Raw genomic sequence first — 72089 nt, 5'->3', positions numbered from 1 at the left:
GATCCCATGAGCCTAAGACTTCAGCTGTGCTTTCTGAAGTCTCATTCCCCAGACCTCCGGGTCTTTTTGGTGATTTTCTTCCCTCAGGAGTGTCCTTCCTGTAAACGATCCTCCTAGAAACATGGCTGTTCTTCTTGCCTCTCCTCCACCCTGGTAGTTGGACCTCATTTTGAGTTTCTCAATAATCCAAATGGGGATACAAGGATTTACCAGCCCTCTTGGGATTATAAGATCCACAGGAACACCACAGAACTGGAATGTCAGGGGGAAAATTGTGAAAAAGAAGAGCTCAATGGTGTGGGAGCCTTGACTGGTTCATGTTATTCACCAAAGCATGTTTTCAGGAGTACTAATATTTCCGGTTGATTTACTTTGTGATGTGATATTCTAATACTTCATCTACTGTTCATTATACCTCTAGACAACCCATTGACTTCCACAACAAACATTCATGTACTGATTAACTTTTGTTTTGTCTACTAACACAGTATTTGAGCAGCTATCTTCAGGAACCTGGCCTTCTGTTTTCTTAGGGAGGTGTCCAGTGATTTCGAGCACAAACGTAAACTGAGAGCAAATATTTCCTACTGGTGACTGTGAGTAAGTTGAGAAGCTGTTATTCGTATATAAGAACCTGCAGACCTAACAGTAACATACCTCAAATGCAAACAGAACATATGCACAGTGCATATATTTTAAGGAACGGCAGCATCATTTGGAAATATGGTATATATATATATATATATATATATGTATATATATATATATGTATATATATATATATATATATATATATATATATATATATATATATATATATATAGAGAGAGAGAGAGAGAGAGAGAGAGAGAGAGGGATTCACTGAAAAACCATGGGTTTCAGGCACGTTATAGTTAGAAATTAGCATTTAAAAAATCTTCAAAAGTCACAGAAAAACCATAGGTTATAGATTAAGTTATAGTTAGTTGGACATTTCAATCGTACGAAAACCCGTGAAATTCCCCCGTTGTAGTTAGTTCAGCTAAAGTTATTCCAAATAGAATATTGCAGATTTCCTATGGAAACACGGTCCTAACTATAACTATCTACTGGCGACCGCCAGTAGATGATATATATATGTATATATATATATATATATATATATATATATAAATATATATATATATATATATATATATATATATATATTTCAGAAATGATGACGACGCCGTGTGTAGTTTCTTAAGCGTTTATTCTTCTGCCGCTACCAAACGCGTTTCAACTGCCAAGCAGTCTTGCTCACTGGTACGAATCAAACAAACGCGGCCATATTTTTAAAGTGCAACACGTGCAAATCAATACTACAACTCCAAATGACATAAAAAACAGACTCGTAGTTTTTTAGTAAAACGCTCGTACGTGGTGTTTAACTTAGGCATTGTTCTTAATTATTTAAATGATTTCTTTCTTTCAATTCATACATTTGCAACATTGTCAATGTAGTCTTTTATACTAATTATTTTCGATACTTTCGTTACTGATGCATTTTTTTAACATTGTTGTTAAAGCGTTTTTTTGAGTCCAGTTCAAGTGAACTTTATCAATACAACTGTGGAAACAAATATATACCATTCAATTAAAGAAGCATGTGTTAGCCTCTTTTTAAGTTATCTCAGATAAATCCCATAAGGAACAGGGTCAAGACTGATTTGCATATGGCTAGGTTTGAACTGGGGTGGCGAAGTGAATTAAAGAACAATGATGGATTCAACCCAGATCTGTGACTGGGGGCGAGTGTCTGAAAAGTTTCAGTGCTCCGTCCATCATCACCTTGTGTTTGCTTTATTAGTGACATTTACCGCTAATCCTCTTTAGGTGCTGGAGTAGCTTCATCAGGGGTAGTAAGCGCTATATAAATACAATTACAATTACAATAATTACAGATCTCTGTGATGGAGACATGACCTGTTGTCAAAATGAGATTTTAAATATGGTTAGCAATGTAAGATCAAAAAGGGCACTTCCTTTTAGACCTCTTCTTCTGAAATCTGTCTTTGTTAGTTGCTTTACGATTTTTGAAATTAGACAGTAACTTTACTCTATTTCACTTTAATTTTTTGCTGTACCTGGTGTCCCTAAAAATATCCTTTACTGCACACAACAAACCACAAACTGGGTGGCAATGCTGTATAATCCCACAGCCTCTACATGAAAGACTGAGAGCAAAAACACCAATCACACCCATCAGCAAGAGGAGGCAAGAGACTTATAGAGAATGGCAACACGTGGGGAGCTAGTCAGAAAGGTGTTCTGGACTCTGGAGCATGTTAAGTAGCACTCCAGTAGTACTCTTTTATGTACTCTTACATGCAGTTATGATTTTGACTAATAATAACAATGTGCCCAATTATGATGTTGGGGGGATCGCCACCGACTGCCGTCGGTGGCAATCCCGCCAACATCCAGCATAGTGATCCGACAGCCGCATTACGATGCATTTGGTCAGGCTGCAGCGGGCGGAGGGACCGACCAACGCCTCTGACAGGCTCAAGGAGCCAGTCGGAGCCTCGGTCCGACCATAATCCCTACAATGGGGGCAGTGCCTGTGGAGGAACCGCCGTAGGGAGCACGATGGCTCTTTCCGACTGCCTTTACATGGCGATCCGACCTCCATGAAAAGGCAGCCGGAATGGGACTTTGGTGGCCCCCAGCAGATGCCTTGTCCCCAGTGGACCTCCATTATGGGCCCAGGGGGACACATGTGGTGCCCCCCTAACATCTATGCAACGTGTGCTTAGCACCACATGGTGTCTGACACAATGTGCATGGATAATAGGGCAAGTAGAACCAATGACATATAGTCAGTCGAACACCTGCCTGAAACGATGGCGATCAGTCCGACCACCAAGGTAATCAGGCCCTTAAATGAAAGTTTAATAAGAATATTGAGGGAATATTCATATACAAATTGTCCAAGCTGATAGGACTGTGCCATCTTCACACTTTGTCAATGTAGTCTTTTATACTAATTATTTTCGATACTTTGGTTACTGATGCATTTTTTTAACATTGTTGTTAAAGCGTTTTTTTGAGTCCAGTTCAAGTGAACTTTATCAATACAACTGTGGAAACAAATATATACCATTCAATTAAAGAAGCATGTGTTAGCCTCTTTTTAAGTTATCTCAGATAAATCGCATATTGGTATTCTAGTGTGCATACTCAATACTAGCACATTATTCGCCTACAATTGCATTCTACTTGTATCATTGTACCACGTGTTGCACTTTAAAAATATGGCCGCGTTTGTTTGATTCGTACCAGTGAGCAAGACTGCTTGGCAGTTGAAACGCGTTTGGTAGCGGCAGAAGAATAAACGCTTAAGAAACTACACACGGCGTCGTCATCATTTCTGAAATATTTACATGACTCGCCCCGAGGAGTCACAAAACGACGACGCAACTCTTGTTCTGGAGTGGCAGGAAATACTCGAGGAGCAGGCGAGAATATATATATATATATATATATATATATATATATATATATATATTCACTGAAAAAACCATAGGTTTCACACATGTTATAGTTAGCAGGACATTTCGCTCGTGAAAAACCAATGAAATTCCCCCGTTATAGTTAGTGCAGGCAACTATAACTCACGCGACCGCAATCCTCTGCTGATGACGTCAGATATTACATCACTGTATTTAGACACTTATTTACCCATGTCTTCTTCCATTAATTTTTAGCTATACATATATTACAAATATTTTGTTTTCAGAAAAACACATATGTCATCAGTGATGTAATATCTGACGTCATCAGCAGAGGATTGCGGTCGTGTGAGTTATAGTTGCCTGCACTAACTATAACGGGGGAATTTCATTGGTTTTTCACGAGTGAAATGTCCTGCTAACTATAACATGTGTGAAACCTATGGTTTTTTCAGGGAATTTGCAAGGTTTTTTAAATGCTAATTCCTAACTATAACGTGTGTGAAACCTATGGTTTTTTCAGTGAATTTCAAAGGTTTTTTAAATGCAAATTTTTTTGGGAGATTTTTTGTAAAAAATAATATCCAACCTATGTATAAAATAATATATGTACTATATCCTGCATTATGGAATGGTTAATTTTTTAATGTTTACATACAGTTGTACATCACAGTTATTATCTTCTACAACCCTTGAAACTTGTATTTTTTTTTTTTTTATGGATTTTTTGCCGTGCGCGTACGGTAAGCTGACGCTACGCGCTCCGTACGTCATAAGTACGGTGCGCTTACGTGATACGATGCGCGTACGGTAACCTGACGCTACGCGCTCCGTACGTCATAAGTACGGTGCACTTACGTGATACTTACGTGACGTACGCGTACACGCATGCGCGTTGTGTGGAACCAACGTCGCGGTTACGCGGGTGCGTGTAATGCGCATGCGCCAGTGCATCCTACGTACGCGCTCCGTAAGCGCATATATACGTCACGTTTGCGCATGCGTACTTGTTTAGGAGCGCGTACCGTAAGCTTACGGAGCGCGCACGGTAGGTCATGTGATCCACAAAGAACACTTTTCATTGGTTGAAACTACTTTCAGTTCCAGAAACTTCCCACACCACACCCATTCCCCTCATTACTGCTTGAGATCCCCTAAGAGAAGGAGCTGAATTGACATTGAGATACAATGGCAGAGCAGCAGTCCTCTTCTGAGAGTGAGCCTAGCAGCACCATCATCAGACAGAGAAGGAGGAAACAAAAGGATTCTTTTGTGTGGGAGTATTTTACTTTTCCAGAGGGGCAGAAAAAGGTCAATGCTCCATTGGTCACTTGCAGACTTTGTGACCGTGTTTTATCTAGAGGAGATCCAAGGAAGAAGTATTCCTTTGGAAATCACTCTATGATGAGACACCTTAGGGATAAACATCCCAGGACCTTTGCTCGACATACTGAAGAAAACTCTTCAGTAAGTCACCGGAGCCCAACCTCAGAAGCTCAGCCGAGTACATCATCGGCAGCTCAGCTGAGCCCTTCCTCTGAGGTGGGAGCATCACCTTCTTCAGCTCCTCTGGACATTAACCCTCGATTTCGGAGGGTTTCAATGAGGTGTACAACGTGTTGTGGTCTTATTGTTTTTGGGGAGACCAGTGTTTCCCTTATTAACAATAAGATAGACCAGCACGTTTGTAGACGCTCATAATATTCCCATTCTTTCTTTCCTCTATCCCTGTATTAACACAACGGCTCTTTTAAGAGCCAACCTTACCTCACAATTTTTGTATTTTTTTTTAAGCTTTCTTTTTTGAAATTTTTTTTTTGCCATGCGCGCACGGTACGCGTAATCGTTACGCGAAGTTCGCAGAATTTTCCGTTTACGCCGTGCGCGTACGCTTCGCGCATTCCGCGATTTTGACTGCGAGAGACAAAATGGCGGCCGACACTTCCTGGTTTCGACCGATTCGAATGTTTACTAAGATCTAACAACCAATCAGAATCGCGCTCGTGCACGGCGGCGTGCACTTACGGTAAGCTTACGGTACGCGCTCGGAGCGCGCCTATAGATATATATATTGATTTAAATGCTATTTTCTCAGGAAATACTGAACAGATTTACACGAGTAATTCTGTTCAGCCGTTCGGGCTGTAGCTCGGACTAAAGGTCCTATGGAAAAATGCATGGGGAAAACGCGTTTTGGGACCCCCCCTTTTTCTCAGCCCTTGCTTGACGAATCCCCCCGAGACTTTCAGGGAAGGAGCGGAGCGGAGCGCCCCACCTATTCTGAGAATTTCGCGAGGATTCGTCAATCGGCGCCAAAGTTATTCCAAATAGAATGTTGCGGATTTCCTATGGAAACACGGTCCTAACTATAACTATCTACTGGCGACCGCCAGTAGATAATATGCCTCCCCAAAGATAATAGAGAGGCATCGGCACTTGCGATCAAGGTGTTATATCCTATTTATTCTGTCACATAACAGCAGGTACAGGTCCAACAGAGACGTGTTTCAGCAGAGATTCTGCCTTCTTCAATCTACAATGCGCCATTTTGGTAACCAATTTAAACATCTTGCTTAATAACCACAAACGATGTACTAGATCTACGCAGCACAACAACAGGTATGTTAAAATGTTTGCAAGGAACAAATGTCTGTTTAAAACATTAGAACACCTTTAAAACCCCCAATGTGCAAATAACTCTAGTGAATATATTATTTTGCTTGATTGTCTATGATTCACAATCCATCCTCCAGGGAGTGATATGTGTGATGATAGTAATCCACAACACGATGCTTCAAAGTCCTAGTAGCATCTCGAGGTACAAGTTAACACCCGAACTGGAATGTGTTTTAAAACAGATGCATTTAGATTCTTAAGACTGCACGCACTATAATTATTGTTTTAAAAACTATGTAATCCCACAATCTGATCACCTTGTACTCACTCTTACTATTCAAAGCGTGTAAAACATGCCTTTCTAATTGAGGGACATCCCGCACTCGTAATCTAAACCAGACTCTGTTTTACCTAAATTGGAGTGTGCACATGACTGCGGCAAAAATTACTAACCACTTGTTTCTGGTCCAGGGAAGAACTGACTTGGCAGTTCGGGCTGGACTGTTCCTGTTATATCCTACTTATTGTATAACATGTAATCTAGCCCTGCTGCCACTAGCTGCTCAGCCAGAGCGTGAGATGGTCATAGAATGTTGGTGTGCCTGTGATGCATGGAATGCCTGGGTGTCTGAGTGGATGAGTGTTGGCAGTTGAAGATGGGCTGAGCAGCTAGGGAGGCTGCTCCTGGTGGGGCTGGTACCACACTAGGCTGGCTGGAGTAGAGACAGATGTAACCTGAACTGGAAGATGAATAAAGAAGACTGAAAATACATACTGGCTCCAGGTGTCTTTCTACTGAGATCACAACAGTTCCCATGAGGCACAGGGCCAATACTGATTTGCATATAGCTGTGTCTAAACTGGGGTGGCGAAGTGAGCTGAAGAACGATAATGGATTCAACCCAAATCTGTGACTGGGGGTGAGTGTCTGAAAAGTTTCAGCGCTCCATCCATCATCACCTAGTGTTTGCTTTGTTCGTCCTAAGTTAGCAGGGTATGCCCAGACGTCAGTTCCTTATTCACTTTGCCACTGGATTCAATCTAGCCTGGCTGATGAGGGGCATTACCTGATCCTGGTTACAGGGTGCTTGTTATCGGTCCAGGGAAGACCTGGCTAGGTAGCTCGGCTGGACTGTTCCCATAAGGAACAGGGTCAAGACTGATTTGCATATGGCTGGGTCTGAACTGGGGTGGCAAAGTGAGCTAAAGAAAGATGATCAATTCAACCCAGATCTGTGACTGGGAGCGAGTGTCTGATAAGTTTCAGTGCTCTGTCCATCATCACCTTGTGTTTGCTTTGTTTGCCCTAAGGTGGCAGGGTATGCCCAGATGTGGGTCCCTTGCTCATTTGCCACTGGATTCAAGTTAGCCTGGCTGATGAGAGGTGTTACCCTGAAACTTGTCCCAGGATGTTTTTTTCCTGTCCAGGGAAGATGTGGCCTGGCAGTTCCGGCTGGACTGTTCCCATAAGGAACAGGGTCAAGACTGATTTGCATATGGCTAGGTTTGAACTGGGGTGGCGAAGTGAATTAAAGAACAATGATGGATTCAACCCAGATCTGTGACTGGGGGCGAGTGTCTGAAAAGTTTCAGTGCTCCGTCCATCATCACCTTGTGTTTGCTTTATTAGTGACATTTACCGCTAATCCTCTTTAGGTGCTGGAGTAGCTTCATCAGGGGTAGTAAGCGCTATATAAATACAATTACAATTACAATAATTACAGATCTCTGTGATGGAGACATGACCTGTTGTCAAAATGAGATTTTAAATATGGTTAGCAATGTAAGATCAAAAAGGGCACTTCATTTTAGACCTCTTCTTCTGAAATCTGTCTTTGTTAGTTGCTTTACGATTTTTTAAATTAGACAGTAACTTTACTCTATTTCACTTTAATTTTTTGCTGTACCTGGTGTCCCTAAAAATATCCTTTACTGCACACAACAAACCACAAACTGGGTGGCAATGCTGTATAATCCCACAGCCTCTACATGAAAGACTGAGAGCAAAAACACCAATCACACCCATCAGCAAGAGGAGGCAAGAGACTTATAGAGAATGGCAACACGTGGGGAGCTAGTCACAAAGGTGTTCTGGACTCTGGAGAATGTTAAGTAGCACTCCAGTAGTACTCTTTTATGTACTCTAACATGCAGTTATGATTTTGACTAATAATAACAATGTGCCCAATTATGATGTTGGGGGGATTGCCACCGACTGCCGTCGGTGGCAATCCCGCCAACATCCAGCATAGTGATCCGACAGCCGCATTACGATGCATTTGGTCAGGCTGCAGCGGGCGGAGGGACCGACCAACGCCTCTGACAAGCTCAAGGAGCCAGTCGGAGCCTCGGTCCGACCATAATCCCTACAATGGGGGCAGTGCCTGTGGAGGAACCGCCGTAGGGAGCACGATGGCTCTTTCCGACTGCCTTTACATGGCGATCCGACCTCCATGAAAAGGCAGCCGGAATGGGACTTTGGTGGCCCCCAGCAGATGCCTTGTCCCCAGTGGACCTCCATTATGGGCCCAGGGGGACACATGTGGTGCCCCCCTAACATCTATGCAACGTGTGCTTAGCACCACATGGTGTCTGACACAATGTGCATGGATAATAGGGCAAGTAGAACCAATGACATATAGTCAGTCGAACACCTGCCTGAAACGATGGCGATCAGTCCGACCACCAAGGTAATCAGGCCCTTAAATGAAAGTTTAATAAGAATATTGAGGGAATATTCATATACAAATTGTCCAAGCTGATAGGACTGTGCCATCTTCACACTTTTACTAATATGGAGTTGGACGTTTAGGGGCTGATTTACAATACCATCAGCCACGGCCCGTATAGGGCGTGTTACCGGGGCGGTGACGTGGGGCAGAGGAGGGGCAGGGTGGGGGGTTGCAAAATGCGGCATACGGCCGATTGCAGGTAAGTTAAGGAAAAAAAAAACGAATTTCGTTGCACGCGCAGCATCGCCAAATGCGATGCAGCGCGCGCAACAAAATTTGTTTTCTTTATTTTTTTCGTAAATTACCTGCAATCGGCCGTATGCCGCATTTTGCTACCCCTACCCTGCCCATCCTCTGCCCCACTATGCCAACAGTGCTCGAGAGACCACAGAAGGAATGAAACATGGAAGGACTAAGGCAACTTCTTGTTGAGGAAGAAGTAACTGATGAATATTATAAAATAGGGAGTTAATACCTGAGTATGCAAGATTAATCGTGGCAGCAATAGCATATGATAATTCACAACTCACCAAACTGTGTACACAATGTATGGAGAAGAAAGTAATATCTGGGGGCTTTGTCTGTAACTCGACTCGAGTAGTGAAGGCGCGGAACTAAGGATGACAGCTTTTAGACTATGACTGTGAGAGCATGCTACAAGCCTCCTCTTCTGGAAGGAAAAGAAACCCAAACATTAGGGAGAACTTTAGAAGCTGGTCCTGTGGGATAACCAACAAAGTGACGGAAAATCAGACATTATCGTGAAAGAGAAAGAAAGACAAATATTTCCATGCATAAGGAGCCAGTGACCGATCATGAAATGTAATCGAATATTAAAAACATGGAGGCCACAAAATCACAGATACTTTGAATGGTCTGGAGAGCAACAAAGGCTACAAGAGCACACTCAAATGAGACATGGACACCACTGCGACTGCAGAGACAACCTTGAACACACAGCAGGAGTGGGAAGAACATTTGTAGGAACAAGCCCAAGGGCCAAACCTTGGAAAATGAGGGATGACAACCTGGAGCTCTGCTGGGCTGACCTCTCTCCTGGAGGCAATGGGAAACATTCCACTACAGATGTTTCCAACCTAAGGGCGCTACCTCATGAGGGGGCTCAGTCAGTACCAGGTAGTCACTCCTTTGGGAGCCAGTGCTGCAGAAAAAAAAACACTTCGGCTCCAATTTTGTTTTCCAGAAGCCACTGGAGCTCGAGAGAATGTTCCCTCTACTGTTCCAATAGGACCATCAGAGAAGGCAACGTGGCAAGGACACATGGTGAGAGCTGAATTGGTGTTTTTCATATATGTATCCTCCTCTAGTGAAATATGAGCAGTGAGTGATATTTTATACAGCTTTAGGCCAAGCACAGGGGAGTGGGGCGGTAATAAAGAATCTTTGTGAAGTAATATTGTGACATGTCGAAAAAGAAAAAAGAATGTCATGCCCTCGCGATACCCTAGTAGGAAGACTCTTGGGAAAAGATGACATTTGCTTACTGGAAAACCGATTCCCTTTCAGAAATGTCAAACTCGATAGAAAACAGAAAACGAAAAGCTGCTCAGGAGGCGACCTGTCTGCCTCACTCCAGGCAGCGCCACGAAGCCGTCAGAATCACGGCGCGCAGCTGCCTCTGAACCCTCTTTTATGTGGAATGAGATCATAAGTTTCTGAGATGAGATTACTGCTAAAGTGAATCCCTTAGCAATAAAATGTGATTTGATCTCTCGATGATGACAAGAGTAAACGATTCACACAGCGAGCCTCTGACCCGGATCCTTCAAAGCGCTGTCTGTAACATGGGGACGCAAGTCAAACTTCGCATCCACTTATCAAACATCCACTACCTCTTCCTAGTTCACTTCCCCTCCGTCCACCATCCACTAACCATTCTTCAACCACCCAATCACCATTCACCACCACATCATCACTCACTCACCATGTTGTCACCATTTTTTCACCAATTACTAACAATCACGTTCACCTCCTTTTCCCAGTTCATTCACAACCCGTTAATCATCTATTCATCCATTCAATCGTTTACCTACTTTGTGGCCTTCTAAGATACTCAAGGACAGGGGAAGGTTGTACTTCAATGTCTACACTGTGACTGTTCTGTGTGTAAGGGAAGCTTGCACTGCCTTGGCCATGACTGTTCTGTGCTAGGGAACGCGGTTTGCACTGCTGCTGCACATGCTAGGCCTGGCGAGGTTGTTCGTTTAGGATTGTGCTTGTGTATGTGTGTATTTGTATGTGTGTGTCTAGGCACGTGTGGACATGTACAGCTGCTTCTTGTGCTGTCCTAGATGTGTCCTGCAAGGGAAGCTTGCACTGCTGACACCTGAGCTCTAGATGTTCGTGTGTTGCACTGCTTCCTCCTGCCTGTGCTGTGTGTTTGTGACTCTTGTCAAAGTCCTTGACACCAGGAAAAGGGACTGTCTGTGTCAATGAAGGTTTGATTGCACCTGAACTCAAACCCCTGTACTGCATTGCCTGGTCTGATTGGTGGAGAAGATCTATGCACCCATAACTCATTGCGTGGTGCAGACTCCTCAATCAGTTTACAAAGCTACAAGGAACCAGAATGTACTGTTTGTGAAATATTTGGAAATAAGATTCAAAGCACAGTCATTTTGGTATAGCTGTCAGGATCCCCTGAAGAAGAACTCCCTTCTACTCTGAAGGACAATGAGAAAGTTTCAGAGGCATGACAGACGATGTCGCAGAGCCCCTAGAATGCTTTGGTAGGACCTCTCTTGAAAGAGGCCCCAAAGATCCAGCCCGCTGATGCCCAGCAGCCAAGGATACAGGATGGATAATCCCAGATCCCAAATACCTCTACTTGGCCAACCTCCAGCCCAATACACAGACCCACCATAGCTTTGATGATGATGACGGTTAATTCTTTGTTATTATTTTATTTGTCTATCTGGTAGGAGCAAAATGTTTTTGCCACAAAAAAACATTCTACACAGCAATCTATTTGGTATTTAAGAACTTGAAAATGTTAAGATGGATCCCATCTATGTGGAAATTGGCGACATGATTATTGGTAAATTGAGTTTGTGCCTAATTTTGAAAAAACACATTTTATGTAGGTGCCCAAAGATTTTCTTAGGAGCTTGCCACCAGCACTGTCAGCTGCCAGGGTTGCTGTGCACTCTGTCAATCTTGATTCCGCCACATGCCTTTTTCTTCCACCACCTGCATTTCCTGGGCTGATTACAAAACATTTTTGACTTCTGCTATTGCATGCTCTTGGTGGTTATTGAGGCATGGCTTGGTGCAACCACCTTTTAATAACATATTATGAAGGCAGATTTGTACAGGTGGTAATGTGTGAACATAAGGTTGGTGTATATTTGTTGGGTTGCATTTCGTTTTTGGTGGGGGGTGATGTGTTGTAGTTTTTTTGTGCTGTTCAATTTTATGCTGGATTAGTGCATTGGTGTGTTGTAGCCATGTTCTTGTGTTTCATTTTGTTTATTGTCGTTTTGTTGTTATTTTTCTTCGTGTTGGGTCAGTGTGCTGAGTTTTGGTGTTTATCTCAGAGACAACAACAAATATTGCCACATTTCCACACAAAACCAGACATTCCTTTAAATTTAAGTGGTAAAATACCACTGCTCAAACTCTTCAACTATTTAAGACACAACTCAGTCACAAATGTGTAATTGTAAATAATTGTAAATTGATACTTGTATAGCACACTACTCACCCGCAAGGGTCTCAAGGCACTTGCACAAATACCGCTGTGGAACCCATCCTGGCTGTCCCTGTGAGGCGTCCACTCCTGGGCACCCCCAAGGTGGAGGCCAGGCATCCTTAACGTTGTGGGGGCTGTTGTGGAGATTAAGCAAGCTATTGCCCAGAGTTGCAGAGTGGGACTCCATGATTGGAATAGGCACCGAGGCGAGAATTATCAGGTCCATGGAATTTTTGAGCCCAAGACCCACCGAGGCAAGGAATTGAACCCTGGTCCCAGGCTAGACCTCGGCATCAGGGTCTGCCGCTCTAATCATTGAGCCACACTTCTCCATAAATGTGGAAGAGACCTATCTTAAAGCAAAAGTGTATCCCTCTCTTGTAGGTTCTTTTTCATTCCTGCTTCTCCATTGTTACCTTCATTGTCCTTTCTCAATTTCTGCCTTTCTATTATCGTTCTGGGTTAAAGCTTGATAATGAAAAAATAGGTTCTTGGCCCAAAACATGAGCCTGATGCCCAGAAGAAATTAAATAATGACCCATGCAGAGAACAAGTGATTGGGGGATGAGCATCCTTCCTTCGCCCTTGAGCTGTAAATCCTCCAAGGACTCCATATTTTCCACCATTTATGATGAAAAAAATCAGATCTGCTCAATGACCCGCTGGGGTCACCTTGTGGTTTTCGATGACTTCTGTCAGGTAGTGTTTTCAGGGTGAGAGTCTGTTTTCCTAGGTGCACCCCCGATAGAATATAGGTGGGTAGGCTTGAGAAAAGAAATGTCCAAAAGTGAAACTCACTTGGGCGCGATCCACATTTCAGAGATTAGGATTCCTTTCACCCTCATGGATTTGCTGTTGAAACTAGCATTGATTTTCTAGATAGCTTATTTTGACATATTATAATCCTGCCCAAACTATAACCTGAGAGTTGGTCGTGTGAGTTCCTCTATCGGCTCACAACCTCAGTACGAGAGCAGCGCCAAACCTGAATTCAAGCATGAACACGGTTTGCGACTTATTTTTGGTTAGGACACAAATAGTGCTTGGGTCTGGGATTCTGATCACGCAAACTCCTCCAGTTATTACCTATGGGAACTTGTAAAATCAATGTTTTGCGGAAAGGGGAATACTATGTGGGATTAGTAGTCGCTAAGACTATTACCGGACGCTACTCCCTACTGCCACTAAGAAAACTTAGAACCAGGTGCAAAACTGACAGCGGTTGACACCAGTAGTGGTTGGAAATGGTATATCCCCTAGGTGGGTTGTCCGCCTTATAGTTCTAGTATTCCTAACAACTGGGAAAGAGGCTGGTAGTACTCACCATCCCTTCAATGACTCTCTGCTTCTTGGAAGGATGTGTACCTGTGCTGGTTGCCGGAAGATTATCTCAAGGTATAGGGATGTTGTGAACCTCACTCTAGCTGGTATTTTGGGGGCCAGATACCTTGATAAGTTTTCTATGAACCTGTAGGTCTGCAGACAAAAGCACAAAATACCACTTTAAGTGACCAGCAAGCCAGGGCTCAGCGGTGTGGGCTCAGGACAGCCAAATGGACTAAATATAGAGAAGGAGAAATGTTGAAAGAGGAGTAAAAATAAGAGACCGAGAGGGAAATTTAAAAGAAAACTAGCACAAGGGATAAAGGTAAGAGAAACATTAAGGAGTGTAGATGAGAAAATGGGAAGATAAAAGTGGAAATAAAAGATGACAAAGGGAGGATGAAAGGAAGTAAGGGCGCGGAAAGAAGAAAGGTAACATGAAAGGAACAGAAATAAGGGTGGAAGGAAACTTGAAGAGTAGGAGGGAGAGCAAAGGTGAATGGCATATAAGGTGAAATGAACGATAGAAGAGCTAAGGAAAGAGTGGAAGGATGTAGGTGTGAAAGGATGGATAGGCAGGATGGTGAATGGAGTGAAATATTGAAAACAAAGGGGAGAGGCTGAATGAGAGGATGAAAGTACTGAAGGGTTAAAGGAGGGATGCATGAATGTAAGGAAGAAATGATGGATGAAATGATGGGCAGAAGAGAGGCTGGATGGAAAAGGAAAACAATAGATGGAAGAGTGAAAGGATAGATGCAAGGGTCAAGGATGGATGGGTGAAATGATGAATAGGTGGATACTTGGATATTTTTATGGATGGGTGTACCCCCAGATGCAGGATTACTGGCGAAGAGTGCGAGCGGCGCTGGAGCGCGCGTCTGGTTGGTTGCTTGATGCAAGTGTATGCGTGTGCGTGCTTGAACTGGTTCCTAAACGCAAGAGGAGGCGGCTCAGTTGGCTTTTTTTGTTATTGAGGCTGATTCTGGCAAAGCACAGAATTCCAATTCGGGTGGGTTTCTTCCGTTCCACCCTTGATCTCTGATTGGCTGCGTGATATGGCTGGATGGGCCGCTGCCGAAGAGAAGCATACACCAAGTCTCGCAGAGAAGATAAAGTAGTGGATGATATGAGAGCATGAGAAGCGATGATCAGTGACGTATTATATCCCTGAGATGCCAGTCCCCATGAACCAAGAGAGAGTGGTGAGAGGGTGGAGGAAACTTGGGATGATCACACATGGGGTGGTAACCAACAGTGCAACTGCTGATCCTGTGCTGCAGGGATTCTGACGTGTTCTATGTACAGGTGCTGGTCAAGTGGATTGGAATGCCAGACAACTGATATTGCGATGCCCCTGTTATTGCAGTAGAGCAAGGGGCGGAGGGAGGATTTAAACTGATTTCATTATATATGGATGATGGATGGTCTAAATTTACAAGCATGCTGTAATTATGAATGTTACTTCCTTAATAAATATATATATAAAAAAATAAATATTTATGGATGGATGGAAGGAAGAAAGTACAGATGTGTAGGTCGATTGAAGGATGGCTCGGTGGACTGGAAGCTGAAGGGATGGACGAACTGATAGCGAGAAGGGAGGAGAGAAGGGAGTACTGGTGAAAAACAGTTAAATAAGTGAAAGGTTGGATGGATGATTAGATTGGTGACGGATTGATGAATGGCTGGATCAGTGAAGGACGAATGGATGGATAGGATGGTTGGGTGGATGGTGAAAGTATGGGTGGATGAAATATGGGAAGGATGGAAGGGCTAACAGATGGATGGAAGTGTGAAAGGATGGATGAGTAGATAGATGAAGCAAGGATGAAAGAGTGAAGGGAATTGTTTTAGCAAGGGTTGGACGCACTCGCTTCACTCACTCAGTGCCATTAGAGGGATGCATGAGCCTGGCAGGTATTTTAAATTTCTGGCTGTTCCCTTGTAAAGAAATGTTATTGGACTCTGCTCATCAGGTTGCTTTTTGTGATGTTGACAATCGCTGCCCCATTGTCATTCCCTCTGGCCCACTGCAGTGTTATTGTGCTGTTGTTTACTCCGATGTGCTTAAGAAGCTCGGTAAATTCACTGCTATGATGAGGCATTGGCAGACTACAGGGCTTCTCAAAACTCATACGAGATGGGTTAAGATTATTATATAAAGTGAGGGGGTCAAAATGAAGCTGGTGAGATCCCATATACTGGTCTCGTTCCAAAACTACCTGAGCCTCGTTGAAGGAACTAATCATGATATTTATGTGGAGTTCTCACTTTCTCTCCCTTTCAGTGGTCATGTTGGGCAGCCACATGTCTACACAGATGTCCTACTCCCCACACTGCTCTTACTAATTACCAAGGGGGGGAGCAGCCAGAGTGTGGAGCCTTTAATCTCTGCGTCTACTTGCAGGGAAAGTGGCTCACTGGTGTGATTTGTGCTAGCGGTGAACAGCCTCACAAAGATAAAGCATGAACTGGTAGACCCGGAGCTTACTTAAACTCTGAAGCAACGCCGGGAATTTCTCGTATGCCAATGCCTAGCTTGTGTTTTGAGGGTGATAAACATCAAATGTATCAGTTTTTCTGGGAAACTGCTGAAAATGTATCTAGCTTGCACAGCGAATGCATTGTTGACCTAGAGTCTAACCTTAGAGGCTTGTTGAATTTTCCTGTATTTGTCATATTTGATCACTTCCACCACACTGAATTACATTTATTTCCGATGATGAAACCTTCAGCTTTGCCAACATTAGATGCGCACATGATGTTACCTTTTGCGTCACTGTCCATTATGAGCTACGTGATGTAAGGATCCACACCCACTTCCACGGTTGACATCTCATTGAGGTCACTCTGCGACAGCATGCGTACTTTCTCCACCCTGCTGCTGTCACGTCTCCAACAGACCTATGAGATCACGTACACATTTCTGATGCACTTCTCAGTGCTCCCTGCCCCGCCCTTTTGTTTCCATTGCATTAATGTGCCAGTTAGGTTTCCTCTTTATTATGACTCAGGTCCTGTCGTTAGCCACAATACTTCTTTGTGGTGGCCACACTTCTATTACATGCGTATGCAACATTATGGCATCTTTGGCCCAATGCAGGGTAGGAACTACTGAAAGGAAATAACAATCCACAGCGGGTAATCCACCTGTAGCCACTAAATGAATCCTCAATCATTCTTTCTCCGTCCCTGCACCAGCCAATCATCTGCCATCTGCTACGCATGATCATGCTGGTTGCTCCTTTCCACTTCCATCTTGGTTGTATGTGCCTCGGTTCTGGCCTCCATCCTGGCCATGTCTAGGATCTCTCACAGTGTCACAACCACTTTCAGTAGCATCTGCAAGTAATACCCTGGTAAAGAGCTTCTTCTTTGTGGATGTTATCAACTTGACCAAAGTGCATGGTATAGTCCATAGAATTCACATGGATCAGGTTATGTAAAGTGCGAAGCTGGCAGTGTGAATTTGTTTTCCAAAATAGGGGGATATAGAAATATGGGCCCTGTATAAAAACAGGAAAATTTTACTTTCGGTGCTCAAGGCTACCAGTCGCCAATGCTCAACAGCCAAACACTGCAACACCCCACTGCTGAAAGACCCACCCTCGAAGATGCAGGTCTCCCGCTGCTGGAAGACCTGCTCTCGAAGACGCAGGACTTATGCTGCTGTAAGACCTGCCCTTGAAGATGCAGGACTTCCACTGCTGAAAAACCCGCCCTCGAAGACGCAGGACTTCTGCTGCTGAAAGACCCGCCCTTGAAGGCGCAGGACTTCTGCTGCTGAAAGAACCGCCCTCGAAGGCACAGGACTTCTGCTGCTGAAAGACCCACCCTCGAAGACGCAAGACTTCTGCTGCTGAAAGACCCACCCTCGAAGACGCAGGACTTCAACTGCTGAAAGACGAATCCTCGAAGACGCAGGACTTCTACTGCCCAAAGACGCACCCTTGAAGACGCAGGACTTCTGCTGCTGAAAGACCCACCCTCGAAGACGCAGGACTTCCACTGCTGAAAGACCTGCCCTCGAAGACGCAGGACTTCTGCTGCTGAAAGCCCCACCCTCGAAGACGCAGGACTTCCACTGCTAAAAGACCTGTCCTCGAAGACGCAGGACTTCCGCTGCTGAAAGACCCACCCTCAAAGACGCAGGAGTTCCACTACTGAAAGACCTGCCCTCGAAGATGCAGGACTTCCGCTGCTGAAAGACTCGCCCTTGAAAACGCAGGACTTCCACTGCTGAAAGACCTGCTATCGAAGATGCAGAACTTCCACTGCTGAAGGACTCGCCCTCGAAGACGCAGAACTTCCGGCAGCAGATTATCACCAGTGAGCAGCAGGGAGAAGTGACGGGTTTACTTGCTGCAGCTCAGGGCAGCCCTGAGAGCTATTTTGAGGATGCATTTAAGATTCACATTCAATTAGGCCGGCCATTGACAACTCTTCCATCTATAATTGCTATAGTAGAATCTATTTTGTAGAGTGTAGTGACAATCCTACCCTTTTCCTGCAGCTATGTATGATCCTTTCCAATCGCCTACTGCCTAATTCAGAACTAAATTCATCCTCTTTTGCAAGGGGCAGTCAGGCATGTGTCTAATGTTCACAGGGGGAACCTGAAACACTCAGCTTGTTTCGCACAGCCGGCTTCTTGGAAATCCACCACGTCTGCTCTCAGTTCCTTTAAATTATTAAATATAGAACAATGTATTTTCCCCCATCCTAAATTCATTAATTTGAACTTTCACAGTTACATTTTCAATTGTAACTGATGGTCAGAGAATCCTGGCACATTTCATGAAATTAACTGGGGTTTTTCTGTTACAACTTTGCCTTCCATGTTCCCCTTTTAGTGTAGTACAAAATATAGCATTACTATTCCCTTTTGCCCCTTCGTGTCCCCCCCAGAAGGAATCATGGATTATTAAATATAGAAATGAAATGCGATTGTATGATATATAATTGTGCTTTTACGAATAAATCAAGTAAATTAACCTATACTTTGTGAAAAAAAATACCCACTTTCAGTTTCAAAGAATATTAATTGTAATTCATTAATGGGACTTAACCAGAAAAATCTTCTAAAACAATACCATACACAATTTAAAGAAAATGTGCTTTGATGAGCATTAAAGCAATAGCAATAAATGTATGAAGAACATGATAACATCTTTAACAGTTCTCGCATTCACGTTAGTGATGCCAACATCACATATTACTTATGTGATAACAGTTTCTCATAACAAGAGCACGAGCTCTAATTCTACCCTCCCTCCTGCACACAGTAGGCAAAGGCAATTTTCATGTGCTTGGAAAAAGTAGGATTAGATATCGCTGTGTGGCGGTTACCGCTGAGGTTATTTAATACAGTTTTCATTTCTAAATACAATTATCCACATCACCCTTAAATCAGCAAAATATAACCTGTTTACTCCATACTGTCTTTAGAACAGTCATTCTTAACCTGTGCTACAGAGATCTTTGTGGGTCCGCGACGCCTACGCTGGGAGTCCATGACTGCTTAGAAAATGAAATAATATTAACCAGTTAATAAAGTCTGTATAAATAAAGAAACAAAACATGAAATGGGAAATTTAAAAACATTCTCTAAATGTGTAGGAATTTGAATTTGGGGGCAAAACATTTAGTGCTGGTGCTGGCGGTGTGGAAAAATGCATTTTTCCGCCCGCGAACCGCAGTCCTCACGGCCACCATATTAGTATGGCCAAACATAGCCCATTTCCCGTCCGCCGCGGTGCGACGCACACCGCCATCAAAGTGCGCCCGCCACCGCGACGGTGGGAGCCAATAGAGACTCACCGCCGTGCGGAATGACGTCCACCCCGCTCCAAAAATTAGGATGCCCCAAACAACCAGTCGCACCGCAGCGGAGAAATCGCCCAACCAGAAACGGCAGAAGCTCGACAGCGGAGTGCGAAACTAGAGTCCCGTTCCACACCACGTGGTCCCGACCACCATGGACCCAGCTCTACACATTTTTTCTGGTGCTGTACCTGCTACATCACAGCAACTCATGGACCGCCGCGGCCGCCGCCGCAGGTATGCAATAACACAAACACAACACACAACACATGGGCTGACACAGGGTCCAAATCCACATCAGATACCCTGGTGGGTACAGGAACACATCCACAAGGGCACCCACACATGACCCACCTGCCACCAAGTTACCCCTCCATATCCTGGACACACATATTCCGCGATCATGCAGCAATGTCCCGGTCATGTCACCGCAGCGGTGAACACAAGGGAATACATGCGCACAATGCAGAAGGTAGGGGCAGCGCAAGGCATGGGCAGGGCACAAAGAGCACGGGGCCACACCTCTACCCACCACACACTGCACCCCCATGCACAACAAAAAGCCAGGTGAATCAACACCCTGCACCACACAACAAACAACCAGGGAGACAGCCACTGCAGGAGTGGCTGCACAGGAACACACAGCACAGTAGCACAGGGTCAGGGAAACACACACACCACAACACCAGAACACTCAGGGCAAGAAAAATGAGTACAAGCACCAAATGAACACATACACATACAAGGAACAAACATCCCACTGGACACACAGCCTGCCAAGCCACACAGACGTACCCCATACTGACACGCAGACACATACACACACCACATGCCAACAGCAATGGAGCACAACAAATAGGAAACCCAAACTGGGGTGCACACAAATGGAAGGTCATGGAGACAAACAACAAGCATGTGTACATCACATCAATACAAGGAACATAGAACAACACCCTTAGACCCTCAAAGCACACGTGGCTGGCACAGTGAGCAAGGTCAAACCACAGACAGCTCAGTACAACAACACAGGGAGACAGCAAGGCAAACCATGCATAGGCACAAGGATGAAAGGAAGGCCTGGAAGTCCAACTGTGAACAGCCACACCTTTATACAACTACTCCACAGGAGTACACCAGCAGCACAACACACCGGGCCCATTGACACACTCCATGACGGCCAAACACCAGAAGGAATCTACACAATCCCCTCACACCAGCAGCACACAACACCAGTGTCAAACACACTGAAGGCTGGCAATATTTGCCAGTCAATACACAGACAAACAATCACACACCCTGGGGGTAGCCACAAACATCACACACACAGGGATGCCAGAACAAATGGCTGCACAAAAACAACAGACAAACACATAACCCAACAGAAACACACACAGAACCACAAGAACAGACATGCCCTGTGCAGCAAAACTGTGGAAAGGCAATAGGAGCACAGACACAACAGGAGTGCACGACCTCATCACTCAGGAGCAATGCACAGACAACATACCACAACACAGACAAGAAGTGCACCATCACAGAACAACTCAGCCACATTAAACAAACAACAGATGCACATGCAAATAAATCACATAGCAAACACAGCATGACATCAGGGGATGCACACCAGGCAATGACAAGGCAACATACACACACAGCACTGCATGCACAGCAAGCAGTGTGTGCACACCAAGCATACCAGCCACACACAGACATGAGTGACATAACATCAACTCACAAAACACCGATCAGCACAGCACAAAGACAACAGCACACCCAGGAAGTGAAGCAATACCACAGCCAACACACATACATCCAACACAACACCAACAGATGCACAAGTCTGGGGCAGAAAGGTGGAAAAACTTGGCCATAGGACTAGGCAGCACACACAGTTTGCATAGGAGCAACCATGACTGCCAAACAGCACAAGGACATCACTTACAACCTATTGGTGAAATGCCCTGAGTGACACATTGATCTTGGCCAAAGAACTGCACCACAAAGCACAGTGTCACAAATGAATGACGGGGAGGCACACACACATGTAAACCAAGGGGACAGCTAACACCATAGTGAAGTGTACTGCATTTCAGTAGGGGACATGGCAGGAGTGTACCATACACAAAGAGAGAGAGTGCAGACTCACAATGGGTAGGTATTTGAAGCACAGATAGGGAATGGAATGACAATACACACACCATGCCATACTGGAGGCAAAAAGGCACCATGTGACAGCAATGCATGAGAAAACACAACCACAATGGCAGTGTGGAGCAGCAGGTCTGCACAGTGAGTACAAACAGTATCAAGACACATGGATGAACAAAAAAACACAACACTGACTTGCCAGTCACACACTCTGCATACTCACAAGTGACAAAAACAACAAGTAGGAGTCAGCCAGAACTGCAAGGAACCACCAACACGCTGCATATGTCTTAAGATTTTTCTTAAAAAAAGTAAAATCAGAGGCATTTCTCAACATGAAGGGAAGTTCATTCCAGATTTTAGAGGCACTGTGTATAAAGCTTCTACCTCCCCAGTTTCCTTTTTTAAAATAGGGAGTTTTCACTAACATGGCACCAGTGGACCTGAGAGATCTGCTAGGGATATACCAAGAGAACTTGTTTTTAAGAAACTCAGGACCTATTCTGTTCAAGGCCCTAAAAACAATACACAATGCCTTAAAGCGAGATCTCAAATGAATTGGGAGCCAATGCAATTTCTTGAATTCTCCTCTGACTGAGACATTCCTGGAAGTCCCAGTCAACAGTCTAGCTGCTGCATTCTGAATGACCTGCAGCCTGTTCTGATGTTGAATTTGCATATTGAGGTATAGACTATTACAATAGTCAAGCCGTGACAGTATTAATGCAGTCACCACCGTTCTCAGGCTCCCCTCAGATAGGAAAAACCTAATTTTCCTAATCATTCTGAGAACCATTGAGCATCCAGATGTCACCTTGCTCACCTGGTCCCCCATTGTAAGTTTGTCATCTATCACCATACCCAAGTTTTTGGCTTTCCTGGAAGGTGTAGGACAGAGACCAAGATTGTCAGGCCACCAATCTGGTGTCCACATCCGAGGATTGTTACCAAATCTCACTACCTCAGTTTCAGCTGAGTTCAGTTTGAGGCAGTTGGCCGACATCCAAGTAGAGATGGATCCCATGCAGTCATGAAAACGTGCACCAGTTTCCTTTTCAGCTCCCTCCATCACCGACAACACAATTTGTGTGTCGTCAGCGTAGGAGGTGAGCTGGAACCCAAAGGATCTAATGATGTCAGCCAAGGGTGCCACATAGATGTTAAAAAGTGTGGGGCTAAGAGCTGAGCCCTGCGGCACCCCACATGGCAAAGAAAAGGGTTCAGAGGTGTTACCATCTAATTCAATTGTTTGTGACCTGTCCGTCAAAAAGGAGTTTAACAGTTTCCAGGCCTGACCACATATCCCGATCTCAGATAACCGATTAAGTAGTACCTTATGATGAACGGTATCAAAGGCCGCGTAAAGGTCTAATAGGATCAACATCGCATTGCCTCCCTTATCCACAGCCTCTCTGATTTCCTCAGTGGATTTAAGAAGCGCCAGCTCAGTGCTATGAAAAGCTCTGAAACCGTATTGTGAGGAATCCAGAGAGTTATTAAGGTGGAGAAAGTCACTAAGTTGCCTATTTATTGCTTTTTCTAATAGTTTAGATGGCAAAGGAAGTCTAGAGATAGGACGGTAATTAATTGGGTCCTTGGGATCCAAGGACTGTTTTTTCAGTAATGGGAGTACTGAGGCTTTTTTCCATAAGTTTGGAAAGATTCCAGATGAAAATATATCGTTAAACAAAGGTGTCAGAACCCTGCAAACAATATCAGTGATCTGCTTGATGATCCATACTGGACAGGGATCACTCGGAGCACCAGATTTTATACTGTTCAGCAGTTTCATGGTGTCATCCATTTCCAGAGGGGAAAGATAATCCAATGTCATGACAGGGGTATGTGGATTTTCCAATTTTTTTATATCTAAATCAGTCTGATTTTTGTCGATCAGTCCCGACAAAGATAAAAAAAATTGTTTCAGGTGTGTGGGGCTTGGTGAGCCAAGATGGCGGACGCGCCTTAAGCCGGCTCCCACCCGCACGCTTCATTTATCCGTCTTTAATATCCTTGCCCCCGGAGCTGAGGTGCCCTGATTGGAGGGGTCTGGCGGAGGCATCCTGGGGCTTCCCGTCCCGGAGGGGCCCACGTGACAGCGAGGTGTGGTGAGTGTCCCAGCCCTGAGTTGGGGTAGCGCCCCGGTCCCCAGTGTGCTGTGCTCGGTTTCCCCCCCCAACCCCCCCCCCCGGATGGGCCAGAGGTTTTGGGGGTTCGGCGGGTGATTCGGGTCACGGGGGGTGAGGTGTCTGGTGGGGAGCTACGGAGGCTGCCGGGCGGCCGTCCGGCCCAGTTGATGAGGGCTGCCGCCTGCTGGACCCCGGAGACGACGGGACACGACTGGTTTGGCCAGCTGGGTTGTGGTGGACGTCGCGTCTTCCCCGGGACAGTATTGGAGAGGCAGCGCCTGGCCCCTCTTGGTAGAGATCGGGCCTGGTCCGACGCGGGCTGGGTGCCAGTGGATCGGCTGGGCCCCGACCCCCGTGGTTCCTCCTTGACGACTGGGGTGGAGGACTGGTAACAGGGGCATTATCCTGGAGGTAGCTACACAAGGGGGGGAGAAGATCTATCGTCGGGCCCGCTGGATCTTGCACGGCCGTGGCCTTGGAATATAGGGCTGCGACAATGACCAGAGACAAACCTGGTGGAGGTGCGGCGAAGCAGGGGCCAATTGATAAATAAACGGGCCCGGGCCTGGCGGGGACGGTCGCGGGGGCCCCTCTGTGGTGGCGCCGGACAATGCAGACCTCCAAGCAGCCATAACGCAATCCCGAGACATGCTGGATGCCAAGATTGGGGCAGTTGGTTCGGACGTGATGCTGCGCCAGGATCTGCGGAACGTGGTGGCCCGCATTACAGAGACTGAAACCAGGGTGTCGAGTGTGGAGGACGAGGTTGCGACGCTGAGGAAGCAAGTTGCGGCCCTGGAGTCGACCCAGCGGGGCCTGGAGGGCAGGGTCGAGGACGCAGATGGGCGGGCCCGCAGGAATAACTTGCGCTTTGTGGGGTTTCCGGAGGGCTGCGAGGGGAACAACATGGAGCGCTTCCTCTCCCAGTGGCTGGAGGGCTGGCTCCCGTCTGAATCGCTGTCCCGCTGCTTCGTGGTGGAGCGGGCGCATCAGGCCCTTGTCCAGAAGCCGCCGGCGGGGGCCCGTCCTCGGCCAATCATCGCCAAACTCCTGAACTATCACGACAGGGATGTCATCCTCCGCCAGGCCAGGGAGAAGGAACCTCTGCAGTTCGAAAATTCCCGTATACTCATATTCCCGGACTATACACGTATGGTCCAGCAGCAGCGTCAGTCTTTCCTAGCGGCCAAGGCCAGGTTGTGAGAGCTTCATTTATCCTACGCTCTTCTCTATCCAGCGCGCCTGAGGGTCGTGTATGAGTCCCGAACACTGTTCTTTGAATCGCCGGAGGACGTATTTAAATGGACAGATGAGACAGTAAAGCTGCGTCCTCATACACCCCCCGGTAGAGAATCAGACTCATCCCAGACTGAGGCGGCGGGAAATACTTCTAAGAGACAGCGGCGTTCCAGATCCCGCCGTCGTAATAAGTCCGGGGGGCCCGGCGTGGGGCTGGCCCGGAGGCAGGCCATCTGCCGGCTGGATCCTGAGGGCCCGGAGGCTCCTTGGGAGCAGGTCTTATATGTCTCCGCGTCATGGACTTGCCGTCCGCTGCTTCATCCTCCTTGGTGCATGGGGTTGCCTTGGCCCGGGGGACTGATGTGAAGGGCGGCCACCACCGTAGCAAGTTGCGGGTGGGGTCCTTGGGGTTTGGTTGTGGAGGGCACGTTGGGGATCCATTGGTTGGGAACTCCTGAGGTTCACGGTTTGGGCCTGGGGAAGTTTCTCACCGCGACAGGTACTTCAATGTTTGTGAGGTATGGGTTGGGGGGTGGGGTTGGGGGGGCTGTTGGGTAGTTGGGGTTTTAGATTAGGGGTTGACCTCACCTTAGTACATAGCTGGGCTTGGGCGGGGGCGGACGCCGGAGTCCCTGGGTGGCCATTATGTCCTGGTTATGTTTCCTATGGCGGCAGATTCCCGGGGGACTAGTGGGCGATTAGCCACAATCAAAGTGTTGAGCTGGAATGTTCGGGGTGCCCTAGATAAGATCAAGAGGGGGGCGATCCTGCAGTACGCTGTCGCGTACCCGCGGGTTTCCTCTCCTCGGAATGACGCTGATGCTATATGGGTTCCACCTCCCATCTGCCCCTAGTCCGGAGGACGTGTTACACACGCGGACGGAGGAGGCAGGTGAGTGAGGGAAGTGAGACAGGAACGGTGGGGACGGAAACCTAAAAGGAAACAAACACACAATGAGTGATAGTCGGCTGACTCGAACTCCCCCTACTGTTTTTCCCCCTAAGTGTGATTCGCTTACCTGCTGTCTCCTCCCACCTACTGAGGTGCGGGGCAGAGAAGTGACGGGGCGTTGTGTAGGCTAAGTACCTCCAATACTGGAGTCCGGTAAGTTCCGCTTAGCGGGGACAACCCCCAGGGGAGATGAGTGCTCGGTGAGTGAGGTGAGCTGGACCAAGAGGCCTCTGGTAATCCCCAAGAGCCTGTCTTCCAGCTAACTGAACGACGCCCAATTGGCGCGGTGATATGTGTAGGTAGGTGAAGGCGCTACTACTGCCAGGCTCCGAATCCTTGAGCCGAGGAGCGCAACACCTACCGACTGTGAATGCCCGGAAATCCTTGGGCGTGTCGGCAAACAAGAATTACTTCTTTGGCTGGTTCGCCCGGAATCCTTGGGCGTTGGTGGTCTCTTGGCGCTACGCCTTTTCTCGCGGAGGAGCCGGGAGGCGTGGAGAGCCAAGGCGGAAGTACCCGTTCCGGTACTCCGCTGGTGACGAAGGGCACCGTTTGGAGGTGCCTCCACTCCGGTCTCTCAGGGGAGACGGGAGCCAAGAACAGGAAACCTTTCCCCGGTCAGTTCCGAGGGACGTCGGCGGTCGCCGGGAAAGGCGGAGATTCAACAGGGGTCGAGATGTCGTATCTCTGTAGTCGGGCACAAGGACGAGTTCGCGGGGAACCCGTACTGCCGTAGCTCTTCAGGATACGTCCGGGAATAATCGGCCAGGACGTGAAGGAGAGGACGTGTATTTGTACTTCTCGGGGCACACCCACAACGTGACTCGTGGACTGCCGGGGTGCCTGGGACTTGTAGTTCTTCCAGGTTACTGGCGGGATCGCCACTCGTGCAGGTATCCAGCCGGATCGTGACAGCACATCCCCTCTCACCCCTCAAGGGGTGCGACGAGTGGGGGGCCAGGTTTGTCCGGACACCGGCGATGGAAGGCCGCCACAAGACGGTCCGCGTGGAGTGCCGTCGCGGGCTCCCAGGAGTTTTCTTCCGGCCCATACCCCTTCCAGGCCAGGAGATACCAGAGTTTTCCACGCACCTTCTTGGAGTCCAACACCCTTTGAACCACGTACTCCCGCTCGTGGCGGACCCACACAGGGGCCGGTCGCCTCCTGCTGGGGCGAAGGGAGGGTTTGAGCAAGGAGACGTGGAACACCGGGTGGATGTGCAAACGCGCCGGGAGCTTCAGTTGGACGGCCACGGGGTTCACGTGCCTGACAACTGGGTAAGGGCCTATGAATTTAGGGTTAAAGACACTAGGGCGTCTGAAGCGGATGTGTTTCGTGGACAGCCATACTCTATCTCCCTTGTGGTACACTGGATTGGGTCTGCGATGTTTATCTGCCTGATGTTTGTATCTGGCTTTGGCTACTAGAAGTGTTTTGCGGGCCTGGGTGAGAGTTGCACGTATTGTGGATAGCCTGTCTTGTATGTCAGGGACGCTGAGATTGGTGTGTGGGAGCACGAAGGGTGTGAACCTAGGATGGAACCCTGCAGAAAGAAAAAACGGGGTGTGTTGTGTAGAGGTATGCATGGAATCGTTATAAGCCACCTCCGCGACCCACAACCAGTTTACCCAAGCGTTGGATGCCTGGTCCACATAACACCGGAGATACTGCTTAAGCGTCTGGTTGAGCCTCTCGGTCTGTCCATCGGTTTGGGGAGGGAAGCTGGTGGATAAGGAGGATTGGATTCCCAGTTCGTCACACCATACCTTCCAAAACCGTGCTGTAAACTGAGATCCTCTGTCCGACACGATACCAAGCGGCAGGCCGTGTAGCCTGACGACATTGATCAACAGAAGTTTTGCAAGGGCTCCAGCGGTTGGGAGTGGTTCACAGGCCAGGAAGTGACCCATCTTGGTCAGGTAGTCGACCACTACCACGATGGCGGTGCAGTTCTGGTCTTTAGGTAAACCCACGATGAAATCCACCGAAATCCTCTCCCAGGGGTTACCGGGGGTTGGTAGCGGACGCAAGAGCCCCTGCTGTTTGCAATGATCGGCCTTCATCTGGGAGCAAATGGCGCAATGACTGACCCAGCTCAAAATGTCCGGCCTGACCGAGGGCCACCAGAAGTGTCTAAGTACTTTCTCGAGGGTCTTTGTTCCTCCCATGTGCCCGGCGCTAGGAAGCTCGTGACACCAACGAAAAACGAGCTGTCGCAACTTGAGAGAGGGGACCAGAACCTGTGTGCCTCGCATGGGGATGCCGCCTTGTAGGCGCCATTCCTGGTGCCTCTTCATCCAGGCTACCCAGGTAAACGTGGAGATCCCTCGTTTGACGTCGTGTAGGAAGGACTCGGTTTCCGTTAGTCCTATGACCTGTCCGGGAGACAGGATCGCTTGTTTGGGTTCCACCACCGGGAGCCGGTGCACTTCTTGACGTGACAAGGCGTCAGCCTTCAGGTTTTGCGAGCCGGGGAGGTAGGTCACGAGGAAATGATATTCGGCAAAAAAGAGCATCCATCGTCTCTGCCGTGGAGTAAGGTGTCTCGCTGATCGCAGAAACTGGAGATTTCTGTGGTCGGTGAAGACTGTGACTTGGTGTTGCGCCCCCAGTAGCCAGTGTCGCCATTCTAGGAACGCTTCCCGTACGGCGAGGAGTTCTTTTTCGGAAACCGCGTTGTTTTGTTCGGCGGTGCTCAGCTTCCGGGACAGGTAGGCCACTGGGTGAAGAATGCCTGTCTCTGGATGTCGTTGAGAAAGGACCGCCCCTACGGCAATGTCGGAGGCGTCGGTCTCCACCGAGAAGGGAAGGTCGGGGTTAGCATGCCGCAGGATGGGAGCAGACGTGAAGGCATCTTTAAGTTGGTCGAAGGACCTTTGGGCTTCGTTCGTCCAGAGGAACGGTACGTTCTTTCGTGTCAACCTGGTGAGCGGTGACACCATCTGGGAAAAGTGGTGTATGAACCGGCGGTAAAAGTTCGCAAAGCCAAGGAAGCTCTGGATCTCCTTGATGGTTCGAGGTGGTGGCCACTGTTGTACCGCCTGGACCTTTCGGGTGGACATCACCTGTCCGGTGGGAGTTAGATGGACTCCGAGGAACTCCACGGTGGTCACATGGAACTCACACTTTGTGAGTTTGCAGTACAGTCTGTGGTTCCGCAAGGCTTGTAATACCCGCCTCACATGGACGACATGGTCTTCTTGGTTGTTGGAAAAGATCAGGATGTCGTCGATGTAAACCACGACGAACCTATCCAGAAATTCTCGTAGTACCTCATTGAGGAAGAACTGGAAGGCCGCCGGGGCGTTACAAAGACCAAAGGGCATCACCAAGTATTCATAAAGCCCAAACCGGGTTCTAAATGCAGTCTTCCACTCGTCGCCCTCCTTCATTCTGACCAGGTGGTACGCCCCTCGGAGGTCCAACTTGGTATACAAACGGGCCTCTCGCACTTGTTCCAACAAGACCGGGATCAAGGGCAACGGGTACCTGTTTTTTATCGTCAAGGCGTTGAGGGCGCGGTAGTCAATACAACAGCGCAGTTCGCCACTAGTCTTCGGTACGAAGAAGAGGGGCGACGCGGCCGGGGACCGTGAGGGACGTATGTACCCCAACTTCAAGTATGTGTCCAGATATTCTCGCAGGTGGGTGGTCTCCGGCCCGGTGAGGGCGTAGATGCGTCCACACGGGATCACCGCACCAGGTACCAGGTCAATGCGGCAGTCGTACTCTCGGTGAGGGGGTAGTTCTTCTGCCTTTTGGACGCTGAACACATCTTGGTAGGACGTGTACCAGGTGGGAAGCGTAACATCCTTCTCTGCGGCGGTGGCGATGTGTTGTGCCAGAGATGGACCCGCGAGTTGTGGGTGGGCCGTTTGGATACAGTGGTGGTTACAGAAAGCAGAGCTGAACGATATGGTATTGGTGGACCATTCTATGGTTGGTTCGTGTTTCCGTAACCAGGGTAACCCTAGAATGAGTCGGCATCGCGGGGCTCGAATGATGTTGAACTGCAGCCACTCTCCATGGTCGTTTCCTATGGATACCCAAAGAGACGGAGTCTCATACCTTATGGGCCCCGACTCCAGTTCTTTTCCATCCACCGCGTATACTAGCTCAGGAGGCTCCTTGCGTGTAAGCGGGATTCCGAGCCGGTCGGCTTCATCTTTATCCATAAAACACCCCGTGGCTCCGGAGTCGATCATAGCTCGTATGGATTTGTTCCGTTGGTTGATGACAGCAGTTAGCGAGATGAAGAAGTGATCCGGCTCGTGGCCTAGGGCGGATTCAATTGAAGGGATGAAGTGTGGGCTTGAAGGCTTCCCTCCTTGGTCCGTCAAGCTCTGTCGTTTCCCGGTGCCTTTTCTTCGATGGCGAGGGCGGTTTGTCCGGACCGCGGTCTGTTCGTTTTAGGCCTAACTGGGCACTCACGGAGGAAGTGCCCTTTCTTGCCGCAGTACAGACAGAGTCCCTGTTTGCGGCGATGGTCGCGTTCACTTAGGGTCAACAAGGCCCTCACGGTCCCTATTTCCATGGGTTCCGATTTGGGACTCGCGTGGTCAGGAGATCGGGTGTTGTCATAGGAGCCGGATGTCTTCTCTCTTCCTCTGTGATCCCCTTTTCGTTCACGGAGACGATGCTCCAACCTGGAGGCCAGTTCTATCATCGCGATGCAGGTCTGGGGTTGTGGGTCGATCTGGGCAATGACATCTTTCAGCTCGTCGGTGAGCCCTTGATAAAAGATAGCTGACTGCTTGATTTCCGGCCAGTCGGTTTCTGCCACCAACCGACGAAAGCTGTTCCTATAGCCCAGAAAGTCATTTGGTTTTTGCCGGAGGGTTAGCAGGTCGCGGTCCGCCGCAAAGGTGTCGGCTCTGCGATCGAAGGTGTCTTCGAATGCGTTGCGGAACGCGTCCCAATCATATAGAAGGGCTTCGTCCCTGCGGACGATGGGAACGGCCCATTGAGCCGCGTCTCCTGCCAGGTAAGAAATTAAGAAGGCCACCCGGGCCTGATTGGTGAGAAACAGCTTCGGTTTACAGTGGAAGTGTAGCATGACTTGAGTCATGAACACCTGGACCTTATGTACGTCTCCATGAAACCTTTCAGGGGGGGCCAACGGGACCTGGGCAGGCATTTCTACCACTACCTGAGGGGACTGTGAGGGAAACGGGGCCCCGGCATCAAAGGGGTTTCGTTGTAATCTATCCATACGTGTATGCAAGGCGGCCGTTTCCGACCGGGAAGCGGCTAATTCCGCCTGCATCAGGGCTAGCGAGGCTAATACGTCTTCTAACGTAGCCATGATCAGCGTGATCGGGAGGAGGTATTTTCGTTGGCCGATTATTCTGTCGCGTACCCGTGGGTTTCCTCTCCTCGGAATGACGCTGATGCTATATGGGTTCCACCTCCCATCTGCCCCTAGTCCGGAGGACGTGTTACACACGCGGACGGAGGAGGCAGGTGAGTGAGGGAAGTGAGACAGGAACGGTGGGGACGGAAACCTAAAAGGAAACAAACACACAATGAGTGATAGTCGGCTGACTCGAACTCCCCCTACTGTGTTTCCCCCTAAGTGTGATTCGCTTACCTGCTGTCTCCTCCCACCTACTGAGGTGCGGGGCAGAGAAGTGACGGGGCGGTGTGTAGGCTAAGTACCTCCAATACTGGAGTCCGGTAAGTTCCGCTTAGCGGGGACAACCCCCAGGGGAGATGAGTGCTCGGTGAGTGAGGTGAGCTGGACCAAGAGGCCTCTGGTAATCCCCAAGAGCCTGTCTTCCAGCTAACTGAACGACGCCCAATTGGCGCGGTGATATGTGTAGGTAGGTGAAGGCGCTACTACTGCCAGGCTCCGAATCCTTGAGCCGAGGAGCGCAACACCTACCGACTGTGAATGCCCGGAAATCCTTGGGCGTGTCTGCAAACAAGAATTACTTCTTTGGCTGGTTCGCCCGGAATCCTTGGGCGTTGGTGGTCTCTTGGCGCTACGCCTTTTCTCGCGGAGGAGCCGGGAGGCGTGGAGAGCCAAGGTGGAAGTACCCGTTCCGGTACTCCGCTGGTGACGAAGGGCACCGTTGGGAGGTGCCTCCACTCCGGTCTCTCAGGGGAGACGGGAGCCAAGAACAGGAAACCTTTCCCCGGTCAGTTCCGAGGGACGTCGGCGGTGGCCGGGAAAGGCGGAGATTCAACAGGGGTCGAGATGTCGTATCTCTGTAGTCGGGCACAAGGACGAGTTCGCGGCGAACCCGTACTGCCGTAGCTCTTCAGGATACGTCCGGGAATAATCGGCCAGGACGTGAAGGAGAGGACGTGTATTTGTACTTCTCGGGGCACACCCACAACGTGACTCGTGGACTGCTGGGGTGCCTGGGACTTGTAGTTCTTCCAGGTTACTGGCGGGATCGCCACTTGTGCAGGTATCCAGCCGGATCGTGACATACGCGAAGAGGGCCTCGGCGGATGTGTTGCTCCTACAGGAGACACACCTGTTGGGGACAAAGGTGCTCTGCTTTCAACACTACGGATACACACAAGTGTTTCATGCGAGGTTTGTTCAGGGTTCCAGGGGTGTGGGTATATTGGCACACAAGCGGGTCTCTTTTGCGCATTATCGGACTTGGGCAGACACATATGGGAGGTACGTTTTTGTTCTGGGGCGGATTGGATCGGAGCTTCGGTAGTGTGTACGCCCCCCCCCCTGTCCTGGACATTTGCTCATGGCGCACTGGGCAGACATCCCGGAGGTCCCGGGGATCATAGGAGGGGACTGGAATGATGTGATGGATCTTTCTAGGGACCGACAGTCAGGGGGCCGAAGGAGAGGGGAGGGTGGACGACGAAACTAAACGCGCTGATGGGTGGCCTGGCGTGGGTGGATGCCTGGAGGCGGTGCCATGGTACTGCTCGTGCGTACAGGTATTTGTCGGCGGTGCACGGCTCCTTCTCCCGACTAGACTACATTTTCCTATCGGGGGCCGCGGAGTCCCGGTTGGAAGCAGCGGAGAACCTTTCGCGAGGGCTCTCGGACCACTCCCCGGTGTCTGCGGTCTTACGGGTTGGGGGTGTGGGGCACCTGCAACAAAATGACTATAGGGTGCATATGACTGCGACGGTAGATCAATATCTGTCACGGAATGTGGGATCCGTGTCCGGGGCGGACATGTTGTGGGAGGCGCTGAAGCCGACACTCCGCGGAGCGGATATCTCCTTCTGTGCGGCGGCCCACCGTGAGCGCCGAGCGGGGCTAGTTCGGGCGGAGGCTGAGATTCTGGAGTTGGAGCGTAGGGGCCGGGGGGATGGGAGTGAGGCGCATTGTCGGCAGCTACTTTATGCGCAGCAGACATATGGCTCCCTGCTGCTCGACGAGGCACGTCAGGTGTGGCTAGCCACTAAGAGTCTAGTGTACCAGTGGGGGGACAAGTCGGGTGCAATGCTGCACAGGCTGTGTCAGGGGATGTATCATGCTCAGGACCTCCCGGGGATGGTGGACCCGGGTGCGCTAGCCAATAGCTTCGCTACATACTATGCAGGTCTATATAGTGCCTACGAAAGCCTCACGGGAGCTGCCGTGGAGCGATTCCTGAGTGATCACCCTGTCACGGCGTTATCAGAGACGGCAAGGACGGCATTGGATCTTCCGCTAACAGTGGAAGAATTAAGGGAGGCGCTGGGTGGCCTGAACCCGGGCAAGGCCCCGGGCCCGAATGGGTTCCCGAGTGAGTTTTTTAAGAAGTATTTCCTACAACTAGGTCCGCATTATACGGCGGTGGTGGAGGAGGCCCGAGAGTGTGGATTGTTACCCCGGGACTAGATGCATGCTGAGATTGTAGTGTTCCACAAGCCGGGCAGGCCCCCGGAGGAGCACGCCTCGTATCATCCAATCTCCCTCCTCAATGTGGAGGCCAAAATTCTGGCGAAAGCCTTGGCCAATCGTCTCCTGCCATACATTGCCTCGTTGGTCCATCCGGACCAGGCGGGGTTCATGCCCTCCCGTGCCACGCGACATAATATCCGGCGGGCCCATGTGGCGATCGCTGAAGTGCAGCGGTTGGGGGTCCCGGCAGCCCTGTTATTGGCGGATATGGATAGGGCATTTGATTCCCTTAGCTGGCGCTATATGTTCCTGCTGCTGCAGCGCTTGAACTTCGGGCCGCGGTTCCTGTCCTATGTGCGACTTCTTTATACGGAGATTACGGCTTCGGTCAGGGTGGCGGGGGCGTCCTCATTGCCGTTCCCCGTACGGCGTGGAACACGCCAGGGGTGCCCCTGTCCCCGTATCTGTTTGCCCTGGCCATGGAACCATTGGCGGTGTGGGTGCGAATGGACGCGCAGATCTCTGGATTTAAGTGGGAAACTGGCCTGGTCGATCGTATAGCCCTCTATGCGGACAATGTCCTCTTTTTCCTGACGGACCTCGACCGCACGGCGCCCCGGCTGCTCCGTATCATGCAGATATTTGGTGAGACGTCGGGTCTCTTCATGAACCCCCGGAAGTCCACCTTGTGGTTATTGGGGGGTCCGACTCAGCTGCAGGGGTGGGCGTCCTCGGTGCGGATGGCGGAGGGGGGGCTTCAGTACTTTGGGGTGTTCTTATCACCTACTCCGGCGGTTTCTTGGGGGCGAAACGTGATGCCCGTGTGGGAGCGTGTTTGTCGTGACATTAAATTGTGGAATCGCATGCCGCTCACTATCTTTGGCCGGTCTGCGATTTTCAAGATGGTGGCTCTTCCTCACCTTCTGTACCAGCTGCAGAATCATCCGTATGTGATTCCACCGGACTGGTTCCGTCGGGTGAACTCGACCCTGGGACAGTTCCTGTGGGAGGGTGGGGTGGCGCGAGTGGCCCTACGGATGTGCTTCCTCTCAACATATGCCGGGGGTCTGGCAACGTCGGATCTGCTCTCATATTATCATGCCTCCCACCTGCTGGTTCTGAACGAGTGGTGGTATGGGGAAGGGGGGGACCCGGCATACGCTGTGGAGCGGCGGCTCATGGCCCCACACACACTTCATACTCTGCTTTACTCCGCCGTGCATCGGGCGCGTTTGCCACCGGTGACGCAGGTAGTCTGTCAGATTTGGTGCCAGGCGCTGACGCGCATTGGGTGGTGGAACGTGATCACGCGGGAGACCCCTCTGTGGCACAATGGGCGACTACCACAGATGGCGGCCCTGTCAGGGTTGGAGGGGTGGGATCAGATAGGCATCTCTACCATAGGCGATGTGGTGCGGGGGTGCGCTCTGAAGTCCTTCCAGGATCTTCAACAAGAATTCAGCATGCCACGGACGCAGTTCTATAGGTACCTACAGTTTCGTCACGCACTCTCCCCCAGCCTGGCGGGCTTAGACTCCATAGCTGACTTTAGCCCAGTGGAGGCGAAGCTCTTTATGGGTGACCTCCAAGAGAAGAAAATCTCCAAGATATATCGAACGCTCGTTATCCACAGCGCCCCTTCGCTCCTGCAGCTCAAGGGGAAATGGGAGGACGATGTTGGGCCCCTCGACGAGACGGACTGGACGGATGCGCTGGCCTCGCCTCGGGGGGCGGCCATAGCTATCCGACTACGACTCATACAATTTAAATACCTGCATAGGGCTTATTTTACCCGGAGGAGGCTGTGGCAGGCGGGCCTGATTATCTCTCCGGAGTGTCTCCGCTGTGGATGGGAGGAGGGCTCCTTCTTCCACACAGTGTGGCTCTGTGGGTCGTTGTCCTGGTTTTGGAGAGGGGTGTTGGCTTGTTTATCCGAGGTGCTGGGTTGGGATCTTCCCGCAGACCCCAAGCTGACACTCCTGCACGTTATGGAGGATATTGGTGGCAACATATACAAGAGACATTTACTGCTGCTGGGCCTTACACTGGCCAAGAGGGATATCGCCCGGGCATGGAAGGCTCCGGTGGCTCCCTCGCTGAATGTGTGGAAGAGGGGTTTGGACTTTAGTATTGGCCTGGAGCTCCCCATATTTGCAGCTAGGGGGGCCTCCGTAAACATTACAAGATATGGAAGCGTTGGGCAGACTATAGGGGTCTCCCCCTGGAGCCGGTTCCGGAGGAGCAGGAGGAGGTGTCCATCTAGTTCCCCCGGGGAGGGGGGGCACGCGCAGGGACTGGGGTTGGATCTGTCCGGCTTATGCACATTCAAGTTGTCGTTTGTTGGATACAGTACGGTGCGGTCGGGGGGGGATCCGGGAGGTGGGGGGGAGAGTTGGGGGGTTTGTTTTCATCTGAAATGCATTTCAAGTATCCTATTACGATAAAAATGTCAATGTCATGATTGGTGCAATGCTTGGGCCGGTACCTCTGGGACTTCAGGGGCCGGCAATGTATGTGTTTATTGACGAATAAAACCAATTATTAAAAAAAAAAAAATTGTTTCAACTTTTAACTTGAAAAACGCCCCGACTACATTACAGAAATCTGGAGCAGCATGATCTTTTGGCGTCCTGGGACTGGACAGTTTGATAACTGTTTTAAACAATTCCTTAGAATCAGATTTTGCCTTGGTTATTTGTAAGGAAAAATATTCTTTCTTAGCTAACATGAGGGATTGCTTGTAATTGGAGATAGTTAATTTAAACTCTATTTTGTCTGCCGCGGCATAGTTTTTACGCCATTTCCTTTCGGCATATTTACATAATAATTTTTTTTCCTTGAGCTCTCCTGAATACCACGGTGCGGTAGGGGAGGTCCGTTTCGGTATCCATTTTTTAGGGGGTGCTAAGTTTTGACATGCATTAACTAGCCATCTATTATACAGAGTTGTTGCCTCTTCAATGTCCTGCGAAGATGTGTACATTGAGTCTATAAGGGAAAATTCCAATTGTTTGACATCCAATTTACCCCATGCCCTAGTAATGATCTCCTTATTCTGTTTAGGGCCAGTGAGATACCTCCTGGAACTGTTTAGTTCAAACTTGACCGCAAAGTGATCAGACCATGTAATAGGAAGAGTAGAGATATTGGCTAAATCCTTATTGTTTGAAAATATCCCATCTAGGGTATGACCTTTCGCATGAGTAGGAGAAGAGACCAGTTGTTCCAAGCCACCTATAGCCATGATGTTATTTAGTCTGGCTGTGTCCGGATCCTCAGGTTTTTCCAAGTGAAAATTAAAGTCTCCAAGCATAGCGAAGGATTGTTGACTCAGCCCCTCTTCACAGACTCAGAGAGTCTAAAAAACCACTTTTCCCACCAGGTGGGCGGTAGATTAAAATCCCCTTAAAAGGTTTATATAATGCTGAATATATCTTAAAAGAAAGAGCTTCCCACCCTTGATCGTAAACTGGCAGGAAGTGTGGGGTGAGTGATTTATGATAAATCACCGCAAGCCCTCCACCTTTTTTGTGCGTTCGATCAAGCGTATAGCAATGAAAGCCAAATGGTGTGGCTTTAACCAGGTCCGGGCCCGAGGTGCTGTCTAACCATGTCTCTTTGATAAATGCCAGTTGTACATTGTTGTCCTCCAGTAAAAGGGCACATTCCATGGAATGTTTTACCAGTGATCTGGCATTAAATAACATACAATTCAAATGAGTATCCCTTCCCCTGCCCCTATCCGAACCCTGAGTGGTTTCCATATGTTCAATTGGTAGGTTTAACACTGTAGGAAATGGTAACTGACACTTGTTGCACAATAAACTCCCCCTTTCTGTGTTTTGAAATATGTTACTTTTATAATAATTGTCCGGAAACATTTTAGGGTAGTGAAAACCCTTATCTACCTGATTCAGCATATATAATTCATTGCTAGTATAGCACCTCTTGTCCGGTGTGAGAAGGCATGAGGAACTGGCCCTGTGCCCGGCCCGCCCGCGGACTGGCGCAGACGGGCGCGCCTTGGGCGCGCCTTCGCCAGTGGCCAGCCCAGGGTGCAGAGTATGTCCATGAGAAGCTGCAAGGGCAAAACAGCAGTGAACAACAAGGCCAGTGGCCAGGGCAAAGGGCAGAGTATGTCCACGAGAAGCTGCACAGGCAAGGGCAAAACAGCAGTGAACAACAAGGCCAGTAGCAAAAACGAAGTGTAGAGTATGTCCATGAGAAGCTGCACAGGGAATACTTGAACACAGCAAAGAGCAACAAGGCCAGTGGCAAAAACAAAGTGCAGGGCATGTCCAGGAGAGGCTGCACAGGGAATGTGTTTGACTGTACCTTTCCATGGTCAGCAACACAGTCAGGGGGTAACAATGTGCAGTACAGGCCCACCTGTGTGAGAGACAGGTGTGTGAGGGTGACCACCACTCAGACTTGGCTGTCAGGCGGTCTGGGAGCTGGCTGTGTCTCTGGGACTGTCGGGGCACTTGACCGGGGAGAGAGCGGACCATCTGAGGTAGAGCTATCAGTGGCTTGGCGCGGACGGGCGCAGACGGGCTTGCCTTGGGCGCGCCTTCGCCAGTGGCCAGTCCAGGGTGCAGAGTATGTCCATGAGAAGCTGCAAGGGCAAAACAGTAGTGAACAACAAGGCCAGTGGCCAGGGCAAAGGGCAGAGTATGTCCACGAGAAGCTGCACAGGCAAGGGCAAAACAGCAGTGAACAACAAGGCCAGTAGCAAAAACGAAGTGTAGAGTATGTCCATGAGAAGCTGCACAGGGAATTCTTGAACACAGCAAAGATCAACAAGGCCAGTGGCAAAAACAAAGTGCAGGGTATGTCCAGGAGAGGCTGCACAGGGAATGTGTTTGACTGTACCTTTCCATGGTCAGCAACACAGTCAGGGGGTAACAATGTGCAGTACAGGCCCACCTGTGTGAGAGACAGGTGTGTGAGGGTGACCACCACTCAGACTTGGCTGTCAGGCGGACTGGGAGCTGGCTGTGTCTCTGGGACTGTCGGGGCACTTGACCGGGGAGAGAGCGGACCAGCTGAGGTAGAGCTATCAGTGGCTTGGGAAGCCAGAGGGCTGCTTGGACCAGGTGGTGTAGTGGCACGTGGAGGTGGAGTCATGCAGACCTGAGACACAGTGTGGGTAGGAGATTGTGGAGGGGTGCCTTTCCACTTCTTGGGGAGTCTAAAGGGCTTGCCTGACTTTGGGTCAATGGGAAGTGGTGTTGACACAACAGTAACACTCAACACACCAAGGTTGCGGCAGGTGCAGACGCTAGCACTCCCTCGGGACGTGCTGGATCCAGGAGTACGCTTAGCCTGGCTTCGCCTTTGCCCCTCCATCCAGTTTTTACCAGGTGTTACCTCTACAGTGCCCTTGGAATGGGAGTCGAGGTGGTGGGTGAATCTGCGCTGGAGCCCTTCTTAGGTGTACCCTTGCCATGCACCACCTTCTCAGTGGGCACAGAAACTGTATGCCTCTCTTTGCAAGATGCTTTAGTGACAGGAGAGTCCTTGGCTGGGGATGCCTCTGCGGCATGTGAGTCTGAGTTCTGCTTCTTTTTTTTTTGGCCCCTGGTGTCGCCTTACGGGCTTTTGTCTTTGCGCTCTGGGGCGGCTTTAGTCTTATGTGGTGATGGTTTCTGCGCCCGGGACTGCTGTGTGCTTCGTGTGCTGTATCGTGACTTTGAGGTCTGTGGACCATGGTCACTATCATCAGACTTGGCTACTGCCAGGGGGGGTGGACGAAGGACCGGAGCTGGACTGTGTGTATGTGCCTGTTGAAGGGCTGCTGTCACGGTGGAGGACAGAGACTGGACAGTCCGGTGCAGCCCACCCACATCTGAATGTATACCCTCCATGAAAGCAACCACCTGTGCTCATTTTTTGTTGTGGTCAATGAAGGCATTGAGGAGAGCTGTCTGGCCTACACACAGCTGGCGCAAAAGGTCCACAGACTCAGCACTGATGGCAGCAGGGGGACAGGGGCAGGTGCTGGGGCAGCGGTGCCCGGGGTGAAGGACACTCTTCCGCTCTTACTGGTGTGAACACGGGCAGCACCAGAGGAAGTGGCTGGGAGGGTGGGCACTGGCCGCTGTGTGGTGGAAGATGATGCAGAGTCCCAGTTCCCTGTGCCCGCCAACATGGATGCATCACTGCTGGCATCAGATTATGTGGAACTTTGTGTCTCAGGCTGGGATTCCTCCAGCAGACTCCTGTCCCCCTCCAAGGCACTGGTCACATCTGTGTCACTGGGCTCCTGTGCTGCTTTTGTGCTTGTTTCACCCCCAATGGTGTCCGTCTCCTGTCCCTCCGTGACCACAGGAGATGCTGCATGAGAGAGAGAGAGATGTAGGGTCAGTTCAGTGGCAGCAACATGACAAACATATGCAAGCAAAGCATCACAGAAGATGACCAAATCTACATGTTGCACACCAGCCTGTGCAATCACATTGTGCCAACTCACCATATTGACTCAAACAGTGCGTGGAAACTTGAAATTTGGGCATAAGTGAGCCATGTGATGACCACACAGCACAACACCCTGCTAGTGGCTCCGTTCAACCAGACACACAAATAGCTCTGAGCACACCTAGAGCCATGATGGGGGCACATTACTTGTTGCCACTGACAGATCTGGATGGAACAGGAGTGGACAACACAGACACAGACTACAACATGACATTCCACAATGGCCATGAGCCCATGCCACCCACTCAGATTGGGCACACTGCTGTTCCCTCCCATGGGATCCCCCAGACTACCCCAATGCAGACGATACCTGAAGACCACGACTCAGAATGCAATGGGAATGCACAGCATTCCAATTACGTTTGTAAGTACAGGTAGGGCAAATGCGTAACACCGGCACCCAGTCTAGCAGCCACTTACATGCCACTGCATCACAGTACCAACATCACATAGGCCGGCGCTGGCACATGCTCTGTACACATGCAGCCATTCCCAGCCAAAGTCACCCTCCCCGAATGCTCACCCCTGGCTTGCTGCTGATGCTCCTTCAAAAGTGCATTCAGCTCAGGCTGTGTCACCGCCAAGATGCAGCCTATTAGTGGTGTCATGCTGCGCCGTGCCACACGCCCAGTGCAAGGAAGCAGCCCCAAGGTAATCTCTGCCACGTTCTTTGCCAGCTGGCTGATGTCATCCCACCTTGTAGCAGTGGGTGCGCCGTCGGTTTGAGACCCCCAGAACTCGCACCTTGGCCACAATGGCCCACCACACGGCCTTACGCTGGTGCACCTTGAGCTGCAGGCATGGGAGACAAGAGGGGGAAATAATCAGTGACACCGTGTCATGTACCTACATCTATCAGTACAGCAGCAAGATACAAACTCATCACAAATCCAAAGATCTGTCTAACAGGGACAAGAATACATCTCACATAGTACATCTGCATGGGGAAAGCTGATGTAAATGCATGCAGGTGTGAGGGGGAACACAGTCTCTGCACACCTCACACACATGCAGGATGCCAGCACTGTAACCCCTATGTAGCCTGCTCACATCTCCAGTCCATTTTTAGGTTGAACAACACATACATCACTTATCAACCTGTGTTTGGGGGTAGACTCACTGTGTCCAAGACTGTGCAGCCCTCAATGTCCCTGCCCTCTGAATAGATAAATGTGTAATGGATGTCACATTGAGGGACATGAACTCACAATTCAAAAATCCGCATCACAAGGCCAGTTGTGTGCAATCTACAGTGCTGAGATGGCCCATAGCTGGAGTGCAATGAGAAAAGACTGATGTAATACTCTAAGTGAAGTAATATGTCCTTGTCTTTTTGGGCGGGGACTGTGCAGGGGCTCACACTGAGATGGACAACAGGGGCACACACAGGCATTCAGCCAAGCAATCACTGTCCTGACTCCTGCATGAACAACTTTCTGCGTCATTGTATGGCTGACAACACAACACAGGTCACTCATACATACATGTGCAGGCAGGGAAAACTGTGGCATTGGGTACACACACCTTCCTCCTGGAGACAGCATGTTAGGCAGTGCATGACACAACTCCACACTCTCAGGCACATACTGCATCAGTCCAACTACATGTTTGCCCCCCTGCCCTCCCCCCCACTGTTGAGGATTTACCACAACATTTGGGGCACCATATAGCTTTGGGTACTGTGTGAGCACCTTGTCCACCAGGACCTCCAACTCCTCGCTCGTGAAGGGACTGGCACGGATCTTCTCTGTCCTTGCCATCACTGAGGACATGAGACAACAGCGGTGGAATTGGGTGGTGTGGGGTCTCTGGCAGCAGTCCCTGGAGGCAGCAGCAGGTGGGTGGTCACTGGCATCAGTCCCTGGAGACAGCAGCAGGTGAAGGGTCTCTGGCAGCAGTCCCTGGAGGCAGCAGCAGGTGGGTGGTCACTGGCAGCAGTCTCTGGAGGCAGCAGTAGGTGAGGGGTCTCTGGTAGCAGTCCCTGGAGGCAGCAGCAGGTGAGGGGCCTCTGGCAGCAGGCTCTGGGAGCAGTGGAAATGTGAGGCTCCCTCCCACACATATATAGCCCCATGGGGTTGTTTCAAAGGTGCCAAGCTGCAGCAATTGGGGGTCCAGGTCTGCCTGTTTCAATTGTATCCAATGACCGCCTCTGCGGTGGCGGAGCACGCCTACTGCGATTTTCAAGATTGCATCATGCCACCGCAATCAAGGTTCCCATTGGCTGTAAGGGCATGCTCCATGATGTTGACACACCACTGGGGACCAGGGTGGGTGGTACCGCGATGGTGCATCTTTCACATGCATCCAATGACCGCCTCCGCGGTGGTGGAGCACGCCTACCGCGATTTTCCAGATTGCATCATGCCACCACAATCAAGGTTCCCATTGGCTGTAAGGGCATGCACCATGGCGGTGACACACCGCTGGGGCCCGGTGTGCGCTACCGCGATGGTGCATCTTTCAAATGCATCCAATGACCGCCTAAGCGGTGGCAGAGCACACCTACCGCGATTTTCAAGATTGCATCATGGCACCGCAATCAAGGTTCCCATTGACTTTAAGGGCATTCTCCATGGCGGTGACACACCGCCGGGGCCCGGTGTGCGCTACTGCGATGGCGCATCTTTCAAATGCATCCAATGACCGGCTAAGCGGTGGCAGAGCTAGCCTACGCGATTTTCAAAATTGCATGATGCCACCGCAATCAAGGTTTCCATTGGCTCGAAGGGTATTTTCCATGGCGGTGACACACTGCTGGGGCCAGGCGGTAGCTACCACAATTTGTGTGCCATACATTCACATCAGGCACCGCGATTTCTGCGGCAGAGCATGCCAACCGCCATTTGGGCATGTCTCCATGCCTATCACTACTGCACCTGTGTAAATGGGGGGTGCTGGTGACACTCCTCTGGGGCCAGGCAGTAGCTACCGCGATTTGGGTGCCATACATTCACATGATTATATATTTGAAAAAACAAGGGAACCCAAAAAAGGTAATCAAGGACCTTGGGTAATAGTATTTTAAAGAAACATTGGTCCTTAGAACAGTAAGGGTAATGGAAGGATAAACATAGTCCGAAATCGATACTATATTGGGGGGATGTCCAGCCGGACAAACCCTTTTTAATTCTTCAATGCAATATTCACAGATACAAGAACATACTTTTTGTGGGACACAGTCCTGTATCCACCAGGGAGAACTGACAACACATACAAATCAATTACATACAAATAAACAAAAAGGCATTTCAGGCAAGAAGGGCAGAGCTTATGTACATTATCCAATGTTAGAAGCTTTTGTAAAACAACAGATGCACTTTTTTAACACAATGGAATAATGTGCACGTTGTTTGCTTAGGTCGACGACGTTTCGATCCTGTTGTGAAATACTAGGATCATCATCAGGACAAAATGAATTTCTGGCCTGAGCATAAGAAATTGCCTGTGGAAGTAAAGAAAGAAGATTGATATAGAGGCGGGGAAGGTTAAAGAATAAAAGTGCGCATGCTGGAAGGGAAGCATGCAGCTGGTCATCGAGACTCAAACGTAATCGAGGTGGGTGTTTCCTTGCTAAAGGTAAAACAGCCGTCAGGGAGTGAAAAATTGCTCATTAAAGGATTGAAGACACAATTGTGATTAAACTATCGACTACATGCGGGTGCACAGCGTCCGATGGTGTTTTAGTCTAATAGCGGAGCAATTACTTCCGTGCGACAGTGTGGTGGAAACGCGACGTGTAGCGATCTATTTCATGCTTGTACACGGTGCGGGTAGCGGTAGATTTAAAAAAAAGTAAAGCTGATAAGAGCGTGTCCAGAGTGGTGGAGCGTGGCGGAGCAGCGTGCAATGACATTCACATGAGGCACTGCGATATGGGTGACAGAGCATGCCAACCGCCATTTGGGCATGTCTCCATGCCTATCACTACCGCACCTGTGTAAATGGGGGGTGCTGGTGACACTCCGCTTGGGCCAGGAGGCAGCTACCGCGATTTGGGTGCCATACAATCGCAATGGCCATCTGGCAAACATCAACAGTGCAGAGTGCCCACATGGTCAATGGCACATCATTGTGCACATGATGGCAATGTTCCATTTACTCCACTGGTGACTACACATGTCATGTTTGTGTATGTGATTTTGTTGATTGGCCTGTACTCCCTCACATGTCACTTATGATATTGATGGTCGTGTACGCAGGACAGTGTTGTTCTGGACTCTACAATGTGTACACATGTCAATGTGTGAGGTGCAGTGACAATCACAGCAATGTCCGTCTCACTGAATGATGATCTTTTTTGCATGTCCTCTTATGCCTGATCATGCACACAATTTTCTGCTCCGACTGTGGTCATTGTGTTGTGGATGTGTGCCAGATTCAAATGACGCATGACGGTGTGTCAGGTACAGCAGCTAGGTATGAGACAGTGGGGTTGATTTGTTACACATATGCTGGATGCTATACTCCTAGGCGTGCCCATGGTACATGTGGCCATATCCCTATGTGCATTCACATTGACCGAGGTGGTGTTTGAAGTACTTGTTTTGTGTAAGTTGACAGGTGTGCCATTTGTGTAGCTGAAGGTGTCCCCACATGTAAGCTGGTTTGTAACTCAATTTTGATGACAGTAATTGATGGCATTGTGTCATCCAGAACGTGAGATGCTGTGCCCATCTCATGATGTATTGCATTGACATGTGTCCACTTTCATCTCAACTAGGAGGAGACCAAATCTGCTTCGTCACTTGACAGTGCTGGAGGACATGGAGGATGTGGCGATCATCCGGAAATGCCGCCTGGATAGACCCACCCTGAAAACCCTTTGTGATATGTTGGAGCCCCACCTGCAGCCCCACAGGACATATCCCACAGCTTTCACCCCAACTTATAAGGTGATGGCGGCCCTGCATTTGTTTGCCACAGGATCGTTCCAGCACACGGTGGCCAGCGCAGGTGGGATGTCACAACCGATGTTCAGCATGGTGTTGCGTGATGTTCTGTCCGCCATGATGATATACAAGGACAGATATATCCATTTTCCCAGGGGTCTGGAATTGGCAGCTGTGAAGGGAGATTTCTATACCCTTGGACAAATCCCCAAAGTTGTTGGTGCCATTGATTGCACCCATGTTGGGCTTGTGCCACTACAGGCACGTGAGCATATTTACAGGAATAGTAAACATTACCACTCCATAAATGTACAATTGGTGTGCCTGGCAGATATGATCATCTCCCACGAGTGTGCCAAATTTCCAGGCTCAGCCCATGACTCCTACATCCTGTGGAACAACATTGTACCCCAGCTGATGGCTAATCTGCTTCCCGAGCGTGCATGGATTGTGGGTGAGTATGCCTAGTCGTATGGCGTGCTGGGTGTGTGACCTGCTGGCCTCTGCCTCAGCGACATTGCAATGTTTATTTGTGTTTGTCATACCTAGGTGACTCTGCATATCCCAACCTTCCCTGGTTGCTGAGCCCAATGCGGAATCGCAGGACCCCGGCAGAGGTCCGCTACAATGATGCCCATGGGAAGACACGTCGTGTGGTGGAACGTACTTTTGGTCTGCTTCAGTCACGTTTCCGCTGCCTGGACAAGACCTGAGGTGCACTGGCGTACTCGCCTGGGAAGTTGTGTCAGATTGTAGTGGCATGCTGTATGCTCCACAACCTAGCCATTCGCAAGGAGATTCCCCTGCTCCTGGATGATGTTGAGGACCTAAGGCCCCCGCCTGCAAACCAACCCGTGTCCAGTGATAAGGACAGTGGAGAGGAGGAAGGTGTTGACCTGTGTGAACAGCTCATCACCCACTACTTCACTTGAAGGTGGGTGACCATGTACAACGTACCCATTGTCTGATGATGTTGCTGTTGTCAAGAAGGGGTATGTGAAAATTGTGACAGCAGCCAGTTGTAGACTCAGTGGTGGTTGGCAATGTTTTTGGGACAGATCATTTAGGAACATCTACAGGATGTGTATGTTGACACTTGTTGCCCGTTGTGACGTCTGCATGTTGGATTATCTTGATGGTAGGTGTTGTGTGATGTCTGTGATGCCACACCCAGACCAGTGAATGTTGTTCTGTTGTGTTTTCCTAGGTGCCTTCAACTTCTCCTTGCCTACATACAGTCCATACGCCTGGTACATTGTGATCATGTTGAAGACTGTACATCCTGCAGTAAAGATGGAGCAGACACAACATGTGTGTAAGGATTTTTCATTTACAATGGTGACATGTGAGGGGGGTGTACATTTACATTGAGGTGGTGGTGGAGCAGTGAGTTAACAGTTATGGTAAATGAGATAATCGAGTAGTCACCACAATGATGTGGTGACCCAGTCCAACAGACAGATGCCATTCACAAGGCAGTGTGGGGAAGGACAGTCCAAAAAGTCAATGCAGTGGTGAAGAGGGTTGCCATCAGGGCTGGCTCCGTGACTGGCGTTTGGCCTCCATATACTCCCAGGGTTTTCTTAGGACGGCCCCTTCGTCACTTGGCAGGGGGCCCTGCTGCAGGGCCAGTGGGGTCTGAGGACTCACCCCTCTCTGTGGGCGCAGGGGAGGATGGTAAACTGTCATCCTGCAGCCCACCAGAGGGAGGTAGAGGTGGTGGTTGTGGCGCAGGTCTTTCACTCAGTACCGCCACTTGCTGGCCCAAGAGGTCCACAATTTGTCCCATGCGGGTGTCAATGGACCTCATCAGCAGGATGAGCTTGCGTAACAGTTCGTCTGACCGGCCCGTTCGTCCTTGGCCCTGTTCATATGCGCCAAGGACTCTGGTGATGTGGTGCAGGGATTGGGTCCCAGCCTCTTGGTGTCTGTGGGTGACCCTGCCCCTCCCACCTACCCTGCTGCCACTGACCTGTTGCCTCACCCCTGTGGGCACCCGCATGCTCTCCCTGACCTCCTCTGTTGGTGTTGTGGGGTGGTCATCCTCTGAGACGAGTGGGTGTTGCAGGCAGCACTGGTGGTGGTGGTGGTGGCGGTGGACGCACATGCTGTAACAGCAGGGGTCTGCAGTGAACTTGATCTTGCAGCAAATGTGTTGGGGGGGACGATGGGGTCCTGGGACCTGTTGCTCCCTGCCACACCAGATGGGCCGGCTTCCAGCTCATCGTCCAGAGAATCCTGGGAGTCAACATCCGAGAGTCCATGTACCAGGGGGGAGACTGGCTCTGCAGGTTGCTGGTGTTGTCCGCTGCAGTGAGTTCTTGGTCACCTGTGGGTCAGATGAGAAATGGTCATTGTAGTGCACCCCGCAAGCTTTGTGTTAGCTGTGTGCTATTCACTGTTTGTACACTACACAATTGACTGATCATCAAATTGTTTTCTATGTGCACTACTGTGCCTCCTGACATGATGCAGTGGTACATGCATTACTTGTCCATGGTGTGAGGTGTCAATGCACACCATGCGCCACGTGCATAATTTATGATTACAGGGACCTGTTGCCATCTAGGGACTGGCACAACATGTTATTTCATTGAGAACTCTTTGTTGATTTTTCTGACCTGGCAGACGTCACATCTGGCCATGGACTGGCCCTTGTTATCTCATGCATACCTTTGTCCTGTCATGTGCATATCTTGATTTGTACCACCAAACCTGCTTTCTTATTTTTTGAATGGTCCTTGTTGCTCTGGCCCCATGGCACTGCACATGTCAATAGGTGCTGTGCTTCATTGTGCCCAGACTTTCTTCTAAATGTGCATTGGTGTGTTACACTTTGGTAGCTGTGACAGTTTCCTTTGCTTACCTGTGTGCACACTGTGCGTGGCAATAGGGTTGGTGTGCATATTTGTGCAATGAGAGGGCTGGTGTCATATGGCACCATTTATTTTGTGACGAATGTGTGGGTGCACGTACTGGCTACTTACCTGTTATGTCTTCACATTTGGCTTTGTTATGTGACACATCAGAGTTTGCGTGGTGGAGGCTTACATTCTGCTCAGTGGTGTCACAAGACAGAATAATATGTCTACCTACCTGTTAGTTTGTTTGAGGTGGGCCATTATATGCCACATGCATCTGGGTGGTATGGTGAGCTCCATCTTGCTGTACCAGGGGACAAGGGGACATTGTGGGAGTAGTGGTACAGGCCTGCCACCCACAAACACCCTCCCAGGGAAGATGGCTACCTACCTGTTAGTTTGATGAGGGTACTGTAATGGATGACACATGCCTCTGGGTGGGGTGGGTGGAAGGCTCCATCTTGCTAGGCTGTGGGACAGGGTGCATGGTGGCAGTGGTGGTACAGGCCTCCCACCCCCAGACACCCTCCCAGGAAAGATGGCTACCTATCTGTTTGATGAGGGTAATGTAGTGGCTGACACATGCTTCTGGGTGGGTGGGGGGAGGGTTCCATCTTGCTAGGCTGTGGGACAGGGTGCATGGTGGGAGTAGTGGTGCAGGCCTCCCACCCACAAACACCCTCCCAGGAAAGATGGCTACCTACCTGTAAGTTTGTTTGGTGTACTGCAATGGCTTCTAACTGCTTCTGGGTGGGGGAGTGCTCCATTCTACTCAGGTGTGGGACAGGGGGCATGGTGGGAGTAGTGGTGCAGGCATCCCACCCACAAATACCCTCACTGTGAAGATGGCTTCCTACCTGTTAGTTTGATGAGGGTAATGTAATGGCTGACACGTGCTTCTGGGTGGGGTGGGGGGAGGGATCCATCTTGCTAGGCTGTGGGACAGGGTGAATGGTGGGAGTAGTGGTACAGGCCTCCCACCCCCAGACACCCTCCCGGGAAAGATGGCTACCTACCTGTAAGTTTGATGTACTGCAATGGCTTCTAACTGCTTCTGGGTGGGGGAGTGCTCCATCCTGCTCAGGTGTGGGACAGGGTGCATGGTGGGAGTAGTGGTACAGGCCTCCCACCCCCAGACACCCTCCTAGGAAAGATGGCTACCTACCTGTTAGGTTGATGAGGGTAATGTAATGGCTGACACATGCTTCTGGGTGGGGTGGGTGGAGGGCTCTATCTTGCTAGGCTGTGGGACAGGGTGCATGGTGGGAGTAGTGGTACAGGCCTCCCACCCCCAGACACCCTCCCAGGAAAGATGGCTACCTACCTGTTTGTTTGATGAGGTTAATGTAATGGCTGACACATGCTTCTGGGTGGGGTGGGGGGAGGGCTCCATCTTGCTAGGTTGAGGGACAGGGTGCATAGTAGGAGTAGTGGTGCAGGCCTCCCACCCACAAACACCCTCCCAGGGAAGATGGCTACCTACCTGTAAATTTGTTTGGTGTACTTCAATGGCTTCTAACTGCTTCTGGGTGGGGGAGTGCTCCATACTGCTGAGGTGTGGGACAGGGGGCATGGGGGAGTAGTGGTACAGGCCTCCCACCCCCAGACACACTCACTGTGAAGATGGCTACCTCCCTGTTAGTTTGAGGAGGGTAATGTAATGGCTGACACATGCTTCTGGGTGGGGTGGGGTGGGGTGGGGGGAGGGCTCCATCTTGCTGATGCAGTGGGACAAGGAGGCCTGATGGGAGTTGTAGTGCTGGCTGCCTGTACACATGCCCCCATGGTAATGTTGGTAGCTACGTTTGGGGTGAATGGGAGTGAGTGAATGTTGGATCTGTGAGACATGTTTTTGTGAGTGTGTGGTGCAGATGAATGGAATTTGTCCTAGGTGGTGTAGCTTTGTCGTTGTGCAAGACAGTACATATGGTAGTAATTTGTTTGTACTTACCAGCCTCCACTCCCCCGGCTACTCCTGTGAGACTCTCTGGATGCAGTATGGCAAGCACCTTCTCCTCCCTTGGTGTGAATGGTTTTGGTGGAATGGGAGGGCCACCGCCAGTCCTCTGAGCCAGCTCGCGGTTCTTGCTTCTCCTCTCTTTGACAACCCTCTTCAGATCATGTCAATGCTTCATGATCTCCTTTTTGATCTTGGGGGGGTCCCTACTGCATTGACCCTTTCGACTATCCTTGCCCACATTTGTGTCCTTGTGGCTAATGGTGCCTGTTGGACCAGGCTACCAAACAGTTGTGGTTCCACTCTGACTATCTCATTTACCATGACTGCCAACTCACTCTCTGTGAACTTGGGCATTTTATGTGTTGACATGGTGTGTGGTGTGCAAAGTGGTTGTGGGTGCAGGGGTGTGAGTGGTGGGTGTGGTTGTGATGTGTATGGTGTGTGATGTGCAGGGGGGTTAGTTGTGCAGGTGTGGAAGTGGTGGTGGTGCTGTGTGTGGTGTGGCTAGTGATGTTGTGTTTTTTGCCTCTCCTTTAAGCTGGGATGCATGTCCCATCTCTCCTGGAGTGCTGCAAAGGATTGTGGTCAGGGTAGGGGCTGGTTTTATACTCAGCTATGTGGGTGTGTCCAAATGGGGTATTGCTGTCAGGTGTGGTGTGTGTGTTGTCCTGGGATTTGTATTTTTCTTTTTGCCATGTGGTTGTGTCATTGGGGTGTGTTTTGTGTTTTTGAGGGGCATGGCTAGTTTGCTGTGTGCACTTTCTGGCCTTCTTGTGGGTTTTTTCATATTTTTCACGAATCTTCCGCAGAGGTGGCTATGCTGCAGCTCTTCCGCTGGCTCTCCCATTCATCCCTATGTGCGACCGCGGCGGTCGGAAACTGCGGTACGTACCGCGGGACGATCGGGGATATCCTAATTTCCCGTGCGGTGTCTCTGCTATACTTGCGGCGGGTTGGTGTTTGTCCGCTGCGGTTCCAACCGCCGCGGACGGATTTTGGCCATCTCCGCCCGCTACGGGTGTTTTTTCTTGGCCCCGGTCCGCCGCGGTCGGTGGTTTTTGGCGGTTGATCCTAATTTGGCCGCCAGTTTTTCCACGGTACAGGCGGGTGGTTGTTTTCCGCTTCCATGGCGGTCAGGGTGGTTTTCCGACCGCATCCTAATAGGCCCCTAAGTTGGTGTCCTCAGATTGAATCGTGGAAGCAGTGCAAATGCATCAGACAGAAAATTGAATATAGAAAATCCTCTACCTCCCAATGAAATGAAAATGTTGATATTTTATATTTGTTCATGAATTGAATGTAATATTTCATAATTTGTTTGATGAATGCTTGTTTCTGTATTTGTGTGGTTTTTTTTTAAGGTAAATTAATCGCAGTTGCTTAGGCCAGTGCCCAGCTTCCAGTATTGAATCAATAGAGGTCCCCGGATTCCAATATTGATTCAGTGGGTGGTCCCCGGATTCCAGGAATGATCACGTGGTGGTCCACAGAAGTCAAGGTAAAGAACCACTACAACAGAATGTATTGCGTCTAAGAGAGACAGATCCAGCTTTGTCACATTTATAGCGGGGGATCTAAGTAAAATCACAACAAAATTGTAAAGTATTAAGGACTTGTTTGGTGAACAGTAGTAACTATTAAGTGAAGAAGGGTTTTGTGTCTGGAAAAATCATTTTAATATAAAAACATAGTTTCTGCATTCAGATTCAACCGAGCTACCTCAGTAGCATGTATTAAGTGAATGCATTCTAGTATGTATTTAGGGAAGGAGGGTGTCTTTTCGGCTGTGTAGTGTTGGTGATGGACAGCCTTCGTAGCAGATATGTCTTATGTGAATGTAGGAAGTATAAGTTACAATTTGCTCCTGACCACTGCATATTATGGTGTTACTAATATTGTGGCCCATAACTGTTATATATGCCAGTACATAACTATGTAATGCCATGAAGAACCATAAGTCAGTATGCCATTAAGAAAAATACTATACACCGCTTTAAAAAAATTATTTCTCTCACTCCTCTATAGAGCACTTGCAAGAAATCAAAATCCTCTAACTGGCATGTGACTTGCTCTGCCCCAGCCTTCCAGGCCTTTAGTTTATACCCACAGCTACAACCTTAGCAACGGACTGAGTCTGCTGCACCCCTGCTGGACTTTTAAAAGCATGAACAAGTGAACTGTAGATTACAAACACCTCTGCAACAGGCACATTACCCACTGAGTGTTTTCTTGCCAGCTATAAAAAAAAAACGTTTACAGCAACAGCAAGCTATAGTTATGAAAGTTCCTGTAGAGAATCAGGGACAGTGAGTAGAGGCCTTGAAAAAACATGGCGACCACGGGATGGGCCAATCAGAGCTCTCAGTGATGAAAGAAGAACAGAGAGGAGGCCTTTAAAGACAGAGAGAGGTGCAGCCCTCTGCTTCTTCTTATGAAAGTGGAGGAGACAGGTGTGGTTGGGTAGATCCAGTCAGCTCTTACTTCATGTGTAACTGTTGTCCTATTGTGCCACCGAAGGCTCCATTGTTTGTACTTGTGCAAGAACATCTGCAGATGCATCTATGCAATTCTGATGGGTAGTGAAACTGTGCTTCAGAGAAAGCTTCCCGGACTAGGAAATGATGATGGTGTAGCAATAATTGGGGCGGAGGCGTGTGCCTGACTGCTTAGAAAATTGTTTGGATAAGTGTGTTTTAATCATAGCTCTGAACTGGCCCTCATTCGGAGGGTGTCACTCGCCTTTAATTCGCCTTCACCCTGTAAACAATGGCATTGCCTCCCATACACTTTAATGGGATCATCACAGCCATGAAAACATTACTCACCCTCCACAACCCTCTCGGGTTCACCCTCCTTGGAGACTCAAAGGGCTGTGTGGTCTGGTTTAATTCCGCGCAACTGTTGGTTCGTAAAGTTCTCTGCTATCTAATGCTGTCACAGCTCTGACTTGTGACTTTCCAAATTGTTATGCAATTTAGAAAGTAGCAAGCAAGTGTTTACTTTACTTACATATGTGCAGGACTCTCTTAAGGGCTGAAGTAAGAGTGTCCAAAGATGCGATTTACTTGTGAAATTTCTTTTAAAATTCTGTCAGAATACGTGAAATTTCAATAATATTACAGTTCTGCTATCTTGCCTATAAATGTAACTGAAGGTCATGTTATTTGCCCTTGAGACATTTGCTGCTCAAGCCAGACTCCTATGAAACAGCTTGTGATCGAACTTGTCAAGTCCTCATTGAAAATATTGCAGACAATTTGGCACCCAGGGACTTCGGGGGCTTCGTAGCTCTTTTGCAGATCTCTAACCTGAAGACTCCTGACCAAGCAGTGAATCGCGTTGCCTTTCTGAGTTTTGTCTGCAGGGGGGTGCATGGGACACCCCTCTGTGGCGGAGCCCCGATGGCAGATCTCGCTGTTTTACCGAGGAGACTCTTATCAGACCTTTAAACTAGTTCCCCAAGTCAAAAAGGAAGATCATCCTGGACTCATTCTAGCGTCATCCGATGACTTCAGCCAGGCTATTCCTGTAATTATCTGGGGAAGTCATCCCAAGCCATCCTGAAGTCTGCCCACAGAGCAGAATATTTAAATGAGATGACTCTTACTGTAATCACAAAAACTACTCCAGGATGGTGTCCTGATTACTTTAATTAAAAATGCGTGATGATCCTTTACAACTCCAAGAATACTAATTGACAACTGCAGGATGAGTGTGAATTACTCCAGGATGGTGTCCTGATTACTTCAATTAAAAATGCGTGATGATCCTTTACAACTCCAAGAATACTAATTGACAACTGCAGGATGAGTGTGAATTACTCCAGGATGGTGTACTGATTCCTTCAATTAAAAATGCGTGATGATCTTGTACCTCAAGGAATACTAACTGACAAGTGCAGGATGAGGTTGAAATACTACCGGATGATTTCAGGACAACCTCATGGTTAGTTTACAACCACTGGATGATTTGCTAACATCTACAGAATTATTATGCATTACTGTAGTATGATTTTATGACAACTTCAAATTGGAGTTAATGTACACAAGGGTATTGGGAAAACACTACAGTACATCCCCTCATCACTGCCTAACAACCAAGAGTACTCAGTGGAATTATTTAGAAGTAATCCCAATTCGTAACATCCAAGAGTATCCACTGGATGGGCACTCTTGGCTATTGCAAATGGGGATTACTTCAGAATGGTTTAATAAATTTTCTTGATGCTTGTAGATCACTCCTAAATGTTTAAATACAGACTTTCCAAATGTCCTTTCCTTCATCCTGGATTACTCAAGTCTAATTTAAAAACAAATTTGAAATGAAATACTTGGGTGAAACATGGTGTCCCTTTAAAAAAGAAAACTGTATGGGTTTAAAACAGGATCCTTCTTTAAACAAGGACAATGATATAAATTGAATTTGTGAGGAGCGTTGGTAAGAATACCATTTGCATTGAGTAGCAGCCTTGCAACGTATGACCTTTCCCCATACTAACTGTGACAGGTCTTCATTTGAGCTAAACGAAGTCACTCTAAGTTTTGATATGGTGACCTGTGGCAATACACCGAACAAAGAATTGGTTCAAATAAATGGATCTGAAATTACTTCTCACTGTGTGCTTTTATTTCGCCAAAGCGTGTACATGACCTCAAAGAGAGATAGTATACTGTTCAGGATAACATTAAAAGTAAGGAAAGAGAATTTTAAAAAGTCAACAAAAGAAACAGCTCTATTGCTGCAGCCACTGTGGTACCGATAAAACATTCAAAAATAAAATGCAAGACCCTATAACTAATCGCCACTTTGCAGACATTAGGCCATGTGCAGTGTGGGTTTGCTACAGGGTCAACCCACTGATACACATGACTGTTTGGCTGTGCACAGCATGGGGTGGGTGCTTGTGAGGTGGTTGGCAGCTACAGGGTGTTGGGTGCAGTGTGTGTGTGGCCATAGGCCAGGCCCTGTGGCCAACCCCTACAGCACAAAGCCAAAGGCAATGTGCAGCAGGCAGATGGCTACCCGCTCAAAGTTGGGCACCCAACCTCACACTGCCAAAGGCCATGGGCGGAGTGATTTTGGGGGCACACAGGGTTTGGATGCAAGTCCTGGCCAGAATTTATCAAACTACGAAGGGTTGTCCAAAGGGCCTGGCAGAAGGTGTCTTATCAGTGACAAATGCATACCTGTCAATCTCTTAACTTAAAATTGCAGGTCATGTGAAATCTTTGCCATTGTTGGGAATCACTGTACAAACTATTCCAATCATAAGCTAAGAATTACCACCTTATTTCCAGGAATGCCATTATGCTATGTGTGGGCACCACTATGTAACAAAGGGGCACAATATGTCAAGAATGACAACTATTCAGTCAGACCCAGAATTATGCCAAAGACAGGCACCGTCATGTAGAAGCCTCTACTCCAGTGGCTGCTTTCAATAGAAAGTGGTGGGGCAGCGGGGAGTTTGTATTAAAAAAAAAAATAATAAATTTACTTACCTGCCACGGCCGGGGTCCAGCTTCTTCCAGAAGCGCAGTGCAGCTTCGAGACTTCCCACCCAATCCCAAAGCTACTATCATGCTATTACCCAGCATGACAGCAGTGCCGGGATTGGCTGAGCAGGCTGGTTTAACGCTCACTCAGGCACAGGGAGCCTGTGGCCTTTCTCCACCCGGAGATACAACACAGGATGGTTGTAGAAATGTAAGTGCGCATGTTGGTTTGGCCGCCCTAAGACGGCCTTCCAAACCAACATGCAAACTAACTGCTCCCACCGCTCCTCCCCCTGCTACTGTCCCTTGAGGATTGCCCCGTCCTAGACTGGGCCACTTAGCGGACTCTGCCTATCCAGGAAAAAATAAAAGGATAATACATAGTTTTGTTATGTTTTATTGTTAATCAGCTGGCTTTTAGCAGTGGGGAAACGCTCCTCTGCCATTACGGAGGAGCCGCTGCTGCTCTACTCTCTCTACCTTCCCAACCCCACCACCTTCAAACCTTACCAGGAGAAAAGATAGAGGTGAAGACCATCATTCCCTGTAACATGCGCGCACAGTGCATTTCACCAGCGCGCACAGACTCTTGCATAGCGCGCATGTAGTTGATTAACGTGCACCGGCCACGGCTTTAAATTTGAGCACCGTGAAAGGTGTGGTCGTTTCTTAACTTTGAAGTGCAGTGGTATGACGGCACAAGAAACACATTCACACACCCCAAGTATTTACCTTATAAGGCAATGTGCGATTTTAAGACCTAAAGTATTTTTGCTTTTAGACAATTATTGTTTTAGATTCATGTGCGCCTGACGTGTCCCCTAACAATGTTTTTCAAAAAACATAATAAAACAAACGGTGACAAAGCCAAATGGCTGGTAATCAATGGCAGAACTTTTGGCTTTGCCATTGCTTGTTTAATATTTTAAATTGTTCAAACCCAGTTGTGTCACTTTGTGGCATAGAAAAGACCATTGTAAGGGAGTAGCGTCACCGTAGGAGAGTGATTCCCAGTTTTGTGACTATGCAAGGGGTGGCCTGCAATTTAGTGATCGAGTGGCCCAAGGGAAGAGATTTGGGGTAGTGGGCCAATTTGGGGTCACTTTTAGTTGCTATCTGCACTGTCTGGAGAAGAGTGCGAGTGAGTGTTGGGCTGGCAAGTGAGTCCTGAACAAACAGTTCTGATGATAGTAGTATATAAAATGTTGAAGTTACCCCCACAGTGCATGGACTGTCGTCGTAATAACGTACCAGACCTGGATTACAATGTGCAAACACTTTCTAAGGTATAGGAGTAGGGAAAAATAGTGACGAAGAAGAAAGGAATCAGACAGGTGGAAACCATGAAAGATATATGCAAGAAGGAAAAACAAAAGGGAAAATAAGTATGGAGAAGTACGAAGGAAAAGATAAATACGTTAGAAAAAGTATGTTAAGAGAACTGGGAAAGCTGAGATTAGGAGTGCAAAAATGGGCTACAACATGGTGAGAATAAAAAGTGAAAAGAGGAGCGAAGAAAGAAGACAGAGGGAAAAACGATAAAGGAGAGCGGAAGGGAAACCCGGGAAGGAGAATAATGAAATGCAGCGAGTGTGAGGGTAAAGCGAAGCAAAAGAAAAATTGCAGACAGAGCAGAGAGTGAAGGGAGAATAGAGAGAATGGTAGAAAAGCTCAATAGCGAGACAGATGTACCATGCAGTCACGCAGAGTGCTTAAACAAGAAGAAAAATTAAAACTGGGAAAGGTGAGCAGTGCCAGGGCACAGAAATACTTCCATGCTCCAGGAGGGGCAAATACAAAAAGCGGGGAGAAAGCCAAAAAAACAATAACGAAAAAGAAGTAAGCAATTCAGAGTGGCAATGAAGCCAACTGGCAAACCAACATACTGGCTCTAAGCCAACAGAAGCTAACAATACGTCTCTTATGCACTGCCTAACAGACCTAAAAATGGAGCAAATGTGTTGCCCTATATTTTGAACTGCTTGTGTAGTAGGTCATTGAACATGGATTACTACTGCCCCCACTTCATAAAGATGTTTGCGCCAGGTCAATAACAAGCATAGACAAAGCCAATAGGTCTTGCCTATGCAAGAGTTATTGGCTTTGCCATATGCTTCAGCCATGTTGTACACCAGCGTGGCTGTTGTTCAGCCTGGCTAAAGTTACTGGGGAAAAGGAGAGTGGAGAGTCAGAGTGGAGTGTTATGGGGGCTGTCAAGACTATCATGAAGGGTAGAAATCAAATCATAAAGCAGCGTTTGTATACTTACAACATTATGCAGAAGTTTCAAACATAAGATTTGGCACATTTATGAAGCTCTCTCTTCAAACAGCATATTGTCGAGGTTTTGACAGGTCCTGCTTTTATGTAACTTATATACAGGGCTACTCGAATTATAATATTCTACAACTGCTGCGTTTTCCACGTAATTTGCCACATAATCCATCATATGCTGCATAAACTGCAGATTTTTTTAAAAAAGTTGATTCTAGCTCAAAAGGATCAAAGTTACCAAAAGGAGAGTAGTGCGTATTGTGGCACAGTGGAAAGCCTGTAACAAATACTGTCCAGTCACCTTTACTTTACTTATTGCTGTATTTGAGTGTTAATTTGAAAAGTAATGAGGCGAAACATTTGCACAGACAGTGTTAACATATGCACAGATGTCAAAATAACGAAGTAATACTATCAAAGAAATGCGACCCATTATGCTACATAATTCTTGTTTTGTGACCGCCTAAGTTAGTCACCATGCTGCATAATGTGGACCGTCCCTGCCGCTTAATTCCCGGGTCTCTGCTTATTTAGCACAATAAATCACCAGGGCACGGTGGGGGCGGTTCATAGGGGCATATTAACAATCCAGGCGAAAAAATTATCGCCGCTTTAGCGGCAGAAAACTGCAGCTAAAACAGCGATAATGGGCTTGATAATATGCTCTATGGAATTCCAATTTAAGCCCATGTTAGATGTCCTTCACATTTAACATGGGTTTCAATTGGAATTCCACGGAGCATATTATCAAGCCCATTATCTTCGTTTTAGCGGCAGTTTTCTGCCGCTAAAGCCGCGATAATTTTATCGCCTGACTTGTTAATATGCCCCAATGTAAGCACAGTAGATGAGAAGTGCAACCTACTAAAGGTATGGGCTAACAGGAACGAACAAAAATGTTGAGAATATTCTGTTTCTTGATATGATTACGGCTGTAAAATGGAGGCTTTTCATCTGCCACAGTGAGAAAATCGAAAGAGAAAATGTGGCCACCGCTTAAGAAGCCGTGGAGCGAGTGATATATATGAGATAAGAAAGGCTTTAAGTGTAATGAAAAACCTAGGGTTTTCTCATTGGGGCGTGACCGAAGTAGAGGGTGGCTTGAAAACCCTTAAGCTTAGCAAAGTGTGTCACCCGACTGGTATGTTTCTTCTTCTGTCATTGCAGCCAGATATATGACACAACAAGTAACATTACACCTACAACATGCGAGGACTATCGGCTTTGGCAATGTTTGTTATTTGCATAAGATGTATAAGCAACAACTACGGCTTCGTTTTTACCGAATATTGAAAATGGGTTAGTCCTCGTGGTAGAAGTTGTAGACTAACGGCTAGAGATACCGACTTTGGTGCTGGGAAAAAGCAGGTTCGAGTTTTGGCGTATGCTCACCATTCCGTGATTCTAGGCAAATCACTAAACTCTGTGCCTACCAAAAATAATATGGAGTGATGTATTTGTGTCATGTAACTATTACCCATGTGAAGCGCTCCAATACCTTTGGGTCAAGTTTGCGCAATATACAATTGCAAGAAAATCAAAAGTGTATACTGCCACAGAATTGGCTTTTTTTCACCCCGAGGTCAAAAAAATGTAGAGTCCGATAGGGACCAATCTCAGCACCTGCTTCTTCAGAGCTGCCGGTGCCACTTAAAGCCCTGGACAGAAGAAAAAGGCGCGACTGTGGCGGAGGGTACTGGGAACGGAGACCTTGTTTGTGGCCAAAATGTTTGTGGACATTGCTAAATTTCAGACGCATAGCATGGCCCTAATTTTGGCGAAAAGTGTGAATAATACGCTGCACAGAGCATGATCTGATTCACGACTATACTGTCTGCCAGCCGCATAATGCAGGCTTTTCTTGTATGCAAATTAACCTTGATTTATGTAACCCTAGAAAGAGGGTGCTCGTTTTCAAAATATTCCTATTAACATTGCACGCATATTTCTTAGCAGCCTCATGTGCTTAAAGTAGGATCGTTTTATCCTTAACCTGAATGCGAACTCGTCCATAAAAGCAGAGGGGAAAGGTCAACTTTGTTTTCACCCACGAACGACTCAAACGCTGCACTGGTACCAAGGATACAATGCACATACAAGACTGGTCTTGCACTAATACCCCATTCCGCTTCGCACCATAACTGGGCCTTGTAAGTTTTCAGCAGCTGGGAGGCTTGGACTCCCGTGTTTACTCCACTGGCAGCCCAAACATAGTCTTACCGGACATCTTGGGTTCTCCCACGTCTGCTGCAGTGACACGGAGAGCATGGAAAGTAGTCAGGTTAGTAGTACATTTCGCCAATACTACCTGATGTATACTTGCCCACTCTCTGTTTCACTGCAGTGATGTGATGCTGAACGAGAGTCCGCTCGGTCTCGCATCACCTTTGGCGCCTCATTCTTCAGCCGGCATGATTACAGATTCCCGCCTTTGAAAGCGCAGTTGAGGAAGAAGCCCATAAGTGTAAAGGTGGCAAGCCATAAACCACTCTACTAAAAACAAATACCGACGACATTCAGCAATGCATATCCCTTCCATTCTCCTACAAACACGCACAGAAGGCATCAGTAATCAATAGTGGGTGGTTTGGCACACCAGCACTTAATCTCCCCTCGCCTCGCCTCGCTGGTCTTGCTTGAGACCCACTTCCGGCTGAGTACAACTTCCGGTATGAAGAACTTGAAATTGAAGAAGGACAAAAGTAGTCCCCCGGGCTAATGTTTAGCTCAGCTTCATTGATACCTCCAAATTGTGCCAATGCACAAGTGGCCGATCCCATGAACACACAATTTTCAATGGTATTCAGAATTAAGTTGGCTCTTTTTTATGCTTGTAAATTTGTTTTTAACTCTCCAACTTTATTAGAATTTGGCTCTCACAAATAGTCAAGAGTGTTAGTCACCAAAATTGACTAGATCGTGCTGGCAGCATCGAGGAAGGAAACACAGAAAAAGAGAGCAAAACGAGCGGCACAGAGAGCAGAAAGGCACAAAAACGAGTTGCACAGAGGGCAGAAGGGCACCAAAAACGACAGGGGCAGAAAGGCGCAGAAAAAGAGAGAAAAACGAGTGGCGCAGAGAGGCACAAAAAATGAAGGAAAAACGAGAGGGACAGAGGGCAGGACACAAAAACAAGTGGCAGAAGGCACCAAAAACGACAGGAGCAGAGGGCAGAAAGGCACGGAAAAAGAGAGAAAAACGAGTGGCACAGAGGGCAGAGAGGCACCAAAAAGACAGGAGCAGAGGGCAGGAATGCACAGAAAAAGAGAGCAAAACGAGTGGCACAGAGGACAGAAAGGCACAAAAACGAGTTGCACAGAGGGCAGAAGGGCACCAAAAACGACAGGGGCAGAGGGCAGAAAGGCGCAGAAAAAGAGAGAAAAACGAGTGGCGCAGAGAGGCACAAAAAAAAGAGGGAAAAACGAAAGGGACAGAGGACAGAAAGGCACAAAAACGAGTGCCCACTGGTATTGTTGTGAGTACGGAAGATGAGACTTGCTACTAGTAACAAGTGGCCTGCTTAGTGCCAGAGCGCCCTGTGTTTCATGTTGCTTAGTGCCCTTCCATTTCTAGTGCTTTGCAGCTTTATTAAGACTTTTTTTTAGTGTTTCTGGTTGCTCAAATGGATCTAATTTCTGTTATTTATATATTTCCCTCATCTTCATTGTTTGATTTTTGTTCCCAGGAAAGTGTCACTCATAGTCGTTGAATGTCACTCCTAATTACAGTGAAATATGAAAATGTCACACATACGCAATCTGAAACCTTGGCAGCTATGATAGAGGCATCATAGTCTTTCCACTTTTAGGTGCGTGAAATTCTATTTCCAACCTTTAACGCTGCATACATTTTGCTATTCATGCACAGCACCATTTCTGCCCTTTTTGTTTATTAAAAATTGCAAAGCAATTTTTCACCTTTGTATAAAAATGCACAACCACGCAATATAATCACCCCGCAAACTTTTACTCCGCATATGCCTTTACCACGCATGCCATGACAACGCAAAGGCGTGCACGGTGAGTGCATAAAATTTGTAAAAGTGTTTATGGTAAATATATATATATATTTTAATATGATATGTATATATATATTTAATTTTAATTATTTTTTAAAAACAACTAAAAACAAAAAAAGGCCTTTTTTATCCCAATAACTAAACACCCCTAACATTGTTAAATTACCCATACCACCCCAATACTCATTCCCACAAAAATCTTAAATTACCCTTGGCACCCCAAATCCACCCTGAACCCTAAAACACACCCTGACCACTAACAATACCCCTGCACCCCCAATCCCACCCTGAACCCTTAAACTACCCTAGCACCCCAAAACCTAAACTGAACCCTGTACACTAAAATTACCCTGAGCACCGCAAAAACAAAACACACCCTGATCCCTAAATTTTCTACTACACCCCAAACCTAAAGCCACTCTGAACCCTAAAAATCCCCCAGCACCTCTAAACCCAAACACACCCTGAACCCTAAAAATTCCCCTACACCCCAAAACCCTAACCCACCATGCCACTTAAAAATACCCCAGCACCCCAAAAACTAAACCCACCCTGAACCCTAAAAATACCCCAGCACCCCAAAACCCAAACATACCCTTACCCCTAAAATTACCCATAACGACTAAAAATAAACCTGCACCACAAATCCTAAAATGACCCTGAACCCTAAAAATACCCCTGCACCCCAAAACCTAAACCCACCCTGAACTCCAAAAATACCCTGGGCACCCCAAAACCCAAACATGTCCTTAACCCTAAAACTACCCCGGACCACTAAAAATAAACCTGCACCCCAAAACCTAAACCTTAAAAATACCCCTGCACCCCAAAAACTAAACCCACCCTGAACCCTAAAAATACCCCAGCACTCCAAAACCCAAACATACCCTTAACCCTAAAATTAGCCATGACCACTAAAAATAAACCTGCACCCCAAAACCTACTATGACCCTGAACCCTAAAAATACCCCTGCACCCCAAAACCTAAACCCACCCTGAACCCCAAAAATACCCTGGGCAGCCCAAAACCCAAACATGCCCTTAACCCTTAAACTACCCCTGACAACTAAAAATAAACCCGCACCCCAAAACCTAAACCCTAAAAATACCCCTGCACCCTAAAACCTAAACCCACCCTGAACCCTAAAAATACCCCAGCATCCCAAAACCCAAACATGCCCTTAACCCTAAAATTACTCCTGACCACTAAAAATAAACCTGCACCCCAAAAGCTAAACCCACCCTGAACCCTAAAAATACCCCTGCACCCCAAAATCTAAACCCACCCTGGACCCTAAAAATACCCAGACACCCCAAAACCTAAACCCACCCTGAACCCTATAAATACCCCAGCACTCCAAACTCCTTAACCCTAAAATTACCCCTGAACCCCAAAACATATAACCCTACACTCCAAAACCCAAACCCTATACATACCTTATACTTACATATAAATCACATATGCTTCTACCATTCATGCATTTACAACAAATTTCGTTGTAAAAGCATGTGTGGTAAATGCATATGCATTGTAATGCCATGCGTTGTAATGGCATTGCCGCGTAATGGTAGTTGCATTGTGATGGTATGCGGGGTGATGGTAGTAGTGGTAAAAGATTAGTTGTGTTTACCTCTTGCACTAGAAGTATAATCATTCTCAAAACATAAGGAGCAATTTCATCATGTTAAGAAGAAATGATGCTTGTGGAGATTTGGATGTTTATTTTCAAATCATCAAGCACAATTGGATCTTATGAAGTAATCACATACTCATTCTTAAATCCTCCTGAAGTCATCAGGAATAGTCACACCTTGTGAAGTCATCGCATACTCATTCTTAAGTCTTCCCGAAGTCATCAGGAATAGTCACACCTTGTGAAGTCATCGCATACTCATTCTTAAATCCTCCTGAAGTCATCAGGAATAGTCACACCTTGTGAAGTCATCAGATGCTCATTTTCAAGTCATCCACAAGTCATCGAGCTCAAGTTTCTAAACTCTGCTGATGACTTCAAGAGCTTGATGATGTCTGATGATGTGAAAATGACTTCTAGAGTAGTTGGATGATCATCCAATGACTCTGGGATTGCTTCTAAAGTAATCCTGTTTGACCTGGGTCAGCATGGGGGTGTTTGATACAAACATGGCGTGTTGCACTATCTCTGTTGAAATCTAAGTCTGCATGAGCACTGCCCAGGATCACACCTGGCACCGCTGTGTCCGAAGTAGGAGACAATTGCTGCCATGTTCCTCTCCATTTTGAAGACGTGATTATTTTGGTCTTTATTGATAAAGCGTCCATTTTGGGATGATGGAAGAGAAGTAGGGGTGATGAATGAGAAGTAGGAGAAGTTGGGATGAGAAGCAGGGATGAGGGATGAGAAGTAGGAATGAAGGATGAGAAGTAGGGATGATGAATGAGAAGTAGGCGACGTTGGGATGAGAAGCAGGGATGAGGGATGAGAAGTAGGAATGAAGGATGAGAAGTAGGGATGAGAAGCAGGGATGTGAAGTAGGGATAATGGATAAGAAGCAGGGATAAGAAGTAGGGCTGAAGGATGAGAAATTGTGATGAGAAGAAGGGGTGAGGAATGAGAATGTCCTAAAATGGATGTTGTATATTGTATCTCTTCCCTGCTTCTGCTTTGGTGTTTTTTTTCTTCCTTTCCTTCTCTGTTCTGTGTTTAGGTCGAGTCTACAAGACAACACTGCTATTTGTTTTCAAAAGACATACTGTGAGTTTAGCAAAACTATAGAGGGCCTTGCAGCCTGCCCATTGCTTACTATTGGTTGGCTTTAATGTCAGTTTCATTTGCCTGTTTCTTATTCAGTGGCTTGATTTGTCCATCTTGTGTCTGTCCCTCCCCTGGAGCATTGTCAATTTATATGTGTCCTTCCACTGCTCAAATTAAGGGAACTCATTTTTAGGTCGAGCTAAACAGCGCTTGCCCTGTTGCTAAGCGACCTCTTGTATATGTTTTGGATGTTGGACTCTGCCCATTGCTTTCCATTTGTCTCTGTCCGTGTCCTTTGTGAGTCCTCGCTTGCTAATGGGCAGATGTTCCTCTTTGTCCCTCCTCTACATTTCCGGTTTCCTCGATACAGCACCGACTAAGTACTGTGTGTTCACGCTTACAATGTTCATGCCTTCCTTCGGGCACTACTTTTCTTCTTCTTGTGTTCTCAGATTCAGCGCCGCATAGCTTCACGTCGGCCGCGCTTTCAAATGTCCAAACTGTATTTATTTTAAAAATCGACCAGCCCTCCCAAGCTAGAAAACACCAGCTGTTTTTTTGTACGGCTTTGTTTAGAATGTTCCTTTTTTTATTGCTTTTCGTGTTTTGTACGGCTTTGTTTTAATACATTTTGGGAAGCTTGCCTCGGTTTTTGTGAAGCTAATGCGCATTGGAGAGCTTTGTATCTATATGTTTTCTGAAGGTGGCCACTGTTTTTGTGAAGAGCTCGGTGCAGTCACAGAGCTCTCTGCCTGTAGCTTTCAGACAGTCTGCCTGTTGCCTCCTCCCATTCCCAGTGACTTTCATCTGGTCCCCCGATGACTCGTTTTCAAACTGAATAAAGTGTTTTTTGTTTTTTTTTGCATATTTATATAGCACGAACTCGACCCGAAGGTATTGGAGCGCTTTACATAGCACCGTATTTACATTACACATTCAGGCACGGGAAGATTAAGTGATTTGCCCAGAATCACAGGATGTGGACGCGACCTCGAGGCTCGAACCCTGGTTTCCTGCACCAGAGGCACCAGCGCAGCCCACGGACCACATCCTCTCGACTTGAAGCGCTTTTAAAAAAGTGTCGCAAAATGATGCTCCTTATAACGTTGTGTGCATCTTCTTTAGGACATTCACCAAAAGTGTACTTTGCTAATTCAACCTAAGCATGGTTACCACCTGAGGAATTTAGCTGCACGTTATTATAATGCATGAGGGATTCACCGGTGTGGGACACTCTTCTGCCGAAGCATACTCCTGCAGGGAGAACACCCTCCAAGCCGATGAGTGCACATTCCGTGCCACCGAGACAAACTGGCCATCTTTCTTACAGATCCTGTATACGGAACACCCATGAATTCCCTATATGACACGCAGCGTAAACAACACTAATTTTTGGGTTTCTGCCTCAATCATAATTGACGAATGTTTCACAAAATGTAGACACCTCTAAGTCTACATCAGACCCCTGTGCTGTGAACCAGTGAATGCAGTGTAGAAGTGCACGGTATAGCCCCTTCCCCCTATTCCTAATGTAAACAATGGAAGCCCAGCTCTTAACATAAACAATCCTGTCTAAAGTGCTAGCTGCTCCTGCAAATTCCCACAAGCAGCGCTTTCATCTCCCCCAAGCCCCCCCCCCCCCACCAAAAAAAACCCTTTCCACTCCACACGGTACAGGTCTTATCAAAGTCGTGCTTCGTAAAATATCAACAATGTATTTTCATGATCTAAGCAGTCTTTCCCAGCTGTTTGCCCCAGAAAGACGAAATACACATTAATTCCACTACACAACACATTTCACCAACGCATAATTTCCCACAATACAAATCAACACAATTCAACTCCACATCATTCGACATGCCACATAAATACAATCCATCAAATTCAACTCCACACATTTCCACTCTGCTCCATGCCACATTATTCCACTTCACATAATACCACTCCATGCCACATAATTCCATTACACTCCACGCAACACAATTCAACTCTAGAGAATTCCACTCCACATAATTACACTCCAACCTACATACTTACACTTCACCCCACATAATTACACTCCACTTATATCCATTCAGCTCCAAAACACATAATTACACTCAACACAACTCAACTCCAGCATGCCCCATATTTACACTCCACATAATTCCACACCATGCCACACAATTCCACACAATGCCACGCCACACAATTCAATGCAGCACAATTCCATACCACACAGAATAATAACACTCTACTCCATACCACATAATTACATTCCACAATAGCAACATAGCATCACTCCACATAAATACACTCCACACCTGCCACATAATTCCGCACACATAATTCAACTAGATACCACATACATCCAATCCACACCACAGAATCTACATCATGCCACATAATTCTACAGCATACTACATAATTCCACTCAATACAATCCACTCTACGACACACAATACCACTAGACATAAGCCCACTAAACTTAATACTGCATAATTAATATCCACATAATTCTATTGCACACCATACCACATAAATCCATATAAATCCACCTCACATAACTCCACTCAATGCCACACAATTCCAAAACAAACAATTCCACTTCAACCAACATAATTTCACACCACATAATTGCAATCCACACAATATAACTCAACATCATGTCACATAATTCAACTTCACTACATGCCACTCCACACCAAACAATGCCACTCCACATAAATCCACATCATGCAATATAATTCCGCTCCATATAATTCCACTCTACACCATGCCACATATTTACACTACATATATTTCGACTCCACCCCACATACATCCACTCTACTCAATAACACATGGCTAAAGACATTGACAACGCCAATAGCTCTCCGATTGCTGTCTACATTATTTAATTTATGCAATAAAAGTCTAGCAAATACAAAATTGTCACTCTATAATAAACACATACTATGGTATGGTACTGTGTTCTTTTGTTCACTGTTTAGCAAAGGGAGGCAGTGAGCTGCAGTTATCTCAAACACTGCCAAACTGCTGTTCTTTGGGGGAGTATTTCACGTACTGGTATCAGCAAGGCATCCTACAATATCATTGTTTACTATTTAAGTGTGGTAGCAGATAATGTTGATTGTTATTTCAATTGGAACATTTAAAACAAATGTACAGTTATAAAAGATGAAACATTAACATACTTTTAACTCCCAGAACATAAATGTCCATGCCTTTCTCCCAGTAAAACTCTGTTTTATTACTTTGGTGATTTGAGGATCACTTATGGCATACTGCAATGCAATTTGGTCTCATACACCACAAATTAACTCCAGAATCTAATCCACATATTTGAATACATAACACACTATCTCACTCTGCATAATTCCACTACAGTTCATACCATTTAATTTCTATACACATAATGCCACAGCACACCAGGAAACATATTTTCACAACACAACTCCACAGCACACAATCACACACCACGCAATTCCACAACAAAAAATGTAAATACAACCCATCTCTAAATTGCACTTCAAAAAACCCTATCATCTTTCCCACACAAACACACTGCCCCTCTCATAACACCTCTCATCTCACAATTCCACTGCCCCTTCACATCCCTCCCTCACACTACCTATGTCCTTCATGCTCCCTTAATATACATCATCATACTAAGTACAGCTCCACCTCTCACCCCCCCAAGTGCCCCTCCCCATACTCCCTTTCTCTCTCTCTATCTCGTTCTCTCTCTCTCTCTCTCTCTCACTCTCTCACACTACTCTCTTGCTCTCTCACACACTCATTCAGCATTTCTAATATTGGTTCACTTCAGGTCTTTCAGCATAATTTCTTTACCATAACTTTAAAAAACATCTAAACCACAAACACACACTCCTCCTCTTCTTTAGGCATCTATAACCTTCTCTCCTCTTCATTCTTTCTTTCTCACACACTCTTTCCACTACTCTATCTAGACTTAATTCACCACTTCACACATGAACTACCTATCAGTCTCAATGAAACGTTCAATTTTATGCAGCTCTTACCCCTATTTATTCACCATACCACATATTTCCAATACACACGTACACGACCTCAAAAACTACAGACCCATCTCCCTGCTCCTGTTCCCAGCGAAAGTCATCAAGAAAGCCATCAACAGCCAAATCGCCACATTCATCGAAGAGCACAACATCCTCGACTCCTCCCAATCCGGCTTCAGAAAAAACCACAGTACGGAAACCGCCCTCCTCGCCGCAACAGACGACATCCGTACCTTACTGGACAAAGGAGAAACAGCAGCCCTCCTCCTTCTCGACCTCTCAGCGGCGTTCGACACAGTCTCTCACCGCACCCTAATACGCAGACTCCATGACGCAGGAATCCAAGACAAGGCCCTCGACTGGATCCGCTCCTTCCTCTCCGGCTGAACGCAGCGGGTCAGACTCCCCCCTTTCCTCTCAGACCCTACACCTACCACCTGCGGAGTCCCCCAGGGGTCCTCCCTCAGCCCTACACTCTTCAACGTCTACATGGCTCCGCTCGCCCCCATTGTCAGAACCTACGGACTCAACATTGTGTCATACGCAGTCGACACCCAACTCATCCTCTCCCTATCCAACGAACCCAACACCGCCAGACACAACTTTCGAGAAGGCATGGAAGCCATCGCCAAATGGATAAAAAACAGCTGCCTACAACTAAACACCAACAAAACGGAAGAACTCATCATGGGCCCAAACCCCGATGCCTGGAACGACACCTGGTGGCCCCCGCCCTCGGAAGCCCGCCCACCCCCACAGACAACGCACGCAACCTGGGAATCATCCTGGACTCAGAGCTCAAAATGGACCGCCAGATCAACTCTGTCTCGTCCTCCTGCTTCCACACCCCCCGCCTCCTAAGTAAGACCTTCAAATGGATCCCCCTCAAACACAGAAAGACCGTCACTCACGCCCTGGTCAGCAGCAGGCTCGACTACGGCAACGCACTCTATGCCGGAATAAACAAAAACCTCCCCCGCAAGCTTCAGAACAACCAAAACGCCGCCGCAAGACTGGTTCTCAACCTGCCAAGGCTCTGCCACATCTCCCAGCACCTGCACACACTCCACTGTCTCCCCATCGAAGCTAGAGTCACCTTCAAGATGCTAACCCACGCTCACAAGCCCCTCCACGACACCGGACCAGCATACCTGAACAGCCAACTCCAATTCCACGCTCCACAAAGGACCCTACGATCAGCTGAGCTCTCCTATGCCGTGGTCCCCCGCACCAGAAAGACCAGATCGGGAGGCCGCTCCTTCTCCTTCCGCGCGGCCGGAGCCTGGAACGACCTTCCGCTCCACCTCAGACAGACAACATCTCTTCTCATCTTCGCAAGAAACCTCAAAACCTGGCTCTTCGACAGACCCCCTCCTTGATGGACTGGAACCTGCGACCCCCTCCCCCCCACAGCGCGTTGAGACCCTTACGGGTGAGTAGTCGCGCTTAACAAACACCTGATTGATTGATTGACTACACACCACAAAATTCTACCCCACACAATTCCACAACTAACAATTCCATTTCAATCTGCATAATTCCAATACACACAACATACATCCACTCCTCTACAAACAAAAAATATAAGTGAAAAAACTGTATCATTTGCAACACCAGTAGTTCTTACTTTCACAAATGCAAGACCGATTGAATTGCAAATGCTTGTTTCTTTAGTCTTAAGCACTTCATCAAATTGCATGTGTTTTCCAGCTGTTTCCCTAGTGTGCTTCTCTTCCCCCTTGACACTCCCTGTTTCTTTCTCTTGCTTGTGTGCTTCTCCCCTACCTCCTTTGTGATTTATGCGGCCTCGCGTGGTTCTCCCTCCCATGTTGCTTTCTCGCCTGTGTGGTTCTCCACCCCAACCCCACACTGCTCGCTCTCCCACCCGTTTGCTTTTCTCCACTCTGTGCCCTCTTCCCCTCTGAGACCCCATGTTGCTTCTACCCCTCAGCCGCCTGTTTTGCTTACCCCCATGAGTTTTAAAATACTTTCATGCATTTCTTTTTTATTTACCAATCCAACTCTGATCAGTAAATACAAATTTAAAGAAGTGGCTACCACATTTTGTAAACACATGCATGCGTTCTGCATGTGCCTTTAAAATGACATAGGAGCAGGGTGGGACTGGGAAGGAAAATAGGCCTGGGCACAAAATTAAAAGTGATCCCCGTAAACGATTCAGATAGCTAAAAAAGTGCACACATTTGCAAATGAGGGGTGGAGAACCGAGTACAAACGCCCTGGAGCAGTGCTTCATTCGCAAAAAAAAAAGTGCCTGGGCTCTCGTCAGAAGGCCTCTGCAGCTTGCACAACACTTAGCCCCTGCTGTGCTGCCAATGATAGTAATAACACAACTACTAACCGTTACACTCCTACAAGTGTGGCTATTCCTACTATTTCAGGCCCACAAAGCTATAAGTCTGACTTGGCCAGCAGGTAATAGTAATTTTTAATGTATATTGAATTAACAATTAACTGTTGTGGTCATCTCTAAATTAGCCAGACAGTGCCACCTTGTGGCAGACTGCCCCAAGCACCGGTGTTGGCAATTAAGTGCCGGTGCCAAGCACCAGAAACCACCAGCTCAAATAAAGCACTGCCTGGGAGGCCTTCATAGTACCCACAGTTATTTCCCCCTGACTCAGGGCATCCCCCTACTGTGCTAGTCCAGTTATGCCACTGAGCAGGACCTCCTATCAGGCGCTTCCCCCGGCACTCAAAGTCTGCTATGTATTTAGTATTTTGTGCTCATTCATTCCGCGAGGCCAAAGAGTCAGGAGGCATGAACTTCTCTTTCCCATCCAGAGGTGATTCCATTAGTGGTGCATGTTGCACACATCCCCCAACGTATTCATTCGCCCTACCCGAGTAAGAGGCGGAGGGGGGGGAGTTAAGAATTCCTGCTCTTCACCTTTAACCCCCGGTGAGTGGGTTGTGAGCTGCTGCTCTTCCCAAGCAGATCTGCTCAGATACCTGGGGGGCAGCCAGGGGGTCCCATCGGATGGGCTCGACCGGTTCCTGTAAGGTGCTAGAAGCAGCCTCGAGGCACCTCATGCTGCTGGGAGGGGGCCAAGAGCAGAGCATGCGCAGACTGTGTCTGCCTGGGCCTGGAGAAGGGGGGATTCAGCTAGGCCTGGGTGGTAAAATCCGTTCCGCTCGCGGAATTTGCGGAATTTAGGTAATTTCGCGTTCCGCGGAGAACGCGAAATTGACCAAAAATCTGCGTTCCGCGACTTCGCGAAATTTTTGGCTTGTTCGCGTTCTCAATATGCGTGTTCGCGAGATATTTCACCCCGAGCACGCAAACAGCGATCGCGAACAGGAAAAAAGTATCGCGAACAAGCAATTCCGCGTGTTCGCGGAATTTCTGCGTGTTCGCGGAGATTTTTACCGTT

This window comes from Triturus cristatus, chromosome 7 (genome assembly GCF_964204655.1).
Source record: "Triturus cristatus chromosome 7, aTriCri1.1, whole genome shotgun sequence".
NCBI classification, from domain to species: domain Eukaryota; kingdom Metazoa; phylum Chordata; class Amphibia; order Caudata; family Salamandridae; genus Triturus; species Triturus cristatus.
Note: the sequence above shows the minus strand (reverse complement) of the source record.